Genomic DNA, 72,089 nt, shown 5'->3' with positions numbered 1-72,089 from the left:
CATAAAAAACTGCGGGTTGTGGTGGAAATCTTCAAAGTAGATAGTTCAGCCCACAGGCTGTCTAGACACTCTGCATAATGCCATAGGCACCAACACAGGGCTTTGAGCAGGACCAGGGGGGCTGTCAGAGGCAAATGCTGTGCACCTCCCCTGGAGGCCCCGCACACTGAGGCCCTCATTACAACCCTGGCGGTCAGTGATAAAGCGGCAGTAATACCGCCAACAGGCCGATGATAAAATAATTGAAATCATGACCACGGCGGGAACCTCCAACACAAACAGCCGATTTAACACACTGAACGCCACGCCGGTAGCAACAAACACCGCAGCGGTAACTGCCAACAGCCAGACGGAAGACAATGTACCGCCCACTGCATTACAACACGCCTATCCGCCAGCTTTTCCTGAGCGGTACCAACGCCATCAAAAGCACAGCAGAAACACTACTCTGAAAGGAAACGACTCACCTCTCGACACTCAAGGAAGAACCATGACATCATGGAGCCCGAACTGCAGGTGTTCCCATGCTGGTAGACCTTCTCATACACCAGGAACACCAACGCCGGCGAGGACAACCACGGTGAGTACTGCACCTAGCACACAAGGGAGGGGGGAGGAAAAAGAGAGTGACACACACATGCAACACCCCCGCCCCCAACCCCACCCCCAACACCATACAAACAAACACATGCAACAACATAACATATACACCCCGTAAACCTCAGGAATAGCGCAAGGACAAAAGGAATGGAGTAAAATGAGTCATATTAGTAATTTTGAGAAATACGCTCATAAAGCGATAAACAATATGTACAATATATACAATATATACAAAAGGATGGACAATGCCCACTCCAAAATGTCCGTGGCCCACTGGGACAAAACACATAGGCCAAGGCCACACTCCTGCCTCAATACGGAGATAACACGGAAGAGGCATCAGGTCGAAAGCACACAGGCACCTCAGGGGACGGGGGTGGGGGACACCTCAGCCGGAAGACGGTACTACACCACTGGCCTGGAGGGGCCCCCATGCCCACTGCTTGGTCCTGGGGAGTGCAAAGCCACAGTCACTAAAGTGGGTGGTTTGCCCACTGCTTGGTCCTGGGGAGTGCAAAGCCACAGTATCTCAAGTGGGTGGTTTGCCAAATGCTTGGTCCCAGGGAGTGCAAAGCCACAGTCTCTCAAGTGGGTGGTTTGCCCACTGCTTGGTCCTGGGGAGTGCCACTGCTTGGTCCTGGGGAGTGCAAAGCCACAGTCTCTCAAGTGGGTGGTTTTCCCACTGCTTGGTCCTGGGGAGTGGAAAGCCACAGTCTCTCAAGTGAGTGGTTTGCCCACTGCTTGGTCCTGGGAAGTGCAAGGCCACAGTCTCTCAAGTGGATGGCTTCATCAAGTGGTTCTGGAGGGGGACTTGTGCCCAGTGTGCTTCATCCTGGCAAGGAGGGGCTGACTGGATGGCTTCTTCCACTGGTTCTAGAGGGGGCCTTGTGCCCAGTGTGCTTCATCCTGGCAAGGAGGGGATGAGTGGATGGCTTCTTCAACTGATTATGGAGGGGGCCTTGTGCCCAGTGTGCTTCATCCTGGATGGGGCAAGGTCACAGTCTCTCACCTGGGTGTCACACCGACAGGGGTTGCAGGGGCCAGGACGCACTGCAGCCCATGTAGTCACCACTACACACTGCTCACCGGTGGTGACGGCTGCTCAGTGGATGCCATTTGCGCTGCAGGTGGTGATGCTGGCAGTGGTGGTGGTAGCCTCCAGGCCTTCACCTGCAGCCTCGGACGGCTGCCCACTGGGGCTGCTGCTGCTGCTGGCAGTGGTGTTGCTGGCGGCCGTGCAGGTGGCAGTGCAGGGCACCGTACAGGTGGCGGTGCTGGGCACAGTGCAGGAGGCAGTGCTGTCAGTGGTGGTGGTAGCCTCCAGGCCTTCACCTGCAGCCTCGGACAGCTGAAGTGCCATGGCTGGTGTTCTGTGCCCCTTCCTGCCCTTGGCAGATGGTGATGCCTTCTTGCTTTTACCAGCTGGTGTCTTTGTCTTGCCCTTGCTGGCTGGTTGTGCTTCCTTCCCCTTGCTGGCTGGTGTCCCCTTCTTGCCCTTGCTAGGTGGAGGCCCCTTCTTGGCCTTGGCAGGTATTGCTGGCACACTGGCTGAGTTGACGGGTGCCTCCTTGGTGCCTCTCACACCTCAGTAGCTGCAGAAACCACAGTGGCCGTGGACTGGGTGGCTGAGGTGCTGGGCTGGGAACTGGCCACCCTGGTCCGAGGTGAAGGATGGGGGGGAGGGGTAGGGAATAGGTCAATGTTGGCGAGGAAAAGCTTCTTAGGGACACTGGGGTGGGAAGAGGGTGAAGGTGTAGGAGTAGAGAAAGAGGGAGTGGTTGTAGGAGGTGTCAGTCTGCTGTGTTTGGGTGCAGTGGCATGGGATGGATGCTGTTGTGATGTGGATGGCTGTTGGGTGTGTGTGTGCTTGCGTTTGTGTACTTTGGGAGGAGGGGTCACAGACACAGTGGGAGAGAACACAGGGGAAGTGTGCATGGATGTGCGGGTGGTGGCTGCCAGTGAAGGGCGTGTAGTGATAGGCGTGCTGGTGATGGATGTAGTGGATGAGGATGTAGTGCATGCAGGTGTGAGTGGAGACGCTACCGGGAAGGAGGTGGATGACAAGGAGGAGGGGGATACAGTGGAGGCAGTGGATGTTGGTGTGTCTGCATGTGAATGGTGCTTGTGTGAGTGCCTGTGAGATGAAGTGTGGTGCTTGTGTTTGCCTAAGCCACTTCTGTATGTTGATTTGGGTGATTGCTGGTCTGAAGGTGTGCTTGGAATAGGGTGAGGTTGAGGTGTTTGGGACTGGGTAGAGGAAGTTGGAGGGGGGAGTCTGGAGACAGGGACAATGGCTGCCATCAGTGTGTTGGCCAGAGCTTGGATTGATCTCTGTTGGGCCGCCACGCCAGAGTGAATGCCCTCCAGGTATGCATTTGTTTGTTGCAAATGCCCTGCTACACCCTGGATGGCATTCAGTATGGTTGACTGCCCAACAGAGAGGGATCTCAGGAGGTCAATAGCCTCCTCCCTGAGGGCAGCAAGGCTGACTGGGGTAGGGCCTGTGATGCCTGGGGCAAAGGAGATGCCCACCCTCCTGGGTGAGCGGGCAAGGGAAACACGCTGAGGGGCTGCTGGGAGGGCGGTGCTGGTACAGGGGCTGGTGGCTGTACCTGTAGCTGGGGTGGGCTTAGAGGTGTCCGCCACCGCCAGGGAGCTTCCATCGGAGGAGGAGTCACTGTTGGTAGTGTCCCCTCCTGTCTCCGTTGTGGTGCTCCCCTCACCCTCCATACCACTGGTGCCCTCACAGTCAGTGGATTCGGCCTCCAGGCCCATGTGGGATGTAGCTCCCTCCGTCAACGGTGCCTCTGCTCCTCCACCAGATGATGCTAATGCACACAAAGACAGGGTGACAGGGGGGGAGAGATAGAGGATTCACTTGGTCAATGCCAGCAACACCACTACCGTTGGCGTACACAACACACAGGGAACAGCCCTATGCACTAGGCCATGCAATACCAGTTACACTGCTAGTCACCAGCCCGTGGGGTAAAATGCTTAACGCCATTAGCTGCACACCTGAAACCCACAAGACCCCTGCCCAGTAGTAGATGCCCCATAACACTATTGGGGTTGGAGTGCATCTGATCTTGGCCATCATTGAACATACCCTGCCATGTTCGCCCTGGCCTAGGGGTACCCACAGCCCACATCCCCCACCCAGGTAATACCTTAATGCGCGCAAAGTCATGATTCTGAATCTGTACTCACCCCCTGTGGCTGCTGTGATGCCTTCAAGCACCCATCCAACTCCAGATAGGCCACCGCCAGGATGCGGCACATCAGGGGGGTCAGGGTACGATGGGCGCCCCTTCCTCGTTGGGAGGCCAGCCTCAGCTGGGCCTCCGCCGTCTTCCTTGCCCAGCGGCGCAGGTCATCCCACCATTTGTAGCAGTGGGTGCTCCGCCTGTCAAAGACCCCCAGTGCCCGCACCTCCTTGCAATGGCACGCCAAATACCCTTTTTCTGATGGGCGCTGACCTGCAGAAACAATACACCCGAAAAGGTATTAGTCATACCGTCCAGACTGCTATACTCATGGCCCACCATAGCCCCCCATCCACTTACGCACATACATTGCCCAACATATATGCAGCACTCTGTCCAGAGCCCCTCAGACCCCCCCCTACACAGGGCTTACACACACAGCAATCCATACATTCATGGCCCACGCATCATGCTCACAGTGTACTCACCTGTTTGTCTGGAGGACCATAGAGTAAAGTGTACTGGGGTAGGACCCATTCCACTAGTCTCTCCAACTCCTCGGAAGTGAAGGCAGGGGCCCTTTCCTCTGACACTCGAGCCATTGTCGCTTCCAGACACAGGTCACAGCAGCACTTGCAGTGTAGGTCCTCTCCTGTAGAAGGCCAGGTAGCAAGTGGGTCCACAGATAGAAAATGGCAGTCACGTCCGTGGTGGTGCGTACCGTCACTGCCGGCGTACATCACCATTGGCTCCTGGAACCTATAGGGCCTAATGATAACCAAAGCGATGTTGCACGGCAGTCGTCAACCGCCGACCAAAACGGCGCTCAACGCCAGTGGAATTACCTCATTTCCACTTGTATCACCTCACAGGTCAGGCAGCCGCCAATTCAGTGGGGCACATGCCATGGCACCTAACTGCACCACAGCAGACATTGGCACATCAACTGACTTACGAGTTCACATACTGTTTTTGTAAAGAAAGAATTGAATATTTATTATCACATATGTGTGAATATGACCTTCTGCTCACTGTTTTTCACCCTAGAGTGCAACCGCTAAGGATCAATAGGAGATGGAGACATCCCCCGTGTATAGACCCCTGGTGGACCTGGCGACAATGGATGACAGGCACATTATCCTGACCTACAGACTTGATAGGGCCACAATCCAAGAACTGTGTGCCCAATTGGAGCCAGACCTGATTTCAGGTATCCGCCACCATACAGGTATCTCCCTTCTAGTGCAGGTCATGTCAGTGCTCAATTTCCTGGCAAGTGGTTCCTTCCAAGCGACAGTGGCCATGACATCAGGGATATGACAGCCTATGTTCTCAAACTTGCTGACCGGAGTGTTGTCCGCCCTGCTGAAACACATGCACAGCTACATCGTATTCCCCCAGGTGGAGGATTTGGCCACAGTCAAGACTGACTTCTATGCACTGGGACATATCCCCAACTTCATTGGTGCCATTGATGGTATACATATTGCGTTTGTCCCCCCCCCACCCGGAGAAATGAATAAGTGTTCAGAAATAGGAAAAGCTTTCACTCTCTAACTTTGCAGATGGTGTGTTTGGCAGACCAGTACATCTCCCGTGTGAATGCCAAGTATCCTGGCTCTGTGCATGATGCCTTTATCTTGAGGAATAGCAGCATCCCATATGTGATGTCTCAACTCCAGAGGCACCAGGTGTGGCTAATAGGTGAGCCAATGGTCCCCACCCAGTTGATGTAGGTATATGGGTGTGGGTTTGGCCCTAAGGGTGAGTGTGTGGCTAACAGGTATCCCTAGAATATTTTTAGGTGACTCTGGTTACCCCAACCTCTCATGGCTACTGACCTCAGTGAGGAATGCCAGGCCAAGGGCAGAGGAACGTTACAATGAGCCACATGGGTGAACAAGGAGGATCATTGAGAGAACCTTTGGCCTCCTGAAGGCCAGATTCCAGTGCCTCCATCTGGCAGGTGGATCCCTGTACTACTCACCCAAGAAGGTGTGCCAGATTATCGTTGCATGTTGCATGTTGCACAGCCTGGCCTTGAGACGTCAGGTGCCTTTTCTGCAGGAGGATGAGCCTGGGGATGGTCATGTGGCAGCGGTGGAGCCTGTGGACAGTGACGAAGAGGAGGCAGAGGAAGAAGATGTGGACAACAGAAGTACACTAATTCAACAGTACTTCCAGTGACACACAGGTAGGACACTGAAACTTCACCTTCCATTGCAGTTTTGTGTTTGACATTGAACATGGCAGCCTGATTTCCCTATTTCTATGGCCACGTACTGTACCCTTTGGCATCTCTATTTTCAGATCTATGTGCCCTACTCTGGCTCCTGGTGTGTTTACTGCTGCCCACTACAGGTCATACCTATGTAAATATTACAGTACATTTGAATTGCAATGTTTACAATTTGTGAAACTAATACATTTGTCAAAGAATTGACAGACTCCATATTTGATTTTGTTCCAAGGGTGTTTATTTCTGTGATAATAAGTGTAGGTGGTATTGCAATGGGCTGGGTTTCTGATGGAGGAAAGTCCAGGGTAGAGTCCAGTCTATTTGTATCACAGGTGCATTGTCCAAGGGGGCATAGAAAGGAGAGGAATGGCAGTTCAAGGTGGACAGGGTGACAGAGTGGGACAGAAGGGTGACAATCAGGAGAGTCTTATTTCCTGGTGGGGGTCTTGGCAATGTTCTCTGGCTTCTGCCTGGATCACAGGGACCGTTTGCGGGGTGGTTCTCCTTCTGCAGGGGGTGGGGTGCTGGTGGCCTGTTGGTCCTGTGGCAGGGCCTCCTGTCCACTAGCGCCGGCGGAGGTGGAGGGCTGTTATTCGATTTGCCTAGTGCCAGGGGCCCGTTGGTGTGCCACTTCCTCCCTCATGGTGTTGGCCATGTCTGAAAGCATCCCTGAAATGATGACCAGGGTGGTGTGGATGTCCCTCAGATCCTCCCTGATCCCCAGGTACTATCCCTCCTGCAGCCGCTGGGTCTCCTGCAACTTGGCCAGTATCTGGCCCATGGTCTCCTGGGAATGGTGGTATGCTCCCAGGAGTGGTGAGTGCCTCGTGGAGAGTCGGTTCCCTGGGCCTGTCCTCCCCTTGTCACGCAGCAGTCCTCCCAGCTTCCCTGTTGTCCTGTGCCTCTGTCCCTTGAACCGTGTGCCCACTTCCACTGACCCCAGGTCCCTGATCGTCCTGTATTTGTGGGGTTGCCTGGGGTCCCTGTAGTGGTGGGCACACTGCTGATTGATGTGTCTTGGGGACAGAGGGATGGTCCCGCTTGGTGGGTGCTATGGTGGTGTTTCCTGAGGGGGGAGGCTCTGTGATGGGTTGGGACTGTGCCTGAGTCACCGACCGTCCAGAGGTCCCTGATGGGCCTGGTTAGTCATCGTGATCCAGGCGTGCAGAGCTGCTGTCATCACTGTGGGCCTCTTCGGGGGGGGGCAGTGTTACTGTATCCGCGTGTGCCATCTTGTGCATGGATATGTTTCCCTCTATGGTTGTTATTAGCAAGGCTGCTTTGGCTTATGTGAGTTGTGCTTGGTTTGCCTAAGTGATTGTCACTCGTGTGCATGCTGTGGTGATGGGTGTCCATGCAGGTCTGTGATGGGGGTCCATGCATTGGTGTTGCATGCAGGGCTTGTTATTGGGATGGGTGGGGTGTGATGGTGGGGTATATGGCAGGTGGTGTGGTGATGGGGGTGAGGGTAGGGGCTGTTGTTTGTGATGGCATGCAGGTAGGGTGGGGGATAAAGTATTAATGATTTGAATTACCAGAGTCCAGTCCTCCTGCTACTCCTGCAAGGCCCTCAAGATGCATGATCGCCAAGACTTGCTCCATCCATGTTGTTAGTTGTGGTGGAGGAGGTGGCGGTCCACCGCCAGTGCTCTCTACAGCTATCTGGTGTCTTGCTACCACGGAACGTACCTTCCCCTGTAGGTCATTCCACCGCTTCCTGATGTGATCCCTTGTTCTGGGGTGCTGTCCCACGGCATTGACCCTTTCCAAGACTCTCCACCATAGCTCCATCTTCCTTGCAATAGATGTCTGCTGCACCTGTGATCCAAATAGCTGTGGCTCTACCCGGATGATTTACTCCACCATGACCCTTAGCTCCTCCTCTGAGAACCTGGGGTGTCTTTGTGGTGCCATGGGTGTAGTGTGAGTGGTATGTGTGAGGGTGTGTGGGGTGATTTGTTTGGGTGTGTGCTGTGAGGTGCGTGGATGGTGTATGGGTGATGGTGTTTTGTGGCTCAGATTCAGTGGGTGATCCAGGCTTGTCTCCCTCTCTCACTTGCCAAAATCTTTGGGTCGTAAAGGGTTGTTGGTATTATGGGTATGTGTTTTATAGTGTTGTGGGTGTGTGGGTGTGTTGTGTGTATGTGTGTCAGGTATGTGTATTTTGAATTGTCCAATATGGTGTGGTTTTTATGTGTGTGTGTATTTTGAGCGTGGCGTTGTGTACTGCCAATGGTTTACCACAACTGAATGTCCACCACGGTGATTTGTGGGTCATGATGCTGTGGGCGCATTACTCTTGGGGTAACGGTGTGGGTTTTGGTACTGCCATTTTATCACTGACCTTTGGGCTGGGGGACTTGTGTGGGTGTCTGTATAGTGTCGAATTTCTATGTGTGGGTCATAATACCCGTAGCGGTATATGTTGGCGGCACTTACCGCCAATGTTGTAATGAGGGCCTGTGTTTCTAGCCGCATCCTTGAGCTGCCAGAAAAACGCGCATATTGCATAAATTGGGAATAATTGGGACCCCTGTGGTGCCCTGGTGATGGGGAGGTACAGACCAGAGTCGTCTTCTGCTAATGCCTGTTACTATTACTTTCTCGCTGATTAGTGGGGGCAGTAGAATGCCCCCGCCAGCAATCTTTTTTCATGGTGGGAATAGTGGAGTCAATATGAGAGTGGAGCTGTGACTTGCTGACAGACTATAATAATTCAGGGGGACATAGGTGTAAAGTTGGTGTTTTGAGAAATGGAAAACACTCGTAAGAATACTTCAAATGGGTTTTAATCTGTAAACGCCTCATCCATACACAACGTCTCGAGGTTTCCAACTGCCACCCCGAGCCCTCTTACAATCCACGATCCCCGTGTTCCAGATTCTGATTCCATAGCAAATGACTACGTTCTTGGAATCATTTGCTGAGAACATCACACATCTCCCTTCTACATTCAAACAAATACAAAAATTAACATGTTGAGACATGAGAAACTAAATTACAATTAACAATAGAATAATACAACATTTCCCACTTTATGCCATCAAACAGTAAGACTCCATTTTATGCCTATCAATCCAAGACATAGGTGGTCATTATGAACACGGCGGTAAACACCGCCGACCGCCGTGGCGGAGGTGAACAGAAGGCCGCCGTTGGTGGTGAATGGAAACCCACCATATAATGACCGAAAATTCCGACCCCGCCAAAAATCACCAGACCACCAGTCCCCGCCATGACCTTGTCGGCTGGTATGCTGGACCTCCCCACCCTGCCACCACCGGGCACACCCACATCCCGCCCTCCAAATATTGATGCACAAATCACCTTGGCGGACAGTGAAGACCGGACGACCATTGGCAGTGCCAACCGCCACGTCCGGCAAGTGGATTTAACAGCAAGAAGTGCACACATTGGATAAGCGTGAAACCCACACACCTGACACACAGTCATAACTCCATAAAACACTCCTAGAAACACCTCACAATCCTTTGCAACAAAACCAGTCCAAAGAAGACAGAGAGTACCAGAAGCAGACATCGAACGCCACCATACACGAGACACACACCAACCTACAGAAGAGCACCCTCACCGCGTTTCCAGCCCCAACACCATTCACCACACTCTCATATCCCCCCCAAACATCCAGGCTTCACAGAAAGGGAGTTAAGACCATGGTGGATGAGATCCTGAAGGTGGAGCCACACATATTCGGAGCCGAGGTGCAGCACACACCCATCGCAAGGAAGATGGAGCTATGGCAAACCATTGTGAAAAGGGCCAATGCAGTGGGACACCATCCACGCACCAGGGACGACATCCGGAAGAGATGGAATGACCTGCGGGGTAAGGTCAGGAGATGGCATCAAGGCACCACATTGCAGTCCAGAAGACTGGGGGAGGACCGCCACCAACACCACCCGAATACACAGACTGGGAGGAAAACGTACTGGCCATCCTGCACCCTGAGGGACTCACTGGACTCACTGGAGGAATGAACTCTGGTAAGATGTCCACATTTACCCCATATACACCATACCTGTAATGCATGCACCACCCCACCCCACCCACACCCACCAGGACCAATACCCCACCCAGACAACAGCCACTGAGTCCAACCCCCCTGCATGACCACAAACCCACTAACAGGCCCACATCCCTCCCCCTGTGCACAGCCACCTACCCCTGCAAGGATCCACAATGGAACTACACCCCCCAATGCAACCCCACACCTGAAGCAAAATGCAGTGTAAACCTCACAAAGGCACCCTGGATGGCCACTGAAAATAACACCAGCACAAAATAGCCCAGTCCTCTGCTCCCCAAACATTAATGCATTTGTAATAGACATGTCTATGTCCCCCAACAGGCACCACGACCCATGCCACCCTCACAGACAGGACAAGGAGTGCCAGTGCCCCCCATGGAGACAGAGGCACCTCACAGCATACTGGTGAAGGATCCCTGGACAATGATGAGCAGGCAGGCCCCTCACACAGTCCTGTACTGTCACCATGCAGCAGCCCCACCCAGGATACCACAGACACCCCTACCACCCAGTCAAGTCCAGCAGCCCAGGTCAAGCATCCCCACACCAGTGTATCCAGGCCACAGACTGGTGGAACACAGGTACAGAGGCCACAGTCTCCCTCTCCCAACATGCAAGAAGGCGAGGGCCCCAGTACAAGTGGTACTGCCAGACCTGTGCAGGGAACACAGGCACAGGGGGCTAGGGCACGTGCTAGGGCCTCAGTGGGCCAGGGGGGAGGCCACAGGATGGATGCAGCAGCCCAGGACGTAATATCTGAGGTATTGGGGCACTACCAGCATACACATGACAGGTTGGTACAGATAGTATCCATCCTGGAGCACAGTCAGAGGATGCAGCAGGAACACCACCAACAGGCCATGGAGCAGTGGAAACAGCACAACGCCACAATGGCCAGCATAGCAGGAGCACTGCTGCAGCTGGTACATACCCAGTCTGAGACCCACAAAGGAGAGGAGGCTCCCACTACAGCACGGGACACCGACTTGGCAATTCCACCATCATCAGAAACATCCCAGGAACTACCATCACAGGAAACCCAAGGGTCAACCAGGTCATCCGCTCAAAATCAACAGCAGGCACCCAAACGGACCCTCAGGCCCAGATATGGCACTGGAACCCCAGCAAAGAACAAGGCCCCCTTCAAGAAGTAACTCAGCAACATCTGCACAGCAACCATCCGACTCAATCAACCACCACACATTGCTAAGTGGCAATATGAACTAATGTAAGAAATGATCGACCTATCAATACTACCAACAAGGCTGCCACCATGTTGGCATTGAGGACACCCACCCATGATGACTTCCCATCACTGTAAATAGCACTATTCACTCCCTGCCACCAATAAAACACATATCACACCTGTAACACTGCCCCCTGTGTTAAAATGTGAAGAAAGTGAAGTATGGATGCAACTGGCTGATGACCACTTTATTGTCAAATCATTGCATGAAAGGACTCCTGTGTGCCTAAATGTGGGCCCAAAGAAAATGCACTAAATTTAAATCTGTGCCATGCAGAACTGGACCCTGTTTCACATATCATAATCAAACCCCCCCTATATGACTAAGCACACTGACAGTATGGGTCACAAGCCCCAATGTGAGCCCTAAGTCCCACACAGTTACTGGAAGTAGAGTTGTATCAGTTGGGTCCTGGAATTGACATCTTCCCCTTCCTCATCATCACCATCACTCTCCTCCCCTCTCTGAGGTAGCTGGCCAGGACATACAGCACCCTCCACCTACAAGAGGGGGATAGAATGTCACTGCCACGTTGTGCAGCATGCAGCAGGCCACCACTATTCTACACACCTTTTCAGGCCAATAGGCCAGGGAACCCCCAGAGATATGTAGACAACACAATCTAGCCTTCAGGAGGCCTATTGTGGCTCTATCACCCTCCTAGTACGTCCATGGACCTCATTGTAATTCCTCTCTGCATCCGTCCAAGGATTCCTCACTGGTGTCAGGAGCCAACGCAAGTTTGGATAGCCAGAGTCACCTAGAAAAAGATGCAATACAGAGTAGTCATTGTTAAGCCCCTTAGTCAGATAGGCTGGCTGTCTGCTATGTGTCAGTTAGTGACAGAAACACTTACCTATGATCCACCCTCTGTCATCTTGGAGTTGTTCCATCTTCTGTGGCATACTACTGTTCCTCAGCACAAAGGAATCAGGGACTGAACCTGGGAACATGGCATTCACATGTGAGATATACTGGTCTGCTGTACATACCAATTGGATGTTCATGGAATGAAAGTTATTTCTATTTCTGTACACCTGGTTCACTGACTCTTGGGGGTATGATCGCTACGTGGGTGCCATTGATACCACCTATCACATGGGATATGTTGGCACAGGCATGGAAATCAAACTTGATGGCAGGGAGGTCAGTACTTTGGGGAAAATTCACATAGGACTGCAGGTGTAGTACAAATGCATTTAGAAATCTTGTCAGTACCGTGCTGAACATTGGCTGTGAAAATCCAGCACCCATGCCCACTGTCACTTGAGATGATCCCGTGGCCAGGAAATTGAGTGCAGAGAGCACCTGCACTTCAGGAGGGATGGCATGCTGATTACGATTTCCCGGAGTTAGTGCAAGTTCCAACAAAGCACAAAGGGCCAGATGTAGCAATATTTCGAATTGCGACCCGCAAATTGCGAATCAGAGCGACTCACAATTTGCGAGTCGCAATTCGGAATGTTGGATGGTGTCGCAATTTGCAACCCCCTTGCGAGTGGCGGCATTCACAGGGATGGTGGCCTGCTGCGGACAGCAGACCACCATGTCTGTGACTGCTTTTTAATAAAGCAGTTTTTTTTGTAATGCAGCCCGTTTTCCTTAAAGGAAAACGAGATGCATTACAAAAAAGAAAAATGAAACGTTTTTGTTTCATTTTTTCAGAGCAGGCAGTGATCCATAGGACCACTGCCTGCTCTGAAAAAATGTTTGCAGTGCCATTCAAAACAGGGAAGGGGTCCCATGGTGAGAACATCACAATAGGCAGTGGGAGAAGAGCAGGGTACTACTTTGCAGGGTAAAAAAAGCTTGAGGCACTCACAGAGTGCGTGCGTGAAGAGTTTGAGACACAAAACACAAGGAGTTGAGGCACACGGACAGCAAAGGGAGTTTGAGACACCCGGACATGAAGAGGAGCACGAGGTACACACAATAAACAATGTAACCCAAGTTACATACCCAAATAGCAATGGGTACATGCATGTGTGAATAGTCTGGGGCACGCACACACAGTGTGAGAGGCTGGAAGCAGAGAGACAAGCAATGGGAGTACCTCCAGGCACAGAGGCAACCTGCGTGAGGAATCCAAGGTGCACAGACTGCGAGGAGTTCGGGCACAGGAGCACTGTTAAGAGTTTGGAACACTGTGAGGAGTTTGGGGCGCATGAACACTGAGGAGTTTGGGGCGCACAGTGAGAAGAGCTTGGGAGACATGGACAGAATGTAATGGACATTGGTATGGCTCTCAAAAATGCAGCAGGTGCAGTGGTAACAGGGTCCTGGGGTATGAGGAGCCACTACGCCTAAATTTGTGGCTGTTTTTCCCTACCATTTTTTTGCATTTTTTTGACAGGTTTTTTTTTTTTATAATAGTGCGAACTCAACTCGAAGGTATTGAAGCCCTTTACATGAGTACCAGTTACATTACACAATAATTTATTTCATGCTTTAGGGCCAAGGCGACCTTGCCACGCCACTGATAAGAAGTTCGCACTGGCATCGAGGTCATTGCACCATAGTCCTTCGGCAACCCTCAAAGTCATCGCCTCTTGCAGACACTAATGCAAAAGCGCCTGGGGGCGGTTAAGCTCACGCCACGTGCTGCACAAAAAACACAATATGTTACAGAATATAAATGCACCTCTTTCTGCTGTTCCATATTTTGTTAAGCAACTGTTTAGGGCTTAAAAGGTCAACCCAAAAACTGAGTGGCACCACGCCACACAAGCAGATTGGAAAAGAGATCTTAAAGCATACAACTGGTGGGAAGTCGAAAAATGGCCTTTTAGGGGTTGGCGAAATAATGCTCATTATAGAGCGCCAAGAGAAAAGGTCCGCATATTGGTCACTGGTTGCTCAAAGTTAATTGGAAGGTCATAAATAATGATTCGAAAAACCTAACGCTAATAAAAGAATTAAAATTTTAAAAAAACTCGGCATTCAGGAGCTGACAGCCTAGCAGGCGGTGCATACAGCTAAGAGAAGAGATGCCAATGTCGGGAGCAGCTCGATGCTGTCATAGTGTGTGTGGTGTTGTCAGCACTAGAAGGGCTGCAACACTCGATTGTCATTCCGCCGCTTTAATTAAATAATGGCCGACACCTGGTGTTATTTTAGTGGCGGCGCGGCAGAGCGAGGCCTCACAGCTGGAGATCCCGGCAGCACGGGTCTCTCTCGGTGTGTGGCACCGTCTTCTCTGCCCGGCCACGCCCCGTTTATTATTATAGCTCCGGGCGTAAGCCCTGGAGCAAACCACGCGCACACAAAACGTAGGTGAAATCCCTCGGGAACATCCGGGGATTTCACCACAAGGCATTACATAATTAGAAACACCCCTCTCACCAAGGGGAGTGTTGGCAGGCCTGTTACCTCACAGGTCTGCGACACTACTGTGTGCTCGGACGAGGCTAGATGTGAAGGAGTAGTCGGGGTTCCGCCTGGCACTGCATCTGGGGCACTAGGGTGCCGGTCTCAGGCAGCCTGGTGCTGTGGCGCAGGCCTGGCCAGCAAAGAGCAGTCAGATGTATTTTTTAATCAGGCACAGACAGGAGCTGGAGGGGGAGGTGGGGGCCGGGTCGGCATAGGCTTCTTCCCTTTCTGCGTTATGGGTAGCGATGAGCACATCGCAGTGGTACCAGGCGCATCCCCGCTTTCTCTCCACCCATGCACCCATCTCCTTAGGATTGATCGACTTCGGTATTAATTAATGCACAGCTTGAGAGGAAGAACTCCAGCTGCAGAGCACAGAGTTACCAATCCAAGGGGGAAGTGAAAGGAGCTGGATAGTGGGCACGAGGCAGATAGTGGCAGTCTCCTGGAAGTCTAATTCCTTGTGTCAGACTTCACCAAGTCATTGACCGGCCCTCTTTTTTGAGTGGCAATTGAACAACTGCTCAGTTTTGTGACTTTGCTACAGCTAGTCCCCCAGCACCTAGATGCAACTTGGAAGTCTAAAACACTTTTTAAGAATGTTGTTATAAAAAAGAATTAACACAGGAAATGTAATGCTGTGTTCCACGCTGAGTATTCTTGCTGCAGCGAGGCAGGAAGAAGCATATTCTGCCTAGCTGAAAACCATAAACAGATTCCATGTCCTGCTGGAAGCAAGGAAGCATGACCTGCCCAACAGTCTGCAAACCTCTCATCCCTCACGCGTCTGCTGTCTGTGAGCAATCGTAAGAACCAAAAGACTGCCAGCCCACAAGTCCTGCCTGTTACAACATGATAGCTGGAGTCTTCGATTCCATACAGTCTGTGCGTGGTTTAGTGTAGTCAGAGGTGAAATGACCATGTCAGCCCTGCAGTTCCCCTCCTGTGCACCACAGCCAGACACCCAAAGCCCCACTCATAGTGTGTACACTGCAGACTGTGGTAGTCCGTAGCACCTGCCCCAGTGTGTTGAGCAGATGTTAGGCAACAATAAAAATGTCAAGATAACTCTGGTAATTAATTCTCCTGCTGGAGAAAGATCTGACTCATCACCAAGTAGTGCAGAGGGTTAATATGCCTGCTGTAAAGAGTGTGTACCATGTAAATCAATCCCAATGAGACAGTTATATACCCACTCAGAGACTCCTGCACCCACTCACAGAACCACTTAGACACTCACTCACAGAGCGACTCACACACCCACTCAGAGACTTATGCACTCACATACTCACTCAGAAATTCATACACTCGCTCACAGACCCACTTGAGACTCACGCCCACTCACAGACCCTCTCAGAGACTCATGCACCCACTCACAGACCCACTTAGAGACTCATGTACTCACTCACAGACCCACTCAGACACTCACATACCCACTCACAGACCCACTTAGACATGCATGCACCCACTCACAGACCCACTCAGAGACTCATGTACCCACTAACAGACCTACGGAGACACTCACACATCCACTGACAGACCCACTCACACACCTACTGAGAGACTCATGCACCCCCACACTCAGTTTAGTGGTTACAGTTAGGAAATACAATAAACAAAAACTTAGAAATTAACTTAAAAAATCAAAGGTTACAAGGAAATTATAGTTAGGAAACAACATTTAAAAATGGTTAGAAATTCACTGGAAAAAAACAAAGGTTACAGGGATATTATAGTTAGAAAATAGAATAAAAATATATAACTTCACTGAAAAAAGCCAAAGGTTACAGGGATGCTACAGTTGGCCTCACATTTCACTCGTGCAAAATGAGTCAAATTCAGCAGTTATAATTAGCTGAGCTAACTACAACTTACGCCTCCGCAATGCACTGCTTATGGACTCACATGTTGTATCACTCATGACATGGTTGTGGGAGGCTGGTTCTCTATATGGTGTACAAAAAAGACGTGCACTGTGCAGATAATCCAAGCAAACCCACCTTGGTATCTAGAGGTGAAAAGCAGACCACCTAATGCTCTTGTTTTGTGGTAGTGTGGCGAGAAGCTAGGCTTATCTTGGAGATGTGCTGAGCATTTGTTGTACTCACAGTATCAATAAATGAGGACACACACTCAGAAGAATAAATCAAGACCAATTTACAAAAATACTTCAGATTTTTATAAAATTTTAAGAACAAGATCATCAAAATCAGGTAAGTACTTTTTAAGTTATGATTTTTCAAAGTTTAGAAAATATAGGGCCTCATTACAAGTTTGGTGGTCCATCGAGCATCATGACGGCGGTAGCGGTCCAACTGCGGGTGGGATGGCAGTCGGACCGCCATATTATGAGTCATGTGAGCCTATGAAGCAAAGACCACTGCAGTCCTGCAGTCACCGCCAGGTAGCACACATCGCCGTGGTCACAAGGCAGCACAAACAGGCTGGCAGAGCCTGTGTTTCCGCCGGACACATTATGAGGTTGCACACCGCCAATGTGTCCTAACATCACGTCTCAGCAGGCGGAAATGGATGGTAAAAATTGAGACACTCACCTGTAGGCAGCTTTACACGTCTCATACTGCCATGGAACCCATCATGCACGTCCTCCTGCTGTTGTTGATCATCCATAAACCACAAAATCAACACCTCCAGGGGCGCAACTAACTGTAAGTACACACACCCACCTGTGTCTTCACGCTTCAGGCACCAAGTACACGTCTCATCGTGTACACAGTCCAAATCATACATAAAGATGGACACATTCACAGTCACAATATACCCCCTTTGGGCAGGTCACTCACACAGCAACACCACACATCTCAGGCACAGGGACAGTGAAGGCTACACAACATTCTCTCACACATCACCAACTACACACCAACATCTCACATACAAATACAACTCACACACTCACATTCCACACAGGCCCTGGACTGTTGTCACATACAACACACATATGTATCAATGTGGCATGGAACACAAACACCACTCCCAATAAACAGGCATGCACAATGGATAGAGACAAATAGACAAATAGTGCTATGCTGACAATACCTGCACAATATGGATTGGGGCATCAGGAGCACCTGGGGAAGGAGGCTGCACTGCGACTCATATCACTTTGCACATGCCCCTCAAACAACATGTGCACAGGAAATAGCCCTACATGTGTCATAGGAAACAACAGTTCCATACCCAAATGACATGCCCATCTGCACACTGTGGAACTGCAAGTCAACAAAGCACATGCAACTCCAACTGCATTGGACATACATCTACAGGAACTAGCTTCAAGGCACACACAGCTAAATAGACATATGGACAGTCAAATGCAAACCAAACTAGCACAATTGAACACACTCCATATCTGCACAAACAAAACTTGAGCTCCCACACATGAGAGAAATGTACAATCCATATCAGGTGGACAACTCTACCACCATACATGCTGACCTTGGACAACACAAGATGAAATACTTACCGTACCAAACAGTACACAATGCCATGACACCACCATTGCATTTACACCCACAAATCTGTACAGTCAACATATACCCTTGTCTTGGGGGACATCAGCACTGCCCACAAAGTCAGATACTGCAAACAACAGCAAATGGATCAGCAAGCAGGCTGAAACACACATAGCTCTAGTAAGACAATAAAAGTCCCTCAGGAACAACATTAAGATAGTAAGCAATTGTAGGACAAATGTATGGTTTATTAACTAGATAATTGGTAAAGCAGAAAGGCCATTGGCCAGTCCATATAAAGTCCAAATAAACCACAGTGTTGTGCCCAAACATGACTCCCAACTGTCATGGAACCTGCACAGGAAGGGGCATCAAGGGAGCAGGCAGGCACCTCAGGTATTATCCGGGTGTGGCAAGTGGAGTGGAGGTTAGGTTTGGGAGGGGTGATTGGGCTTGGGAGGGGTGGACTTCTGCTCGGGGGGGCGAGGTGTGGGTGCTTGCAGAGGGTGCAGGGGAGGCCTGGGAGGTGGAAGGGAGGAGTTTGGAGGTGGTCCGGGGCCTCTTGGGTTTGGGACCGAGTGAAGGGAACAGGGAAAAGGTCAAGGACAAACAAAAAACTTTCTTAGGGACATGGGGACGGTCATCCAAAGGAGGTTGGGATTCGGAGGTCGAGGGAGTGGTTGTCTGTGGGGAGGTGTGGATGTCGTGTGTGCATGCTTCTGGGAGATATGCTTGTGTGTTGTGTGTGTCCGTTGGGTGGGTGACTGAGTGCATTTCTGTGTCTTGGGGGACTGGAAGGTAAAGGTGCTGTGGGATGGAGTGGTGGATGTGTGTGTGCCTGTAGTTGTGGTGTCTGCATGTGTGGTGCTTGCGGTGGTTGTCCGGAGGTCTGCTGGGGTGGTGTCTGTGGGTATGATGGGTCAGGTGGGTGAGTCACTGACTGTTGGTGTGGTGCCTGTGGATATGCTGGAAGTGGTGTGTGTGATGCTGGGGATGGAGAGGGTGTCTAAGGAAGTTATAACTGTTGTTCTGTCTGTGGGTTGCTCTTTGCTTGTGTGCCTGTGTGTTTGGTGGTGCTTGTGTTTGTGTGTGCTCCTCTTGTGTGTTGATGTGGATGTTTGCGGATCTGTCTGTGTGCTTTGGCTGGGTAGGGAAATTGGGGAATTTGTATTGGGAAGGGAAGGTGGAGGGGGAACGGAAGGTGAGAGGTAACTGGCCGCCATCAGGGTGGAGGACAGAGCCAGAAAAAATCTCTGTAGGCCAGACATTGTGTGTGCATTTGTTTGCCACAGGGACCTGGCTTCGAAATGTATTCGCCAGTCCAGAACTCCCCTTTTATTACATGTAAGTCACCCCTAAGATAGGCCCTAGCTAGCCCCATGGACAGGGTGCTATGTATGTAGAAGGCAGGACATGCCTAGTAACGTGGCCTTTCCTGGTAGTGACAAACAGCCCATTTGGTTTCTCACTGCTGTGAGTGCTGCCTTCTCATAGGATTGCATTGGAAATGCCCTACCTTATGTGTAGGGGGTATTGTCTGATTTATGAGGGGTAGCGTAGGCATGTTTGGTATGGTTGTAATGGTAGTTAGAAATGCTGCTCACTGGGATGAGTAGATTTGTTATTACTATTACAGAAATGCCACTTCTAGAAAGTGAGCATTTCTCTGCAGCTTGACTCCAATCCTGTCTGGGCAGAGTGACAGTTGGGCTATGTGCATACTTTTCAGACAGCCTGTACACGGGGAGGATGGAGGTGTCACTGAGGTGCATCTGCATACTGAATAGTCTTCCTAGGCTGAGATAAGTGGGAGGCGAGGCACACCTGTGTCTGTGAAGGCTGTGCCCTGGCCTCAAACAAAAGGGTTGTTTACCCTCAACTGATGTTTTGAACCTGTGCTGGCTCCTCCAGGGACACTCCTAGAACCAGCTGTAAATGGTTGGACCCTCCTTTCCCCTTCTTTGTTAACACACTGTAAAACTGAGTATAAGTACAGGGGAATTTTCCCCACAATTTGGAGACACCTGAAAACTTACCTTGAACTGGACACAGAAGGCTGGAGGAACTCACCAGCAACCCCCATCGACTGCTGCTGCTGGGCTGGCCTGTGACCTGCAGGGTCACTAGAAGGCTCTGCTGCCCTGTGCTCCATTATCCTTTGTCCCCCAGGGGCAGGGTGGCATGGCCCCTGACCCCTGCAACTCCTTGAAATCAAGGAGTGCTTCAGTTCTTTGATCTATCGCCTGGAGGGCACTCTGCTCATTCTTACAGGGCCAGCGATTTGGAAAGCGCTGATTTGATTGCCCCCAGCGCTTGAGAGTGCTTTTTGCTGCCAAGAATCACCACTGTGACCCAGGCTTATCGAAGTGCCTTAGCGCTTGTGAGCGAGATGTTGCCAAGGGAATAACTGCCACAGCCCGGCACTGCTTTGCCAGCCTGCCGGAGTTGCGCTACCCCTGGGACCCCCGGGGCACTACTGGAATCCAAACCGGAGCAAACGTGCTCCTTTCGTGCCCCCGAGTGAAGCGCGCTCCGAAGAGCGCCCCCGGGGCACAAGCAGGCACCCGCTTCGGTGCCTACTCGTGTCTGGAGCATTTTGTGTGCCGAGGTAGACTGGCGGAGGGCAGGAAGCCTCATCAGAGGCTCCCCTTGCCCCACCGGAGCCTCCCTACCCGGTGCAGTCCTCCCGCTTTGTTGTGGGCGCCACGAGAGGCAGGGGACCCCACTGTGGCCCTTGTTGTTTGTTGGCTCTGGCCCCCCCAGAGGGCCATTTGAGGCCCAGTGGGCCCCCAGAGATCGCAGGCCCCAGGAGGGGCCCGTTATAAAAACCGGAGGAGGTGCTTGTTGCGCCCCTCCTCCCCCAATTATCGGAGTGGGCTCCAGAGAGAACGCATGGAGCGCCAGGGGCCCTCTTTTGTTCCTCTTGACACTGGGAGTGCCTTTCATCATAAAACCAGGTACTTTTAAAGGAGATACATATGTCATATGTTCCTTGTATGGACATTCGTGGTTTATATGTTAACCTGCCAATTTTTATGAGTGTTTCATATATGTTTGCTAATGTTCATTTTATGGGCATAACATGCTAATATGTTTTCCTGACTTGCCATATGTTTTATAATGTTCCTGAGATGGGCATTTATGATATTTCTATGACAAGTGCATTTGTGTTGTAATGTGAATCCTGACTACTGCTTATGCTGCAGAATAATAAGTAACCTGTGTGTTATATGTGACTACTGCTGGTTCTGCAGAGTAGCTAATGCAGAACCAGCAGGAAGACCCGGACCCCTTAGCTCTTGTCTTGGGGTCCCAGAAGGACCCCACCGGGGCAAAAAAAGCACTTTAAATAAAAAAATGTTGCGTGAAATCAGGATAAATTTGCAAATCCACAGCAATAATGAAAAAAAACAAGGGTGATCTCCCACTCTTGTCTATGGTAAAGCCCTGGTGTGGGCCGAGTCCTGGGTGCATCTACACATGTTTCGCCTTGGAGCGTTACTTCACTGTAACAGAAATATTATGTTTCCTGTACAAGCCCTGCCAAAGTATAAGAACGTGGCCCGGAAACATTCAGTTGTCCAATGCTAACAGCCAGACACATGAGCTCTCAGAGGAACACATAAAAAACTGCGGGTTGTGGTGGAAATCTTCAAAGCAGATAGTTCAGCCCACAGGCTGTATAGACACTCTGCGTAATGCAATAGGCACCAACACGGGGCTTTGAGCAGGACCAGGGGAACTGTCAGAGGCAAGAGCTGTGCACCTCCCCTGGAGGCCCCGCACAGTGAGGCCCTCATTACAACCCTGGCGGTCGGTGATGAAGCAGCGGTAATACCGCCAACAGGCCGATGATAAAAAAATTGAAATCATGACCACGGCGGAAACCGCCAACACAAACAGCCACTTTAACACACACGCCGGTAGCAACAAACACCGCAGCGGTAACCGCCAACAGCCATGCGGAAAACAATGTACCGCCCACTGCATTACAACACGCCTATCCGCCAGCTTTTCCAGAGCGGTACCAACGCCATCAAAAGCACAGCAGAAACACTAATCTGAAAGGAAACGACTCACCTCTTGACACTCAAGGAAGAACCATGACATCATGGAGCCCGAACAGCAGGTGTTCCCATGCTGGTAGACCTTCTCATACACCAGGAACACCAACGCCGGTGAGGACAACCACGGTGAGTACTACACCTAGCACACAAGGGAGGGGGGAGGAAAAAGAGAGTGACACACACATGCAACACCCCCGCCCCCAACCCCACCCCCAACACCATACACACAAACACATGCAAGAACATAACATATACACCCTGTAAACCTCAGGAATAGCACAAGGACAAAAGGAATGGAGTAAAATGAGCGTAATATTAGTAATTTTGAGAAATACGTTCATAAAGCAATAAACAGTATGTACAATATATACAATATATACAAAAGGATTGACAATGCCCACTCAAAAATGTCCGTGGCCCACTGGGCCAAAACACATAGGCCAAGGCCACACTTGACTCCTGCCTCAATATGGAGAGAACACAGCAGGGGCATCAGGTCGAAATCACACAGGCAACTCAGGGGGACGGGGTGGGGGGCACCTCAGCCGGAAGATGGTACTACACCACTGGCCTGGAGGGGCCTCCATGCCCACTGCTTGGTCCTGGGGAGTGCAAAGCCACAGTCTCTAAAGTGAGTGGTTTGCCCACTGCTTGGTCCTGGGGAGTGCAAAGCCACAGTATCTCAAGTGGGTGGTTTGCCAAATGCTTGGTCCCGGGGAGTGCAAAGCCACAGTCTCTCAAGTGGGTGGTTTGCCCACTGCTTGGTCCTAGGGAGTGCCACTGCTTGGTCCTGGGGAGTGCAAAGCCACAGTCTCTCAAGTGGGTGGTTTTCCCACTGCTTGGTCCTGGGGAGTGGAAAGCCACAGTCTCTCAAGTGAGTGGTTTGCCCACTGCTTGGTCCTGAGGAGTACAAAGCCACAGTATCTAGAGTGGGTGGTTTGCCAAATGCTTGGTCCCGGGGAGTGCAAAGCCACAGTCTCTCAAGTGGGTGGTTTGCCCACTGCTTGGTCCTAGGGAGTGCCACTGCTTGGTCCTGGGGAGTGCAAAGCCACAGTCTCTCAAGTGGGTGGTTTTCCCACTGCTTGGTCCTGGGGAGTGCAAGGCCACATTCTCTCAAGTGGATGGCTTCTTCCACTGGTTCTGGAGGGGGACTTGTGCCCAGTGTGCTTCATCCTGGCAAGGAGGGGCTGAGTGGATGGCTTCTTCCACTGGTTCTAGAGGGGGCCTTGTGTCCAGTGTGCTTCATCCTGGCAAGGAGGGGATGAGTGGATGGCTTCTTTCACTGATTCTGGAGGGGGCCTTGTGCCCAGTGTGCTTCATCCTGGATGGGGCAAGGTCATAGTCTCCCACCTGGGTGTCATACCGACAGGTGTTGCAGGGGCCAGGACGCACTGCAGCCCATCTAGTCACCACTACACACTGCCCACCGGTGGTGACGGCTGCTCCATGGATGCCATTTGCACTGCAGGTGGTGATGCTGGCAGTGGTGGTGGTAGCCTCCAGGCCTTCACCTGCAGCCTCGGACGGCTGCCCACTGGGGCTGCTGCTGCTGCCAGTGATGCTGCTGGCGGCCGTGCAGGTGGCGGTGCTGGGCACGGTACAGGTGGCGGTGCTGGGCACAGTGCAGGAGGCAGTGCTGTCAGTGGTGGTGGTAGCCTCCAGGCCTTCACCTGCAGCCTCGGACGGCTGAAGTGCCATGGCTGGTGTTCTGTGCCCCTTCCTGCCCTTGGCAGATGGTAATGCCTTCTTGATTCTGCCAGCTGGTGTCTTTGTCTTGCCCTTGCTGGCTGGTTGTGCCTTCTTCCCCTTGCTGGCTGGTGTCCCCTTCTTGCCCTTGCTAGTTGGCGGCCCCTTCTTGGCCTTGGCAGGTATTGCTGGCACACTGGCTGGGTTGACGGGTGCCTCCTTGGAGCCTCTCACACCTCAGTAGCTGCAGAAACCACAGTGGCCATGGACTGGGGGGCTGAGGTGCTGGGCTGGGAACTGGCCACCCTGGCCCGAGGTGAAGGATGGGGGGAGGGGTAGGGAATAGGTCAATGTTGGCGAGGAAAAGCTTCTTAGGGACACTGGGGTGGGAAGAGGGTGAAGGTGTAGGAGTAGAGAAAGAGGGAGTGGTTGTAGGAGGTGTCAGTCTGCTGTGTTTGGGTGCAGGTGCATGGGATGGATGCTGTTGTGATGTGGATGGCTGTTGGGTGTGTGTGTGCTTGCGTTTGTGTACTTTGGGAGGAGGGGTCACAGACACAGTGGGAGAGAACACAGGGGAAGTGTGCATGGATGTGAGTGTGGTGGCTGCCAGTGAGGGGCGTGTAGTGATAGGCGTGCTGGTGATGGATGTAGTGGATGAGGATGTAGTGCATGCAGGTGTAAGTGGAGATGCTACTGGGAGGGAGGTGGATGACAAGGAGGAGGGGGATACAGTGGAGGCAGTGGATGTTGGTGTGTCTGCATGTGGATGGTGCTTAGGTGAGTGCCTGTGAGATGAAGTGTGGTGATTGTGTTTGCCTAAGCCACTTCTTCTGTGTTGATTTGGGTGATTGCTGGTCTGAAGGTGTGCTTGGGATAGGGTGGGTTTGAGGGGATTGGGACTGGGTAGAGGAAGTTGGAGGGGGGAGTCTGGAGACAGGGACAATGGCTGCCATCAGTGTGTTGGCCAGAGCTTGGATTGATCTCTGTTGGGCCGCCACGCCAGAGTGAATGCCCTTTAGGTATGCATTTGTTTGTTGCAAATGCCCTGCTACACCCTGGATGGCATTCAGTATGGTTGACTGCCCAACAGAGAGTGATCTCAGGAGGTCAATAGCCTCCTCCCTGAGGGCAGCAAGGCTGACTGGGGAAGGACCTGAGATGCCTGGGGCAAAGGAGATACCCACCCTCCTGGGTGAGCGGGCACCGGAAACACACTGAGGGGCTGCTGGGAGGGCGGTGCTGGTACAGGGGGTGGTGGCTGTACCTGTAGTTGGGGTGGGCGCAGAGGTGTCCGCCACCGCCAGGGAGCTTACATCGGAGGAGGAGTCACTGTTGGTAGTGTCCCCTCCTGTCTCCGTTGTGGTGCTCCCCTCGCCCTCCATCCCACTGGTGCCCTCACAGTCAGTGGATTCGGCCTCCAGGCCCATGTGGGATGTAGCTCCCTCCGTCACCGGTGCCTCTGCTCCTCCACCAGATGATGCTAATGCACACAAAGACAGGGTGACAGGGGGGGAGAGATAGAGGATTCACTTGGTCAATGCCAGCAACACCACTACCGTTGGCGTACACAACACACAGGGAACAGCCCTATGCACTAGGCCATGCAATACCAGTTACACTGCTAGTCACCAGCCCGTGGGGTAAAATGCTTAACACCATTAGCTGCACACCTGAAACTCACAAGACCCCTGCCCAGTAGTAGATGCCCACTAACACGATTGGGGTTGGAGTGCATCTGATCTTGGCCATCATTGAACATACCCTGCCATGTTCGCCCTGGCCTAGGGGCACCCACAGCCCACATCCCCCACCCAGGTAATACCTTAATGCGCGCAAAGTCATAATTCTGAATCTGTACTCACCCCCTGTGGCTGCTGTGATGCCTTCAAGCACCCATCCAACTCCGGATAGGCCACCGCCAGGATGCGGCACATCAGGGGGGTCTGGGTACGATGGGCGCCCCTTCCTTATTGGGAGGCCAGCCTCAGCTGGGCCTCCGCCGTCTTCCTTGCCCAGCGTCGCAGGTCATCCCACCATTTGTAGCAGTGGGTGCTCAGCCTGTCAAAGACCCCCAGTGCCTGCACCTCCTTGCGATGGCATGCCAAATACCCTTTTTCTGATGGGCGCTGACCTGCAGAAACAATACACCCGAAAAGGTATTAGTCATACCGTTCAGACTGCTATACTCATGGCCCACCATAGCCCCCCATCCACTTACGCACATACATTGCCCAACATATATGCAGCACTCTGCCCAGAGCCCCTCAGACCCCTCCTACACAGGGCTTACACACACAGCAATCCATACATTCATGGCCCACGCACCATGCTCACAGTGTACTCACCTGTTTGTCTGGAGGACCATAGAGTAAAGTGTACTGGGGTAGGACCCATTCCACTAGTCTCTCCAACTCCTCGGAAGTGAAGGCAGGGGCCCTTTCCTCTGACACTCGAGCCATTGTCACTTCCAGACACAGGTCACAGCAGCACTTGCAGTGTAGGTCCTCTCCTGTAGAAGGCCAGGTAGCAAGTGAGTGCACAGATAGAAAATGGCGGTCACGTCCGTGGTGGTGCGTACCGTCACTGCCGGCGTACATCACCATTGGCTCCTGGAACCCATAGGGCCTAATGATAACCAATGCGATGTTGCACGGCAGTCGTCAACCGCCGACCAAAACGGCGCTCAACCCTAGTGGAATTACCTCATTTCCACTTGTCTTTCCTCACAGGTCAGGCAGCCGCCAATTCAGTGGGGCACATGCCATGGCACCTAACTGCACCACAGCAGACATTGGCACATCAACTGACTTACGAGTTCACATACTGTTTTTGTAAAGAAAGAATTAAATATTTATTATGACAAATGTGTGAATATGACCTTCTGCTCACCGTTTTTCACCCTAGAGTGCAACCGTTAAGGATCAATAGGAGATGGAGACATCCCCCGTGTATAGACCCCTGGTGAACCTGGCGACAATGGATGACAGGCACATTATCCTGACCTACAGACTTGATAGTGCCACAATCCAAGAACTGTGTGCCCAATTGGAGCCAGACCTGTTTTCAGGTATCCGCCACCCTACAGGTATCTCCCCTCTAGTGCAGGTCATGTCAGTGCTCAATTTCCTGGCAAGTGGTTCCTTCCAAGCGACAGTGGCCATGACGTCAGGGATATCACAGCCTATGTTCTCAAACGTGATGACCGGAGTGCTGTCCGCCCTGCTGAAACACATGCACAGCTACATCGAATTCCCCCAGGTGGAGGATTTGGCCACAGTCAAGGGTAACTTTTATGCACTGGGACATATCCCCAACTTCATTGGTGCCATTGATGGTATACATATTGCGTTTGTCCCCCCCCCCCACCAAGAGAAATGAATAAGTGTTCAGAAATAGGAAAAGCTTTCATTCTCTAAATGTGCAGATGGTGTGTTTGGCAGACCAGTACATCTCCTGTGTGAATGCCAAGTATCCTGGCTCTGTGCATGATGCCTTTATATTGAGGAATAGCAGCATCCCATATGTGATGTCTCAACTCCAGAGGGACCAGGTTTGCCTAATAGGTGAGCCAATGGTACCCACCCAGTTGATGTAGGTATATGGGTGTGGGTTTGGCCCTAAGGGTGAGTGTGTGGCTAACAGGTATCCCTAGAATATTTTCAGGTGGCTCTGGTTACCCCAACCTCTCATGGCTATTGACCTCAGTGAGGAATGCCAGGCCAAGTGCAGAGGAACGTTACAATGAGCCACATGGGTGAACAAGGAGAATCATTGAGAGAACCTTTGGCCTCCTGAAGGCCAGATTCCAGTGCCTCCATCTGGCAGGTGGATCCCTGTACTACTCACCCAAGAAGGTGTGCCAGATTATCGTTGCATGTTGCATGTTGCACAGCCTGGCCTTGAGGCGCCAGGTGCCTTTTCTGCAGGAGGATGAGCCTGGGGATGGTCGTGTGGCAGCGGTGGAGCCTGTGGACAGTGACGAAGAGGAGGCAGAGGAAGAAGATGTGGACAACAGAAGTACACTAATTCAACAGTGCTTCCAGTGACACACAGGTAGGACACTGAAACTTCACCTTCCATTGCAGTTTTGTGTTTGACATTGAACATGGCAGCCTGATTTCCCTATTTCTATGGCCACGTACTGTACCATTTGGCATCTCTATTTTCAGATCTCTGTGCCCTACTCTGGCTCCTGGTTTGTTTACTGCTGCCCACTACAGGTCATACCTATGTAAATATTACAGTACATTTGAATTGCAATGTTTACAATTTGTGAAACTAATACATTTGTCAAAGAATTGACAGACTCCATATTTGATTTTGTTCCAAGGGTGTTTATTTCTGTGATAATAAGTGTAGGGGGTATTGCAATGGGCTGGGTTTCTGATGGAGGAATGTCCAGGGTAGAGTCCAGTCTATTTGTATCACAGGTGCATTGTCCAAGGGGGCATAGAAAGGAGAGGAATGGCAGTTCAAAGTGGACAGGGTGACAGAGTGGGACAGAAGGGTGACAATCAGGAGAGTCTTATTTCCTGGTGGGGGTCTTGGCAATGTTCTCTGGCTTCTGCCTGGATCACAGGGACCGTTTGCGGGGTGGTTCTCCTTCTGCAGGGGGTGGGGTGCTGGTGGCCTGTTGGTCCTGTGGCAGGGCCTCCTGTCCACTAGCGCCGGCAGAGGTTGAGGGCTGTTATTCGGTTTTCCTAGTGCCAGGGGCCCGTTGGTGTGCCACTGCCTCCCTCATGGTGTTGGCCATGTCTGAAAGCACCCCTGAAATGGTGACCAGGGTGGTGTGGATGTCCCTCAGATCCTCCCGGATCCCCAGGTACTATGCCTCCTGCAGCCGCTGGGTCTCCTGCAACTTGGCCAGTATCTGGCCCATGGTCTCCTGGGAATGGTGGTATGCTCCCAGGAGTGGTGAGTGCCTCGTGGAGAGTCGGTTCCCTTGGCCTGTCCTCCCCTTGTCACGCAGCAGTCCTCCCAGCTTCCCTGTTGTCCTGTGCCTCTTTCCCTTGAACTGTGTGCCCACTGCCACTGACCCCAGGTCCCTGATCGTCCTGTATTTGTGGGATTGCCTGGGGTCCCTGTAGTGGTGGGCACACTGCTGATTGATGTGTCCTGGGGACAGAGGGATGGTCCTGCTGGGTGGGTGCTTTGGTGGTGCTTCCTGAGGGGGGAGGCTCTGTGGTGGGTTGGTACTGTGCCTGAGTCACCGACCGTCCAGAGGTCCCTGATGGGCCTGGTTAGTCATCGTGATCCAGGCGTGCAGAGCTGCTGTCATCACTGTGGGCCTCTTCGGGGGGGGGTCAGTGTTACTGTATCCGCGTGTGCCATCTTGTGCATGGATATGTTTCCCTCTATGGTTGTTACTAGCAAGGCTGCTTTGGCTTATGTGAGTTGTGCTTGGTTTGCCTAAGTGATTGTCACTCGTGTGCATTCTGTGGTGATGGGTGTCCATGCAGGTCTGTGATGGGGGTCCATGCATTGGTGTTGCATGCAGGGCTTGGTATTGGGATGGGTGGGTTGTAATGGTGGGGTATATGTCAGGTGGTGCGGTGATGGGGGTGAGGGTAGGGGCTGTTGTTTGTGATGGCATGCAGGTAGGGTGGGGGATAAAGTATTAATGATAGCTGTGGCTCTACCCGGATGATTTACTCCACCATGACCCTTAGCCCCTCCTCTGAGAACCTGAGGGGGGGCTTTGTGGTGCCATGGGTGTAGTGAGAGTGGTATGTGTGAGGGTGTGTGGGGTGATGTGTTGGGGTGTGTGCTGTGAGGTGCGTGGATGGTGTATGGGTGATGGTGTTTTGTGGCTCAGATTCAGTGGGTGCTCCAGGCTTGTCTCTCTCTCACTTGCCAAAATCTTTGGGTCGTAAAGGGTTGTGGGTATTATGGGTGTGTGTTTTATAGTGTTGTGGGTGTGTTGTGTGTATGTGTGTCAGGTGTGTGTATTTTGAATTGTCCAATATGGTGTGGTTTGCATGTGTGTGTGTATTTTGAGCGTGGCGGTGTGTACCGCCAATGGTTTACCACGACTGAATGTCCGCCATGGTGATTCGTGGGTCATGATGCTGTGGGCGCATTACTCTTGGGGTAACGTTGTGGGTTTTGGTACTGCCATTTTATCACTGACCTTTGGGCTGGGGGACTTGTGTGGGTGTCTGTATAGTGTTATATTTCTATGTGTGGGTCATAATACCCGTAGCGGTATATGTTGGCGGCACTTACCGCCAATGTTGTAATGAGGGCCTGTGTTTCTAGCCGCATCCTTGAGCTGCCAGAAAAACGAGCCCATTGCATAAATTGGGAATAATTGGGACCCCTGTGGTGCCCTGGTGATGGGGAGGGACAGACCAGAGTCGCCTTCTGCTAATGCCTGTTACTATTACTGTCTCGCTGATTAGTGGGGGCAGTAGACTGCCCCCGCCAGCAATCTTTTTTCGTGGTGGGAATAGTGGAGTCAATATGAGAGTGGAGCTGTGACTTGCTGACAGACTACAATAATTCAAGGGGACCTAGGTGTAAAGTTGGTGTTTTGAGAAATGGAAAACACTCGTAGGAATACTTCAAATGGGTTTTAATCTGTAAAAGCCTCATCCATACGCAACGTCTTGAGGTTTCCAAATGCCACACCGAGCCCTCTTACAATCCACGATCCCTGTGTTCCAGATTCTGATTCCATAGCAAATGACTACGTTCTTGGAATCATTTGCTGAGAACATCACACATCTCCCTTCTACATTCAAACAAATACAAAAATTAACATGTTGAGACATGAGAAACTAAATTACAATTAACAGTAGAATAATACAACATTTCCCACTTTATGCCATCAAACAGCAAGACTCCATTTTATGCCTATCAATCCAAGACATAGGTGGTCATTATGAACACGGCGGTAAACACCGCCGACCGTCGTGGCGGAGGTGAACAGAAGGCCGCCGTTGGCGGTGAATGGAAACCCACCATATAATGAACGAAAATTCCGACCCTGCCAAAAATCACCAGACCACCAGTCCCCGCCATGACCTTGTCGGCGGGTATGCTGGACCTCCCCACCCCGCCACCGCCGAGCACACCCACATCCCGCACTCCAAATAATGATGCACAAATCACCTTGGCGGACAGTGAAGACCGGACGACCATTGGTAGTGCCAACCGCCACGTGCGGCAAATGGACTTAACAGCAAGAAGTGCACACATTGGATAAGCGTGAAACCCACACACCTGACACACAGTCATAACTCCATAAAACACTCCTAGACACACCTCACAATCCTTTGCAACAAAACCAGTCCAAAGAAGACAGAGAGCACCAGAAGCAAACATCGAACGCCACCATACACGAGACACACACCAACCCACAGAAGAGCACCCTCACCGCGTTTCCAGCCCCAACACCATTCACCACACTCCCCATATCCCCCCCAAACATCCAGGCTTCACAGAAAGGGAGTTAAGGACCATGGTGTATGAGATCCTGAAGGTGGAGCCACAAATATTCGGAGCCGAGGTGTAGCACACACCCATCGCAAGGAAGATGGAGCTATGGCAAACCATTGTGAATGGGGCCAATGCAGTGGGACACGATCCACGCACCAGGGATGACATCCGGAAGAGATGGAACGACCTGCGGGGGAAGGTCAGCGGATGGCATCAAGGCACCACATTGCAGTCCAGAAGACTGGGGGAGGACCGCCACCAACACCACCCGGATACACAGACTGGGAGGAAAACGTACTGGCCATCCTGCACCCTGAGGGACTCACTGGACTCACTGGAGGAATGGACTCTGCTAAGATGTCCACATTTACCCCATATACACCATACCTGTAATGCATGCACCACCCCACCCCACCCACACCCACCAGGACCAATACCCCACCCAGACAACAGCCACTGAGTCCACCCCCCTGCATGACCACAAACCCACTAACAGGCCCACATCCCTCCCTCTGTGCACAGCCACCTACCCCTGCAAGGATCCACAATGGAACTACACTCCCCCCAATGCAACCCCACACCCGAAGCAAAATGCAGTGTAAACCTCACAAAGGCACCCTGGATGGCCACTGAAAATAACACCAGCACAAAATAGCCCAGTCCTGTGCACCCCAAACATTAATGCATTTGTAATAGACATGTCTATGTCCCCCAACAGGCACCACCACCAGTGCCACCCTCACAGACAGGCCAAGGAGTGCCAGTGCCCCCCATGGAGACAGAGGCACCTCACAGCACACTAGTGAAGGATCCCAGGACAATAATGAGCAGGCAGGCCCCTCACACAGTCCTGTACTGTCACCATGCAGCAGCCCCACCCAGGATACCACAGACACCCCTACCACCCAGTCAAGACCAGCAGCCCAGGGCAAGCACCCCCACACCAGTGTATCCAGGCCACAGACTGGTGGAACACAGGTACAGAGGCCACAGTCTCCCACTCCCAACATGCAAGAAGGCGAGGGCCCAGTACAAGTGGTACTGCCAGACCTGTGCAGGGGACACAGGCACAGGCGGCTAGAGCAAGTGCTTGGGCCTCAGTGGGCCAGGGGGGAGGCCACAGGATGGATGCAGCAGCCCAGGACGTAATATCTGAGGTATTGGGGCCCTAACAGCCTACCCATGACAGGTTGGTACAGATAGTATCCATCCTGGAGCACAGTCAGAGGATGCAGCAGGAACACCACCAACAGGCCATGGAGCAGTGGAAACAGCACAACGCCACAATGGCCAGCATAGCAGGAGCACTGCTGCAGCTGGTACAAACCCAGTCTGAGACCCACAAAGGAGAGAAGGCTCCCACTACAGCACCGGACAACGACCTGGCAACTACCCCATCATCAGAAACATCCCAGGAACTACCCTCACAGGAAACCCAAGGGTCAACCAGGTCATCCGCTCAAAATCAACAGCAGGCACCCAAACGGACCCTCAGGCCAAGATATGGCACTGGAACCCCAGCAAAGAACAAGGCCCCCTTCAAGAAGTAACTCAGCAACATCTGCACAGCAACCATCCGACACAATCAACCACCACACATTGCTAAGAGGCAATATGAACTAATGTAAGAAATGATCGACCTATCAATACTAGCAAAAAGGCTGCCACCATGTTGGCATTGAGGACACCCACCCATGACGACTTCCCATCACTGTAAATAGCACTATTCACTCCCTGCCACCAATAAAACACATATCACACCTGTAACACTGCCCCATGTGTTAAAATGTGAACAAAGTGAAGTATGGATGCAACTGGCTGATAACCACTTTATTGTCAAATCATTGCATGAAAGGACTCCTGTGTGCCTAAATGTGGGCCCAAAGAAAATGTACTAAATTTAAATCTGTACCATGCAGAACTGGACCCTGTTTCACATATCATAATCAAACCCACCCTATATGACTACGCACACTGACAGTATGGGTCACAAACCCCAATGTCAGCCCTAAGTCCCACACAGTTACTGGAAGTAGAGTTGTATCAGTTGGGTCCTGGAATTGACATCTTCCCCTTCCTCATCATCACCATCACTCTCCTCCCCTCTCTGAGGTAGCTGGGCAGGACATACAGCACCATCCACCTACAAGAGGGGGATATAATGTCACTGCCACGTTGTGCAGCATGCAGCAGGCCACCACTATTCTACACACCTTTTCAGGCCCATAGGCCAGGGAACCCCCAGAGATATGTAGACAACACAATCTAGCCTTCAGGAGACCTATTGTGGCTCTATCACCCTCCTAGTACGTCCATGGACGTCTTTGTAATTCCTCTCTGCATCCGTCCAAGGATTCCTCACTGGTGTCAGGAGCCAACGCAAGTTTGGATAGCCAGAGTCACCTAGAAAAAGATGCAATACAGAGTAGTCATTGTTAAGCCCGTTAGTCAGACAGTGGCTGTCTGCTATGTGTCAGTTAGTGACAGAAACATTTACCTATGATCCGCCCTGTGTCCTCTCTTGGAGTTGTTCCATCTTCTGTGGCATACTACTGTTCCTCAGCACAAAGGAATCATGGACTGAACCTGGGAACATGGCATTCACATGTGAGATATACTGGTCTGCAGTACATACCAATTGGATGTTCATGGAATAAAAGTTATTTCTGTTTCTGTACACCTGGTTCACTGACTCTTGGGGGTATGATCGCTATGTGGGTGCCATCGATGGCACCTATCACATGGGGTATGTTGGCACAGGCATAGAAATCAGACTTGATGGCAGGGAGGTCAGTACTTTGGGGAAAATTCACATAGGACTGCAGGTGTAGTACAAATGCATTTAGAAATCTTGTCAGTACCGTGCTGAACATTGGCTGTGAAAATCCAGCACCCATGCCCACTGTCACTTCAGATGATCCCGTGGCTAGGAAATGGAGTGCAGAGAGCACCTGAACTTCAGGAGGGATGGCATGCTGATTACGATTTCCCGGAGTTAGTGCAGGATCCAGCAAAGCACAAAGGGCCAGATGTAGCAATATTCCGAATTGCGACCTGCAAATTGCGAGTCAGAGCGAATCACAATTTGCGAGTCGCAATTCGGAATGTTGGATGGTGTCCCTGACACCATCTGCGACTCGCAAGGGGGTCGCAAAGGCCCACCTCATGAATATTCATGAGATGGGTCGCAATTTGCAACCCCCTCGCGAGTGGTGGCATTCACAGGGATGGTGGCCTGCTGCGGACAGCAGACCACCATGTCTGTGACTGCTTTTTAATAAAGCATTTTTTTTTGTAATGCAGCCCGTTTTCCTTAAAGGTAAACGAGATGCATTACAAAAACGAAAAATGAAACGTTTTTGTTTCATTTTTTCAGAGCAGGCAGTGATGCATAGGACCACTGCCTGCTCTGAAAAAATGTTTGCAGTGCCATTCAAAACGGGGAAGGGGTCCCATGGTGAGAACATCACAATAGGCAGTGGGAGAAGCGTGGGGTACTACTTTGCAGGGTAAAAAAATCTTGAGGCACTCACAGAGTGCGTGCGTGAAGAGTTTGAGACACAAAACACAAGGAGTTGAGGCACACGGACAGCAAAGGGAGTTTGAGACACCCGGACATGAAGAGGAGCTCAAGGTACACACAATAAACAATGTAACCCAAGTTACATACCCAAATGGCAATGGGTACATGCATGTGTGAATAGTCTGGGGCACGCACACACAGTGTGAGAGGCTGGAAGCAGAGAGACAAGCAATGGGAGTACCTCCAGGCACAGAGGCAACCTGCGTGAGGAATCCAAGGTGCACAGACTGCGAGGAGTTCGGGCACAGGAGCACTGTTAAGAGTTTGGAACACTGTGAGGAGTTTGGGGCGCATGAACACTGAGGAGTTTGGGGCGCACAGTGAGAAGAGCTTGGGAGACATGGACAGAATGTAATGGACATTGGTATGGCTATCAAAAGTGCAGCAGGTGCAGTGGTACCAGGGTCCTGGGGTGTGAGGAGCCACTACACCTACATTTGTGGCTGTTTTTCCCTACCATTTTTTTGTATTTTTTTGACAGGTTTTTTTTATTTTTATAATAGTGCGAACTCAACTCGAAGGTATTGAAGCCCTTTACATGAGTACCAGTTACATTACACAATAATTTATTTCATGCTTTAGGGCCAAGGCGACCTTGCCACGCCACTGATAAGAAGTTCGCACTGGCATCGAGGTCATTGCACCATAGTCCTTCGGCAACCCTCAAAGTCATCGCCTCTTGCAGACACTAATGCGAAAGCGCCTGGGGGCGGTTAAGCTCACGCCACGTGCTGCACAAAAAACACAATATGTTACAGAATATAAATGCACATCTTTCTGCTGTTCCATATTTTGTTAAGCAACTGTTTAGGGCTTAAAAGGTCAACCCAAAAACTGAGTGGCACCACGCCACACAAGCAGATTGGAAAGGAGATCTTAAAGCATACAACTGGTGGGAAGTCGAAAAATGGCCTTTTAGGGGTTGGCGAAATAATGCTCATTATAGAGCGCCAAGAGAAAAGGTCCGCATATTGGTCACTGGTTGCTCAAAGTTAATTGGAAGGTCATAAATAATGATTCGAAAAACCTAACGCTAATAAAAGAATAATTTTTTTTTTTAAACTCGGCATTCAGGAGCTGGCAGCCTAGCAGGCGGTGCATACAGCTAAGAGAAGAGATGCCAATGTCGGGGGCAGCTCGATGCTGTCATAGTGTGTGTGGTGTTGTCAGCACTGAGAAGGGCTGCAACACTCGATTGTCATTCCGCCGCTTTAATTAAATAATGGGCGACACCTGGTGTTATTTTAGTGGCGGCGCAGCAGAGCGAGGCCTCACAGCTGGAGATCCCGGCAGCATTGGTCTCTCTCTGTGTGCGGCACCGTCTTCTCTGCCCGGCCACGCCCCCGTTTATCATTATAGCTTCGGGCGTAAGCCCTGGAGCAAACCACGCGCACACAAAACGTAGGTGAAATCCCTCTGGAACATCCGGGGATTTCACCACAAGGCATTACATAATTAGAAACACCCCTCTCAACGAGGGGAGTGTCGGCAGGCCTGTTACTTCACAGGTCTGCGACACTACATTCCTCCAAAAAATGCAAAAACTGAAACATGATATAATACTGGATTACAACTGAAACATCAGTCACACATGTGATCACGCAGACGCGTTGAGGGACGTGGATTACTCCGCAGCTCATATCTCGCAGACCCAGACCGTTGAGACACTAACTCTGGGACCAGCCCATCATTCACGCGCTCCATCGGGGAAGACCCTGCAACCACACTTCCATTCTCGGTACCAGGCGTACCAGGCGTTGAAATGTCTCCGGCTGACCCCAAAGGACAAGGACCAGCACCACTATGGCCATAACACTCCTCTTCCTCAGTATCTCCAGAGGGGTGGAATGTCTTAAACAACTACACGTTACGAGTCACTGTTTCACTCCAACGCTGAGCAACGATGGCAGACCCATTCCGTTGAACGACCTTCCACGGTTCAGAGCTGAAAGGCATACGAAACTTGCTACCTGGAAGTGTTTGCTTTAGCAGCACCTGATCACCCACTTTTAGATCAGACACAGTTGCTCGTCTAGCACGGCTGACCCTTCAATTAGATAACAGCCTTTTCTCTTGAACCACCTCTCTAGCCAATGGGGGAGGCATCCAGGACGAATGATGAGGAATGGCATCGACAGACGCCCTCCCGAATGCAACATGGCTGTGTGCCTGATTCGTAGTGGAATGGGGTGTTTGTCGATAGTTCCTCAGGAAAGAGAATACGGCATAGTCAACGGCCTGTCCACCTGCTAGCGCAATTCTAATCACCTTATTTAGAGTTCTCATAAATCTCTCAACCTCGCCATTCGCTTGAGGCCAACGCGGGGTAATTCGACGATGATGGGTTCCTGTAAGCTTTAGATATTCCGCCAACTCTTTGCTTTGAAAAGGGGGTCCATTGTCGGTCTTTATTTCAGCTATGAGACCATGAGTGGCCATCACTTTCTCAAGACCAGAAATCACAACATCGGCCGTGAGGGCAGGTATAAGTTCTACTTCAGGATAATTCGAGAAATCATCAACGATGACCATGGTGTGCCGGCCATCGGGCAAACTGCCAAAATCCAAACTAGCTGAAACCCAGGGACCTACCGGAAAAGGTTCCGTTTCAATGGGAACAGGTCTATTTGAGTCACCAGTAGCCTGACACCAACGGCAAGACCTTACCAAGCTCTCCACCTTTTCGTCCATCAGTGGAAACCATACTTTGGAGCGGAGACGGCTCTTGGTTTTGACCATTCCTTGGTGGCCATTGTGAGCCAGGTCAATAGCTTTGTTAGCGAGGGAGGACGGAATAACTAATCGACTACCCCTCGACAGGCATCCTTCAGCATCAGTGGTGAGTTAACTTTTGACATTACACAGACTCCCTAGGATGCGCTGAGACTCAGCGTCCAACAAAGGCAATTGTCCTTTTATCCGGTGCCACTGGTTATTCTGCATTGCCACCAGGACCTTCTGCAAACACTCATCCTTCTTAGTGGCTTGCACAATTTCGTTCACCGTTATGGGCATGGGCCGGGACCGATCAGTGACATACCGGACATACTCTTCTGTCTCTTGCGCTTCTTCAACTTCCACATCTGAGGCCTCTCTGGGATGTCTCGACAGATAGTCAGCAGTGTTTTCCGAACCCTGGCGATACTCTAATTGACACCGGTAGTCCTGCAACTGTAGCATCCACTTCTCAATTCTCGGCGGTGGCTTGGAAGCGGTGCCATTAAACAGAGGCAGCAACGGCTTATGGTCGGTGGTTACCACAAACGGACGGCCGTACACATAAATATGGAAGTGCTTGCACCCCCAGTGTACCGCAATGGCTTCTTTTTCTATCTGCGAATAACTCTGCTCCGTCTCAGTAAGGGACCAGCTGGCATAAGCAACGGGAGACCACATCCCTTCTCCCTGTTCTTGCAGCAATACCGCGCCTAAGCCTTTTGGACCAGCGTCAACAGCAATCTTCGTATTTTGCTTTGGATCGAAATACTTCAACACGGTTTCACTGGACAATGCCTCTTTAATGGCATCAAACGCAGTCTGTTCAGTGGATTCCCACCTCCATGGCTCCGAGGCCTTTGTGAGACTCCTCAGAGGCAGTGTCAGGTTAGATAAATCCTTAATAAACCGGCCACAGTAGTTTATCATTCCTAGAAAACTTCGGACCTCGGTGATGTTGGTGGGAGGGGGCGCTTTTTTAATGTCATCTACCTTTGCAGGATCAGGGGCTACTCCACTCGCTGAAAAAACATAACCAAAGAACTGGATCCGATCTCGTAAAAATTCACACTTTTGGCGATGCAGTGTGAGTCCAGAATCCTGAATACGTTGCAGAACTCTCTGTAACCTGGAGTGATGCTCGGCAATGGTAGGCGCATGAACGAGAATGTCATCACTGACATTGAGGGTTCCAGGTAACCCTACCAACAGCTCCTGGATGACATTCTGAAAGACTTCCGCAGCACTCGACACCCCGAAACTCAAACGTTTATATCTCCTCAACCCCACATGTGTGGAGAAAGTCGTGATATACCGTTATTCCTTGGCCAGCACCAGCTGGTGGTAGCCAGACGGGAGATCCAGTTTCGAGAAACATTTAGAGTTACTGAGTTCTCCCAGTATGTCATCAATCGTTGGGATCAGGTGCCTCTCTCTCTTGATGGCAGCATTCGGGAGACGCATGTCCACACATATTCGCACCTCTCCAGGTTGTTTGGGTTTCCTCGCTATCACAATGGGAGACACCCACGGTGTGGGTCCAGAGACCTTTTCAATTATTCCCGCTCTCTCCAGATTGTCCAACTCTTTTTCCACCTGTGGTCGAAGGTGGAACGCCACCCTCCTATTGCGAATGGCTACCGGTTGCACGGTGCGATCAATGTGGAGCTTGATTTCTCGGCCTCGAAGACGCCCAGTGCCTTTGAAAATCCCTTCATACTGGGCTACCAGTTCAGTTACAGATTCTTGGTGAATGCTGAGCGCGAATGCCACAATGGCTAACTCCTCAGCGGCCTTGCAGCCTAACAGCATACCAGTTCCTCCCTCCGTCACATAGACTCTCACAGGTATGGATTGCGATCCATGGGTAATAACCGTCTGGAACATACCTCTCAACGCTAACGGGGTACTTTGTCCATAGGCATACACCTTGACATTTGCCTTGGTCAGTGCTGGGGTCGGCGACATCCGGCAGTGTTCTTCGGCTGCCAATAGGTTTATTGACGCTCCTGTATCCACTACTGCGACAATCTTATGATGGCCCATGAGGATCTGGCACTTTGGAAGTTGTTCTTGCCGATGGCTGGTGGGTTTGACAGCGAATAATGAGTGAACGACATGAATGACCGCTTCATCATCATCCATGTCACTCCCACGCTCCGATTTCTCTGTAGGAGCCTCCTCACTTGCAATGTTAACAGATGCACTTCTCGTGTTCTTGGATCGGCAAACCTTTGCGAAGTGATTCATCTTTCCGCAGCCAGAGCATACCTTCCCTCTGGCCGGGCACTCTGATGCTCGGTGTGGTACTCCACCACAATATCCACACTGCCTGGTGGGGGCCTTGTTCACCTTTTGTCGGGGTCTACTAGTGGGGGCCATGACTACATTGGTTACCTCTTCCATTATGGGACGCTGTAGGGCTGCCTCCATGTGTGACGCCCTCGCTCTCGACAGCTCCTTTGTGCGACCCAATTGTAGAATGTCTGGTAATGATTTTCCAGACTCCTCTAGAATGCGCTCCCTGAGCTTGAGGGACGCACACCCTTGTATTAATTGTCCTCTGACTTCTTCAGTCTCATCATTAAATCTGCACGTACTCGCTAGCTCTCTTAGCCTTAAATGGAAAGCATCTAGCGACTCCTCCGAATGTTGTCTTGCTTGTCTAAATATGAACCTCTCGTAATCTGTATTGACCATGGGTTCAAAATGACGGTTGAGGGCCGCTATGAGTGTCGCATGTGTCTTAGGAGCATCTTCCACTAAGTTCTTGGATATTTTATATATGTCCTTCCCTGCTATGTGGATGAGCATGGCACGCTTTTGGTCATTTGCTACCTTCGTGGCTTCAAAAAATAGCAACGCTCTTTCCACCCACTCCTTCCACTTTGGCGCTTGTGTAGAGGGAGCACCTTCTACAACAAACGGTTCTACGGGAGGTATTGCAGACATTGTGGTTAGGGCAGAGTTCGACAGTCCTGGTGAAGTACTATATTAACAGATGATTACTATTGCCTTTGTTAAGGAGTTAACTTTATTTACGTAGTCCAACTGTGTTATGGGGTGGGACACTCTGGTACTCACAGTGTTCTTACGTGTCCCTGTTGTTTTCCCAGCTCTGTACTTGCTGGCAGTTTCTCCTTTCCTTGCCACAGCAGTTTTGCAATAGTTTTTTTTTCTTTTTTTTTTTTTTACAGCTGGTACTCCCTCAGCTGCTCGTTGTTGTCCTTTTCACTTCAAACTCCCGCTGCACGAGCACCGCGTTTAACACGTGGCCGCAGCGGGAGCCCAGGGGCGTGGACTCGCTCACCCCTCGTCGCCAATTTGTGGTGTTGCATCACTCGATTGTCATTCCGCCTCTTTAATTAAATAATTGCCGACACCTGGTGTTATTTTAGTGGCGGCGCGGCAGAGCGAGGCCTCACAGCTGGAGATTCCGGCAGCACGGGCCTCTCTCTGTGTGCGGCGCCATCTTCTCTGCCCGGCCACACCCCCGTTTATTATTATAGCTCCGGGCGTAAGCCGTGGAGCAAACCACCCGCACACAAAACGTAGGTGAAATCCCTCGGGAACATCCGGGGATTTCACCATGAGGCATTACATAATTAGAAACACCCCTCTCAACGAGGGGAGTGTCAGCAGGCCTGTTACCTCACAGGTCTGCGACACTTCAGTGTGCTCGGACCAGGCTAGATGTGAAGGAGTAGTCGGGGTTCCGCCTGGCACTGCATCTGGGGCACTAGGGTGCCGGTCTCAGGCAGCCTGGTGCTGTGGCGCAGGCCTGGCCAGCAAAGAGCAGTCAGATGTATTTTTTAATCAGGCACAGACAGGAGCTGGAGGAGGAGGTGGGGGCCGGGTCGGCATAGGCTTCTTCCCTTTCTGCGTTATGGGTAGCGATGAGCACATCGCAGTGGTACCAGGCGCATCCCCGCTTTCTCTCCACCCATGCACCCATCTCCTTAGGATTGATCGACTTCGGTATTAATTAATGCATAGCTTGAGAGGAAGAACTCCAGCTGCAGAGCACAGAGTTACCAATCCAAGGGGGAAGTGAAAGGAGCTGGATAGTGGGCACGAGGCAGATAGTGGCAGTCTCCTGGAAGTCTAATTCCTTGTGTCAGACTTCACCAAGTCATTGACCGGCCCTCTTTTTTGAGTGGCAATTGAACAACTGCTCAGTTTTGTGACTTTGCTACAGCTAGTCCCCCAGCACCTAGATGCAACTTGGAAGTCTAAAACACTTTTTAAAAATGTTGTTATAAAAAAGAATTAACACAGGAAATATAATGCTGTGTTCCATGCTTAGTATTCTTGCTGCAGCTAGGCAGGAAGAAGCATATTCTGCCTAGCTGAAAACCATAAACAGATTCCATGTCCTGCTGGAAGCAAGGAAGCATGACCTGCCCAACAGTCTGCAAACCTCTCATCCCTCACGTGTCTGCTGTCTGTGAGCTATCGTAAGAACCAAAAGACTGCCAGCCCACAAGTCCTGCCTTTGGCAACATGATAGCTGGAGTCTTCGATTCCAGACAGTCTGTGCGTGGTTTAGTGTAGTCAGAGGTGAAATGACCATGTCAGCCCTGCAGTTCCCCTCCTGTGCACCACAGCCAGACAACCAAAGCCCCACTCATAGTGTGTACACTGCAGACTGTGGTAGTCCGTAGCACCTGCCCCAGTGTGTTGAGCAGATGTTAGGCAACAATAAAAATGTCAAGATAACTCTGGTAATTAATTCTCCTGCTGGAGAAAGATCTGACTCATCACCAAGTAGTGCAGAGGGTTAATATGCCTGCTGTAAAGAGCGTGTACCATGTAAATCAATCCCAATGAGACAGTTATATACCCACTCAGAGACTCCTGCACCCACTCACAGAACCACTTAGACACTCACTCACAGACTGACTCAGCGACTCACACACCCACTCAGAGACTTATGCACTCACATACCCACTCAGAAATTCATACACTCGCTCAAAGACCCACTTGAGACTCACGCCCACTCACAGACCCTCTCAGCGACTCATGCACCCACTCACAGACCCACTTAGAGACTCATGTACTCACTCACAGACCCACTCAGACACTCACATACCCACTCACAGACCCACTTAGACATGCATGCACCCACTCACAGACCCACTCAGAGACTCATGTACCCACTAACAGACCTACTGAGACACTCACACACCCACTGACAGACCCACTCACACACCTACTGAGAGACTCATGCACCCCCACACTCAGTTTAGTGGTTACAGTTAGGAAATACAATAAACAAAAACTTAGAAATTAACTTAAAAAATCAAAGGTTACAAGGAAATTATAGTTAGGAAACAACATTTAAAAATTGTTAGAAATTCACTGAAAAAAAACAAAGGTTACAGGGATATTATAGTTAGAAAATAGAATAAAAACATATAAATTCACTGAAAAAAGCCAAAGGTTACAGGGATGCTACAGTTGGCCTCACATTTCACTCGTACAAAATGAGTCAAATTCAGCAGTTATAGTTAGCTGAGCTAACTACAACTTACGCCTCCGCAATGCACTGCTTATGGACTCACATGTTGTATCACTCATGACATGGTTGTGGGAGGCTGGCTCTCTATATGGTGTACAAAAAAGACGTCCACTGTGCAGATAATCCAAGCAAACCCACCTTGGTATCTAGAGGTGAAAAGCAGACCACCTAATGCTCTTGTTTTGTGGTAGTGTGGCGAGAAGCTAGGCTTATCTTGGAGATGTTCTAAGCATTTGTTGTACTCACAGTATCAATAAATGTGGACACACACTCAGAAAAATAAATCAAGACCAATTTACAAAAATACTTCAGATTTTTATAAAATTTTAAGACCAAGATCATCAAAATCAGGTAAGTACTTTTTAAGTTATGATTTTTCAAAGTTTAGAAAATATAGGGCCTCATTACGAGTTTGGTGGTCCATCGAGCATCATGACGGCGGTAGCAGTCCAACTGTGGGTGGGATGGCAGTCGGACCGCCATATTATGAGTCATGTGAGCCTATGAAGCAAAGACCACTGCAGTCCTGCAGTCACCGCCAGGTAGCACACATCGCCGTGGTCACAAGGCAGCACAAACAGGCTGGCAGAGCCTGTGTTTCTGCCGGACACATTATGAGGTTGCACACCGCCAATGTGACTGTGGAGGTCCAAACATCACGTCTCAGCAGGCGGAAATGGACGGTAAAAATGGAGACACTCACCTGTAGGCAGCTTTACACATTTAATACTGCCATGGAACCCATCATGCACGTCCTCCTGCTGTTGTTGATCATCGATAAACCACAAAATCAACACCTCCAGGGGCGCAACCAACTGTAAGTACACACACCCACCTGTGTCATTACGCTCAACAACAGGTGGTTGCACCGTTGCCCACATCATATGGGGTTCACCCTTTAGGCACCAAGTACACGTCTCATCGTGTACACAGTCCAAATCATACATAAAGATGGACACATTCACAGTCACAATATACCCCCTTTGGGCAGGTCACTCACACAGCAACACCACACATCTCAGGCACAGGGACAGTGAAGGCTACACAACATTCTCTCACACATCACCAACTACACATCAACATCTCACATACAAATACAACTCACACGCTCACATTCCACACAGGCCCTGGACTGTTGTCACATACAACCACACATCTCAGGCACAGGGACAGTGAAGGCTACACAACATTCTCTCACACATCACCAACTACACACCAACATCTCACATACAAATACAACTCACACGCTCACATTCCACACAGGCCCTGGACTGTTGTCACATACAACACACATATGTATCAATTTGGCATGGAACACAAACACCACTCCCAGTAAACAGGCATGCACAATGGATAGAGACACATAGACAAATAGCGCGATGCTGACAATACCTGCACAATGGATTGGGGCATCAGGAGCACCTCGGGAAGGAGGCTGCACTGCGACTCATATTACTTTGCACATGCCCCTCAAACAACATGTGCATAGGAAATAGCCCTACATGTTTCATAGGAAACAACAGTTCCATACCCAAATGACATGCCCATCTGCACACTGTGGAACTGCAAGTCAACAAAGCACATGCAACTCCAACTGCATGGGTCATACATCTACAGGAACTAGCTTCAAGGCACACACAGCTAAATAGACATATGGACAGTCAAATGCAAACCAAACTAGCACAATTGAACACACTCCATATCTGCACAAACAAATCTTAAGCTCCCACAAATGAGAGAAATGTACAATCCATATCAGGTGGACATGTCTACCACCATACATGCTGACCTTGGACAACACAAGATGAAATACTTACCGTACCAAACAGTACACAATGCCATGACACCACCATTGCATTTACACCCACAAATCTGTACAGTCAACATATACCCTTGTCTTGGGGGACACCAGCACTGCCCACAAAGTCAGATACTGCAAACAACAGCAAATGGATCAGCAAGCAGGCTGGAACACACACAGCTCTAGTAAGACAATAAAAGTCCCTCAGGAACAACATTAAGATAGTAAGCAATTGCAGGACAAATGTATGGTTTATTAACTAGATAATTGGTAAAGTACAAAGGCCATTGGCCAGTCCATATAAAGTCCAAATAAAGCACAGTGTTGTGCTCAAACATGCCTCCCAACTGTCATGGAACCTGCACAGGAAGGGGCATCAAGGGGGCAGGCAGGCACCTCAGGTATTATCCGGGTGTGGCAGGTGGAGTGGAGGTTAGATTTGGGAGGGGTGATTGGGCTTGGGAGGGGTGGACTTCTGCTTGGGGGGGGCGAGGTGTGGGTGCTTGCAGAGGGTGCAGGGGAGGCCTGGGAGGTGGAAGGGAGGAGTTTGGAGGTGGTCCGGGGCCTCTTGGGTTTGGGACGGAGTGAAGGGAACAGGGAAAAGGTCAAGGACAAACAAAAATCTTTCTTAGGGACATAGGGACGGTCATCCGAAGGAGGTTGGGATTCAGAGGTCGAGGGAGTGGTTGTCTGTGAGGAGGTGTGGATGTTGTGTGTGCATGCTTCTGGGAGATATGCTTGTGTGTGTCCATTGGGTGGGTGAGTGAGTGCATTTCTGTGTCTTGGGGGACTGGAAGGTAAAGGTGCTGTGGGATGGAGTGGTGGATGTGTGTGTGCCTGTAGTTGTGGTGTCTGCCGGTGTGGTGCTTGCCGTGGTTGTCCAGAGGTCTGCTGGGGTGGTGTCTGTGGGTATGATGGGTCAGGTGGGTGAGTCACTGACTATTGGTGTGGTGCCTGTGGATATGCTGGAAGTGGTGTGTGTGATGCTGGGGATGGAGGGGGTGTCTAAGGAAGTTATAACTTTTGTTCTGTCTGTGGGTTGCTCTTTGCTTGTGTGCCTGTGTGTTTGGTGGTGCTTGTGTTTGTGTGTGCTCCTCTTGTGTTTTGATGTGGATGTTTGTGGATCTGTCTGTGTGCTTTGGCTGGGTAGGGAAATTGGGGAATTTGTATTGGGAAGGGAAGGTGGAGGGGGAACGGAAGGTGAGAGGTAACTGGAAGCCATCAGTGTGGAGGACAGAGCCTGAAAAAATCTCTGTAGGCCAGACATTGTGTGTGCATTTGTTTGCCACAGGGATCTGGCTTCGAAATGTATTTGCCAGTCCAGAACTCCCCTTTTATTACATGTAAGTCACCCCTAAGATAGGCCCTAGCTAGCCCCATGGACAGGGTGCTATGTATGTAGAAGGCAGGACGTGCCTAGTAACGTGGCCTTTCCTGGTAGTGACAAACAGCCCATTTGGTTTCTCACTGCTGTGAGTGCTGCCTTCTCATAGGATTGCATTGGAAATGCCCTACCTTATGTGTAGGGGGTATTGTCTGATTTATGAGGGGTAGCGTAGGCATGTTTGGTATGGTTGTAATGATAGTGAGAAATGCTGCTCACTGGGATGAGTAGATTTATTATTACTATTACAGAAATGCCACTTCTAGAAAGTGATCATTTCTCTGGTGTTTTGCAGCTTGACTCCAATCCATGTCTGGGCAGAGTGACAGTTGGGCTATGTGCATACTTTTCAGACAGCCTGTACACAGGGAGGATGGAGGTGTCACTGAGGTGCATCTGCATACTGAATAGTCTTCCTAGGCTGAGATAAGTGGGAGGCGAGGCACACCTGTGTCTGTGAAGGCTGTGCCCTGGCCTCAAACAAAAGGGTTGTTTACCCTCAACTGATGTTTTGAAACTGTGCTGGCTCCTCCAGGGCACACCCCTAGAACCAGCTGTAAATGGTTGGACCCTCCTTTCCCCTTCTTTGTTAACACACTGTAAAACTAAGTATAAGTACAGGGTAATTTTCCCCACAATTTGGAGACACCTGAAAACTTACCTTGAACTGGACACAGAAGGCTGGAGGAACTCACCAGCAACCCCCATCGACTGCTGCTGCTGGGCTGGCCTGTGACCTGCAGGGTCACTAGAAGGCTCTGCTGCCCTGTGCTCCATTATCCTTTGTCCCCCAGAGGCAGGGTGGCGTGGCCCCTGACCCCTGCAACTCCTTGAAATCAAGGAGTGCTTCAGTTCTTTGATCTATCGCCTGGAATGCACTCTGCTCATTCTTAAAGGGCCAGCGCTTAGGAAAGCGCTGATTTGATTGCCCCCAGCGCTTGGGAGTGCTTTTTGCTGCCAAGAATCACCACTGTGACCCAGGCTTATCGAAGTGCCTTAGCGCTTGTGAGCGAGTTGTTGCCAAGGGAATACCTGCCACAGCCCGGCACTGCTTTGCGAGCCTGCCGGAGTTGCGCTGCCCCTGGGACCACCAGGGCACTACTGGAATCCAAACCGTAGCAAACGTGCTCCTTTCGTGCCCCGAGCAAAGCGCGCTCTGAAGAGCGCCCCCGGGGCACAAGTAGGGACCCGCTTCGGTGCCTACTCGTGTCTGGAGCATTTTGTGTGCTGAGGTAGACTGGCGAAGGGCAGGAAGCCTCATCGGAGGCTCCCCTTGCCCCACCGGAGCCTCCCTACCCGGTGCAGTCCTCCCGCTTTGTTGTGGGCGCCACGAGAGGCAGGGGACCCCACTGTGGCCCTTGTTGTTTGCTGGCTCTGGCCCCCCCAGAGGGCCAGTTGAGGCCCAGGGGGGCCCCCAGAGATCGCAGGCCCCAGGAGGGGCCCATTCTAAAAACCAGAGGAGGTGCTTGTTGCCCCCCTCCTCCCCCAATTATCAAAGTGGGCCCCAGAGAGAACGCACGGAGCACCAGGGGCCCTCTTTTGTTCCTCTTGACACTGGGAGTGCCTTTCATCATAAAACCAGCTACTTTTAAAGGAGATACATATGTCATATGTTCCTTGTATGAACATTCGTGGTTTATATGTTAACCTGCCAATTTTTATGAGTGTTTCATATATGTTTGCTAATGTTCATTTTATGGGCATAACATGCTAATATGTTTTCCTGACTTGCCATATGTTTTATAATGTTCCTGAGATGGGCATTTATGATATTTCTATGACAAGTGCATTTGTGTTGTAATGTGATTCCTGACTACTGCTTATGTTGCAGAATAATAAGTAACCTGTGTGTTATATGTGACTACTGCTGGTTCTGCAGAGTAGCTAATGTGTAACGTTCTGACAACTGCATGGGTAGCAGGATATTACTGACACATTGTGTTTGGTCCAATAATTGCATTGTGCATTGTGTACAATACCGTCTATTTTTTATATAACTTGGTGTTGTGTTTCCTATGTGATGGGTTAGTGCGTCACATGTGTTGTGTAAACACTTTATGGGGTGAGCAAGGGTTATCTTGGACGTGTAACTTCCTTACCCTGACTAGAGTGGGTGGGTTCTGCCTGGCTTAGGTGCATACCTTAGCCAACCAGAGACCCCATTTCTAACAGTCCGCCACCACTAGGAAGTGTCCACTCGAGAAAGAATCCAATGATAATGATGATGATGATGATGTTGATGTCTCCACCATGGCCTTCCCCTTGCCCTCTGGGCCACTGGGTCCTTCTGTGTTAGTGGTGTCTTGACCCGAGGTCCCATGGTCAAATGCTTCCCCACTCAGCTGTGCTCCATCTACTTCGCTTGCTGGTGCTGCAAATATAAAGAGAAATAGGGTCATCACATGTCCATGATCACACTTGAACAACAGCTCTGATTAGTGTATATTACCATGATGTCAAGTAGGTCCCAGCAACATACTCCACCTAAGTGGCCCATATATGTGCCATACCATGTGGATGCATGCCATATGAACTATCAATAGTTTCCCACTGGTAAATCAGGATCTCACACAGCTACAATTGCATGGTTTTAGTTGTGCAATCACAATAACCATTCAACCATTAGGAGACACCATCACTCTCAAAGCTTTGGCCCATGGAGCAGACCACAGTCACCTGTTGGCATACAATAGTAGGCCAATTCAAAATGCATTTCAACAGATCCCACACAAGGTCATGCACACATTTCTGTGTCACATATACGATGACCCAACGAAGTGAACTGATGATACAAAGTCATGCCATGTTTATGAAAAAAGTACAATATCCTAGATAAGGTGACATGAAAATACCCATTTCATACTGGAAACATATCAACAATGTACACTTGCACCAAGTGAAATTTGTCCCAATAGATTCATGGACATAGTATTAATGTTGCTCAGATAGGCCACACACTTGGCATGGAAATGGACACTGTAGAGATCATGTGCAATATGTCAGCGAGAGATGTCCCCAAAATATACAACACAATGAGCCAGCAAGCCCCAAGGCAATTACCACTTATGTCTAGCACCCCTTACCATGACATACTCTAAGTGCATCAACAGAAGCCATTGGTCCTTTTAATGTTGGAGAGGACCTGAGATTTGCAAGTACCTATTGAAGGCCCTCAACATGTTGCCCAATTGGAAGCTACATCACTGTCCACATTTTGGTCATTCAAACCCAGAAGTCTGTCTTTGGATGAATGCTTGTACCCAAACAGATGTGATTTCTGTCTAACTGCAAGTTATTCCATGATGCATGCCAACAGTCAGGGCACACACTTACACATGTACGTGGCACTTTTCCACATGATGCCACATTGAGGGCAGTGATATTCACATTGTGGCTCTAAACTCTATGCCTCTCTGTCAAATCCCTCATTGCTAATGCAGTTGTACATGACACATGATATGCTATGATGGGTGAGGGTATGTTGCAGCCAATACACAATGGTGACACACTCCTGTATGTGGCACAACATGAAATGTACCCCCATTGTAAATGTCCTATTCCACACAGAGGTTGGCATGTGCATATATGTGAGGGAATACAGACATCATCTCATCAAAATAGGCAGACCATGAAAGAAAAGCACAAGGGCTGACATGTAGGCATTAGGAATGTTGGCAACAGTGATGGAACATAAATCATGTCAATGGACATTCCCTACTTACCAAGGAAAATTAGCGATCCATAGCTGCATCCAAACACAAATGTAATCCCTGTCACATGTATGTTGGACAACTTCACATTACAGTCTGCAATCAGCCACCAGCACCCATCATATGCTCAAGACAAATAGTTCCTGGGTGGTAGATGCCTTTCTACACATTTGCCCAGACACATGGCAGAGAACAGTGACCCATCACCTACTTACCATTTGGCCTAAGACATTTAGGAGTAATGGTCTGTTGCACAGAAATGACACCCACTACAACAACAAACAGTACTTGTTTGGTCAATGTACACAGCCATATCTAGTCCCTGCAGAGAAAATGGGTTGTGAATTCCACCCAGTTGTGTCCTAGGTCCCTGAGATAATATCCAAGGCACATCTGTATACAACACGACATGTCAACATAAACAATCACTCATCAACTGTGTGACACATGGTTCATTCCTAATTGTCAGGGGGAGCTGTCAGAACCTGACTCAATCACTTGGCAATGGGACAGGCAGGAATATGCCATGTATTCACCCCCTTTTGGCTGCTGTGCTGCCCTAGAATACCAATCAAGCTCCGCATAAGGTACTGCCAGGATGCGGGCCATTATGGGGATCATGATCCGACGGGCACCCCACCCATGTTGAGAGGACAGCATGAGCTGGGCTTCTGCGATCTTCCGGGCCCAGTGTCTAAGGTCCTTTTTTCCTTTTTCTGTAATGTGCGCTCCGCCGACTGTGGACCCCCAGGGTCCACAACATCTTGGTGATGGCTCTCCATATTTCCTTCTTTTGATGGGCATTGACCTGCATAGATACAAGACACATCAAGAGATCATGTTCACAAGTCTTATCACAAATGGTTTAGTCACATACATGTCAGCAACATTAAGCTAGAACTTTCCTATGTGTCAATACTCCCCAGTGTGGCACACGCAAGGCAATAAGTACAGGGATATTACTACAGACATAAATGTCCCAATCTACTGACCAACCCACCACCCTTGTCAGGCCCTACAATGACTAAGCAAGCTTATTGACATCATGTGGGACATGCTCTAGCAACCTGGCTGAGATGTGAGCCACTAGGAGACACATCACCCCTGTGGCTTCTGATGGGTAAACTCCTTAGGCATGAATGGGCCAACACATTAACACTCTGTGAGAATGACTCTCTGCATACAGTTCCAATAGCCTACTACCAGAGTACAAACTCAAACATCACACATGGTTAACAATGAAGTGACTGGCATGGTGGGTTCAGAAAGTGTCTACTCTGTCCATGCATGGACATGTGCAATAACAAATGCAGACTCAGACCACTTTAGTGGGTGGGGTTTAGTGTTATGTACCTGTGCCACAGAACATGCTTTTGGACATATGTGTCCATCCTACAGGGATAGCATCAAACATACATAGGTATGCACTATTTACTTTCTGCTATGTGACCGAGCTACTGAGTCACATATCATGGCCTCCCAGGAATTAACACAGTCTGCACTGTGGGAATGTCAGTTATGCAATAAGCCTGCACAGGAGACATATGACCTGTGTGAAGGGGACAACAGGGCTGTGGAAGTAAGGAACCTGTCATGAGTCAGAGGCACACATTGACCATGATGCTAAGTGCACATGTGTGATATATCAGTAATTCACCTCTGTACACATTCCTAACCTGATCAAAGGAATTAAGCATTCTGGGCAGGATATTACACCAGAACCTCATATTGCCCACATGACAGGATCTGCTTGGGCACAGGGAGTGGGCATAGTGCCACGGTTCCATAGTCACAGTGACTCCACCCCAGCCTACACTAGGACCTATACTAGGAGATACGTGTGACAGGCCTTGGTCTCTGCAGGCTGAGCAGACATAACCTATATTATACTACATTCCCACCACTTCAATGCATGACATTGCATCTTGTGGCCAACAGCTAATTAGCATGTGGTGTGTGTGTGGCAACCTGAAGGGCAGAGACAGTGATGATATGCCTTTCAAACAGGAGACTAGCAAAGGCAGATGTTTTTTGAAATCTCTGTAGCACTATACACATTGCTTACACTACTCTCAACTGACTCATATAACACGCATGTTCAGTGTACATTGTCATGCACATACATGTTGTCAGACATATACAACAATCATGAGGAAAGAGAGATCTGTGGATGGCAGTAATGCCTCCTCATCTAGTTATGTGAATCCAACACAAGGGGGATATAGGAACCCCAAAATCGCACACAACACAATGTGTATGAACTCAACATATGGTACTGGCCACCAATACCTGCACTTTGTCCCTCCCATTGATGCCACACAGACTGAACCTACAGGTACACGTGTAGCCAACCTTGCACATGTGACCACATTGTAGCCTGTGAGGAAGTAAAGGATGCTGAAGTATAGAGAAAACTGTGAGCGTGAGGTACTTACCTGCTCCTCTGGTGCACCATAGAGCTGTACATACAGGGGTAGGACCTCATCAATTATCCTCTATCACCCTATCACCTGCTAGATGTGGCATGATTGGTCCCAGAGGCGGTACATACCAGCTCAGTAGTGGAGATCTTGCTGGAGTCAAGCAAGTGATTCTGCAGAACATGGAGGTCATGTCCACCACGTATGTAGTCATCACTGCCGGCGAACACAGCCATTGGCCCACGACCGCCAATGGCAACAACGTTAGTCTATGGCTGTGCCCGCCAAAGTTGCAACCGCCTACTGCCATGACGACTTCCACCGGCAGTCACGGGCGGCTCCTACTGTCCAGTAGAATAAGTCAGGCAGCCCCCATTTTAAAGGCCTGAAATGCGGTATTGGACTTCAAAAACTTTGTCACACCTGTTAAAATGTTGTTTTGAGCACACAAACATGCTTATCCTGTCTTGTCATTTAGGTCCTACTACTCAGACACCATTGTAGTGTGTTGCAGGGCACAGATGGCATTTTACAGTGGGGAACGTTCTACCCCAGTCGAAGGTCATTTCTGCGGTTAGGATATCCAGTCACATTTCGAAGGGAATTTGTGATGCACTTATTTGGGTTTGGTCCAGATACATGTTGTGGACACGTGTGGCAAACCATAGGAGTCACATGTGACCCTTGGGTTATTAGCAGGTGTGATGTGTACTGGTTGCCATGTCTATACCTTCTAAAATGACTTGTCACATGTTATCATTGACATGTATCATGTATGTAGCTGGGGACACAATGACTAATGTTAGGACTCATTTCTTGTCATATATAGGTACCCAGGGAGAGGGAAGATGCATCAACCACCTGTCTACAATCCACTGCCAGACCGTCAGACCATGAAGAAACGCCATTTTATTATGTACTACCCCCTGAATAGGCAAACAATAGTGGACTTATGTTGTCATTTGGAGTCAGATCTGATGCCAGTTGTAAGTTATCCAACCAGCATACCACCCATAGTGCAAGTCATGTCAGTATTGCACCTCCTAGTCACAGGGTCATTCTAAGCTACAGTGGTCCTGTCAGCTGGCATATCCCAGCCTATGTTCAAAAAGTGTGTCAGATCACTGAGGCATGATGCATGCTCCACAACATTTCCCTGTGGAGGGATATCCTGTACATCCCAGAGGAGGGGGAGCCTGCAGTGCCACCGGGTGAGCCTCCCGAAATTCCAAGTGAGGATGACAGTGGTAAAGAGGGAGGAGCTGACTTGCAGGAAGATCTCCTCAATACCTACTTTTCGCGAGTGCAAGTATGTCAAGTGATATAATGACTGTGACTGTATAATGAACTGTAGTTGTGAGAATGTGCAGAGTTTATTGTTTTAGAAACAGCTACGGAGCAATTACTTTGGAATATTCAGCCAAAGGCTACCTAATGAGATAGCTTTTGACAAATCCCTATCTTGATGATGTTGCTTTGTTTGTTTCAGTTTTATTGCAATGCAATTGTTTTTCCATATGCTTGCTATGTAATTTGTGTCATAGGTATGCTTTCAAGTCTATACCCCTTGTTTTGTCTTTGTACAGGTACCTTCACCATGACATCATCATGTAGGTATTTCAGAGTTGCGACATTGTCAGGTATGTGATGCTATTCTGACATACAAAGTGGACATGGATTGTTCCAGTTAATGTAGGTCACAGTTTGGTTGTAGGAGACCTGTGCCAAGACAGCTTGCACAGTGTTTTGGTGGAAGGTCAGAAGTGCCCATTGGACCTGTTTTGTGTGCTGTGGTGGGCCTATTGCATCATGTGTGTCATCATGTGGACATGAAATAGGTTGTCATAGATTACGACTAAGTCATTTTACCTTCACATGACTGTACGAAGAACTGTAGTTGTTAGAATGTGTGTAGTAGAGTGTTTGAGTACACTGTTCCAGAAGGACACATAGGGAACTCAGAGGTTTAGGAGCAAGAGCCCTCACACACCCATTAGAATGTCATGCTTCATCATCGGGAGATGCTCCTCGTCAGACCGGCGCTGCAATGTCTGACGGGCTCCCCAAAAGGGGGCTCTTTGCCGGAGATCTTTTGTGCAGGCTGCCAAGGTGGAAAATGTAGGTAAATGCCTGAAGGCAGACTCGCTTCAAGCAGGAGAGGAAAAATTAAAAATTGGTTCTAAACCTCAACACCCAAGTCATTTACTAGCGAAAACCGAGGATTTAGACCAAGATTAAAAACAACGTGAAAGAGAAAATGTGAGGAATGATGCTCAACCACTTTCTATAAATAAGTCAGGGCAAGGTGACTATCACTAAGCCTCTAGACATGGGTCGACATGTTTTGCGTCCGGTGGTCCGAAAGGATCCAATGACACTTCATCAGGACCAGCGAAAGCCGAAAAAACTTCTCCGGAAGTACTTAAAGTATAGACCCAGTAAAGTCTGTAAAAGGACAAAAAAGAGGGGGGGTTACCACTCCAATCACTTACATTAAAGTCTATTGTCTGTCCGGTCAACTAAACGTAAGGTCACCCATCCCAGATTTTAGGATTAGGCTCCCTGAGAAGATAAAAGCCTGACTGTCAATACAGGAAGATAGGCCGGGGTAGGTGCGATAAGGACTGACCGCTGGACAATTACAACAGTCCTAGGCTTTTATCTTCTCAGGGAGCCTAATCCTAAAATCTGGAATGGTGGTTGTAATCCTTAGCAGTAAAACATTCCTCCTTGCAGTAATATCTTGTGTCTTAATCATTTGCTTTACATGGTTCTTACATCTCAAATAGCAACATTTAAAACAGAAGCAAGCAGACACAAACTTTGTGATAGGTGGTATTTATTGTAAATGTATGCACAGAATGAAAATAAGGGGCATGGCGAAACAGAATAGTGAAGGGTCCAGTCATGGTATATGAAATCATTGTAGTAGATGCCATAGCATTGGAAGTCCCAAGTTCAGTGTACTCATCCTATTGGAAATGGAAAGCGTTGAGGAACAGTCAACAGAGAGAACATGTGGTAGACAAAGGAGGTCATTGAGGAAGAGAACGCTTGCTGGCAGTGGTAGGTGTCCTACCATCTGCACCTCCCAGACACTTCACTGGACATCCCCCCTTGTGTGTGGCAGGTTCTTCCGCTGTCAGGGCTTCCCTTCCAGTGGCCGACCCTGATGTTGAGGTGTCAGGTGTAGACATGCCAAAGGAAGGTATGCAGTTTTGCTGTTGATGCCTGCTCAGGGTGGTATAGGTGTCCCTCAGCACCCCTGTTCGGGAGACCATGTTGGTTTTGTGGGCCTCCCACTGTGCACGCACTTCCTGTATGAATTCCCTCTGCAGCTGCTTCATTTCACAGAGTTAAGTTAGTACCTAGCCCATCACGCCTTGGGGCTCCTGATAGACCCCCAAGACTTGGCCAATGGTGTCCTGGCCCAGAGCGTCTGCAGTGGCCTCACCCCCATGGCCCACAGCATCCCTCCCACGGTCCCTGCACCCACGGCCTGTGCCCTTGCCACAGTGTGCCCTTTCCCACTGTTTCCTGGACCTTCATTTGTCCTGGACTGGGGGGCACGAGATGGTTGTCAGTGTTCTAGGGTCACAGGTTGGGGGGGCATTGTTGCCCACAATGTTGAAGCAACCGGGCTGGGAGGTGTTGATGTGGGCACAGTGAGACTCACAGGTGGTGTCTGACCAGTTTGCCCACATAGGGTAGAACCGTCCTCTAGGTCCAAATGTCCAGGAGTGTTGTCATCACTGAGGGCTTCATCCTGGGGGCAGTGGCAGTCTCTTCAGTGACCTCGGAGTGACAAGTGGAAGCATGACCTGTTGATGTGAAAGATACAATGTTACTGATTGTATTGTGACATCTACCTCCAAACGTTTACAATGACATTTGACAGAGACATTGTACATAGTTGTTTAGCAGGTAAACCCACTGTGACAGGTACACATGGTAATGGTTGTTTTGACATGACATTTGTGGATCATACCAGTTCTCCTTGCCTGTCACAACTGCTGAGATGTCCAAAACATTGTCTCTCGGTGGGATGGCCTGAGAGTGTCATCTTGCTAACAGTGCAGGCCAAACAGTGGCAAGCCAAGTTAGGTTTTTGGCCATTTTAAGGCCTAGTTGAATGTGATATGGGCCTGACCGAGGAGTTTGTAGTATATGTGGGAGAAGACATCATGTGGGTGATGCACTGTTTATGCATGTGCTGCCAGTACCCATCTGGTTATGCCTCTTATGGTCTTAGGGCTCATTGTTTAGCACACTGGGTAAGCTCTCCTGTCTGCCCTCAATAGTTTAATCTTGGGTTAGTAGGTAAAGATCGAGCTAGGTAGCCAGAATTGGGAATGATGTGTATGCTGCTTACTCCCAGAGAAATGTGACTTATAAGGCAAGGGTATTTGATCAAGTGGCCACGGGTGTGGTTTTTTGATATTTGGAGAAACAGTGCCTCCTGGAAGTCAGAGTCATGTCACTCACCACTGCAAACACTTGACAATTTACATTGTCCAAGGTGCGTAGAGTTCATTTGGGACTTCTCTACTAAATGGGTTTGTGAACAGTGATTTAGGGTTTGGAGTATGTGGGAAAGGGCCTATTGGGCTTAGCTTTCTGTTCACTCCCTCTACTTCCCAGAATTTCACAAATGGTATCCTCCCAGGTGAGTACACATCAATTGGCATTTCACAGACATGGCTATTTATGCATATGGACCCTGAGCCTGTGCCTGGACTGTGAGCTACATAGGCTCCTGGCCTTAGTATTTGTGTCACTCCCTCTACTGTACACACCATACAAAAGGTATCCACACATCTGAGTAAATTGACATTGAGATTTGGGAAACTGTGCTTTTTGATCGAATGTACACTATTCTGGTGTTTGTAGTCAGAGTAACAGTGCCTCCTGTGAGATGCAGTCAGGGAAAACTAGGTACTTGGCACATCTGACCAATGTCATTCCCCAAGGTGAGTACACTTCATTTATGAGTTGACAGACAGGGGTATTTGGACAAGAGTACACTGCTGGTGCTTTGGGTCGTAGAAACAGTGCCTTCTGGGTTTTGCAGTCCTGTTGTTCTCTGTACTGCACACAGCATATGAATGTTGTTTCTCCCTGGTGAGTACACTTCAATTTGGAGTTAATCAACAAGGGTATTTGGGCAGGTGCACACTTTGGCTGGTGGTAGGAATTACAAACACAATGCCTGCTGAGAGTTGCAATGAGGTCACTCACTCTACTTCACACACTATACAAATAGTATCTTCCCAGGTGAGTAACGTTTCTTTGATAGTTACCAAACAAGGGCATTTAGAAAAGTACACATTGGGCTGGTGGTTGGACTCACAGATACAAGGCATGCTGAGAGTTGCAGTCCCGTCATTCCCTGTAGTACAAATATACAAATGTGAACTCCCCACCAGGTAAGTATACTTCATTTGAGAGATTACCAAAAGAGTCTTTGGACAAGAGAACACTGTGGTGGTGGTTGGACTTACAAACACAAGGCCTACTGAGAGTTGCAGTCCTGTCAGTCCCTGGAGTACACACACTATACCCGTGAGCCCCCTTCCCCCAGGGTGAGTACACTTCATTTGTGGCTTGCCAAACAAGGGTATTTACAGCAATGAACACTGGCCTGGTGGTTGGATTCAGTGACGTAGGTTCTTTCTGGCCTTTGCAGTCCTGTCAGTCTTTGTAGTACATGTACTATACATATGTGAACCCCTCAGGTGAGTACGCTTCATTTGAGAGATTACCAAAAGAGTCTTTGGACAAGAGATCACTGTGGTGGTGGTTGGACTTACAAACACAAGGCCTGCTGAGAGTTGCAGTTCTGTCAGTCCCTGAAGTACACATACTATACACATGTGAACCCCGATAGGTGAGTACACTTCATTTGTGGCTTGCTAAACAAGGGTATTTGCCTCTATGAACACTGGCCTGGTGGATGGATTCACTGACACAAGTTCTTTCTGGCCTTTGCAGTCCTGTCAGTCTCTGTAGTACATGTACTATATATATGTGAACCTCCCAGGTGAGTTTGCTTCATTTGAGAGCTTACCAAAAGGGTCCTTGGACAATAGAACACTGTGGTGGTGGTTGGAGTTATAGAAACAGTGACTGCTGGGAGTTGCAGTCCAGGCAGTCCCTCTACTATGCACTCTATACACAAAAATAAATCACAGTTGGGTAAACTTGAATTGGGAGTTCACATACAGGAGTCTTTGGAGGGAAGAACACTGGGCTGGTGAGTGGAGTCACAGTGAAGGTGGTGGCAAAAGTTGAGCAGTGAGCATGCATGACTTGGCATTTTTGTGACTGTTCTAGCATTGTGACTTAGTAGACTCCACTCCACAGGTATTCCTGTCAAACCCTCAGGATCCAGGATTGCTAAGACCTCCTCCTCCCAGAGAAATAGATGTAATGGGACACTGGGAGAGCCACCACCAGTCTTATTGGCCTGCAGCTGATGCCGGGAGACCAAGGAACAGACCTTGCCCATAAAGTTGTTCAACCTCTTCCTGATGTCCTCCTTTGTGCGCAAGGTGAGGGCCACAGCATTGACTCTGTCAACCATCCTGCCCCACATTTCCATTTTCCTACTGGGAGGAGTGTGCTGGACTTGGGCTCCAAACAATTGTGGCTCTACTCTAATGATGTCATCCACCATGACTTTCAACACATCCTTAGTAAAATGTTGGTTTTTGGAGCATGACATAGTGGTGTACAGGAAAATAAATTCAGAAAAACGGTTGTCAGTGGGTAACTAAACTGGGGTAGTGCAAAAGGGTGTGAATGGAGTGAAGTGTGTGCAGGGTGTGGTATGGGATGTTGAAAACAAATTGAAGGGATGCCTAGTCGATAGAGTTAAATTTTCTACACACTCTCACTTCTGTGTTCAACAGTGAAGATGCAGAGGATTGTGGTGTGTGAAGAGATGTGTTTTATTGTGTCCTTTGCAGGTGTGTCCAGTGTGGCAATGTGTGCCAGATGTGTTGTTTTCAAATATGTCCAGTGTGCTGTTGTGCATTACTTTGGTGACTGAAAACCGCTGTGGTTCGGACCACCATTGGCCTACTGCCATGGGTGCCCACCACTGTGACTTTGTGCTTCTAATATAGTCAGTGGTTGATTGCAATGCTGTTGATGCTGGAGGTCAGACCGTCTATTTCCAGGCTTCTGTGCCGCTGCCGATCTGCCATTTTTGGTTGGTGATCAGCAGTCCTACCTGTGTAACTCGTAATAGGACCGTCTGAAAGACTGCCAATATGGTGGTCTTTTTGGGACTGCCAATATGCTGTCGAACCACCAAACTCATAATGAGGTCCATAGTCTTTTTGTGCATAATAGGAATGAATTGGAAAAAACTTTAAATATGCATATAAAATCAGGCAATGCTTTCACAAATGTCACCTTCTACTTTTAGGTCGAGGTTGTAAAGATGTCCTGTATGCCAGCGGGAGAAGTTTAGTTGGTTCCCGGTTCAAGTCAGAGCAGTGGCTGAAAGCCTTGGAGATGGTGCAGAACGGAGAAGGGGACCACTTGGAAACACACTGCACAGATGGACTTAAAGGTAAGTTCAGTGGGTCCCTTGGAGTGTGGAGGTTGTATGGGGTTAGGGACCACTAGAGTTCAATTGGTGTTCTGATATAGGGGCCAAGGAGGATGGGTGCAGTGCAGATAAGTCGGCCAAGGGTCGTGCTTTAGGGAATCCTTGGAGCCAGGTGAAGGTCACTTTGAGGGTATATTGCAGGTCAGCAGGGCCCCTCTGGGGGATGGTTCTTGGGTGTCCTGAAGTCCCTCAACTGGTGCTGGTTTCTGTTGCTTGGAGCGGACTTTCCTTCTGGGTGTCTGATGTTGGGAGTCCAGTACACCAGGTATTGGGACTTCTTGGATCCTGAAAGTCACAGTGCCACCAAACTTGGCACACTGGTAGGCTTTGTCCCTTGGGTCCGTTGAGTGGATTTTGGTCAGACTGCTATATCTGGTTCATTGGGCAGGAGCCGGTCAGTGAACTGGACTTCGCTGGTTTCTTGCCTGCAGGGTGCAGGGATGATGCCTTCACTTAGAGGGAGGTTTGTGGTGATTTGCAGAAGGCTGGAGATCCTCTGGGGTTTCTTGGAGTCCATCTGTTGTCCACTCGACACCTCAGCAGTGATTGTTGTGAGTCCTGGATGCAGCAGACAGGGTTTGGCTCCTTTTTCTTCTTGCAGGACTTCTGTTCCTGTCCCTCGGGCCTTCTCTGATGCTGGTCTACTTGTGTCCATCAAATCTGATCTGTAGATCTAGGGATGTCCACTAAATACTGCATTTGTTGGGCTTTAGGGGTAGTACCTGGTAGTGACCAATAGGCCACCTACCTTAGGGTGGCTACACCCACTATGTGACCTCTTCCTGTGGGAAGGGGTCACATCCCTAACCCTGATTGGCTATTTTCCTTCCATCCAAGATGGAGGAACCTAAGGGTTGTGCAGGCTGGAGTGGCCACTCCTTCTAATATGGCTAAGTGTTCTTCCTGGTTTTCCCACTCAAAGTGGGGGGAAAACATAGGGTGGCCATTTGCTGCTAGGAACAGCGTCAGAGGCCAGATTTCAAAGGTGGTAAACCCTTTGAAGCTGGTCGCTGGTGCAGGATGCTTGCCTGGGGAGAGGTGTAATACCTCCTCCCAGGCAAGGCTTTGTGTTCTGGCTTCTGAGTGTAGAGGCTCTCACCCCAGTAGTCCAAACTTCTGTCTGGTGATGGCAGGCTGGTGAAAACCAGTCAGCAACCATGCCAGGGCTGTTAGGTTTTGCAGTGGGAACCTCTAAGTTGCCCCCAGGGTACATTTTATATTAAATCCAACACTGGCATCAGTGTGGGTTTATTATTCTAAGTTGTTTGCTACCAAATAACCCAGTATCCACAGAGGCCATCATGTAGCTGCAGAACTCGTAATGACCAGTGTCACGCACATGTATTTGCGATTGCTCCACTGTACACTTACTATGCAGGTTTTGTAAAGACACTGTAGGGGCATATTTGCTCATGCACACATATGCCCTCATATGCATTATAGTGCACCCTGCCTTGGGGTTGTAATGCCTGCCAGGGGGTTGACTTACCTTTAGTGCATGCAGTGTTAGTGGACATGGCACTCTTGGTAAGTGCCATGTCGAGTTTGCAACTTTTAAATGCAACTTGCCATGCACTTGCAATAGCAGTCTGCATGAGGCTGGTATGGCGCCTCACAGCGGCACATTTGGTGCTACAGCTCTTGGGGGGGGGCTTTTCAGTACCCATGCCCTAGGTGCCTGGGGGACCATTTACTAGGCACTTACAAGGGTACTGAAGTGCCAAAACAAGGCTCTTTCTCACAATGGCAAAACATCACTGGTGATACCATCCACGTAAGCTTTCACACACCCACTCATACCCTTATACAACATCTCATCCAGCCACTCACAGAGCCTCACACACACCCATACAGCTACTTACTGTGAGAAAGGGCCTCTTTTGACATGGTAGCTTCCCACGTTTCACCTGGAAAATCATATTGTTTCAAACTGTAAATGCCATGGGCCCCTGCTAAACAGCTTACCAGGGCCAGATCTCTTTCCCCAAAATAGTACTCTGTTTTCACTTGAGCCACCCTCGTAAGTCCCTAGTAAATGGTACCCCTGGTACCTAGGGCATGGGTACTGAAGCGGGCCTCCCAGAGCTGCAGCACCAATTGTGCCACTCTGAGACGCCTCACACAAGCCTCATGTACACTGCCATTGCAAGTGCATGACAAGGTGTATTTCAAAGTTGCAAACTTGACATGGCACTCACCAAGAGTCCACTAACACTGCATGCAATATAGGTAAGTCACCCCTCTGGCAGGCCTTCCAGCCCTAAGGCAGGGAGCACTATAATGCATGTGAGGGAATATGTGTGCATGAGCAAATATGCCCCTACTGTGTCTTTGCAAAACCTTAAGACATAGTAAGTGTATATGGAAGCCATAGCAAATACATGTGCTGGACACTAGTCATTATGAGGTCCCCAGGTACATGATGGTGTCTCTGAATACTGGGTAGTTTGGTACCAAACAACTCAGAGAAATAAACCCACACTGATGCCAGTGTTGGATTTAATATAACATGTACCCAGAGGACACCTTAGAGGTGCCCCCTGCAACACTTAACAGCCCTGGCATGGTTGCTGCCTGGTCTTAGCCAGTCGGCCACACCAGACAAAATTCTAGACTCCTGGGGTGAGAACCTCTGCTCTCAGGTGCCAGAACACAAAGCCTTTCCTGGGTAGAGGTGTTACACCTCCTCCCCCTGGCAGGAACCCTGTACCAGCAGTCAGCTTCAAAGGCTTTATTACCTTTGACATCTGACCCCTGCCCCTACTGCTAGCAGCAGATGGCCACCCAATGGTTTATCCCCCACTTTGAGTGGGGAAACTAGCCAGAGTAGGAGGAGTGGCCCCCCCTCAACTTCCACCACCCCTTAGGTGTGACTGGTGAGGTGACCACTCCGTTTCATTTTCCTCCATCTTGGATGGTAATAAAATAGCCACAGGAAGTGGTCACTTAGTAGGTGTAGCCACCCTAAGGTAGGTGGCCCATTGGCCACAACCAAGTACTCCCCTTAGCGCCCACTAAATGCAGTATTTAGTGTGCATCCCTAGACCTACAGATCAGATTCAATGGACTCAAGAAGACCAGGAACAAAGAAGACCGGAGGCACAGGAACAGAAGTCCTGCTGTGCAGAGAATAAGGTGCCAAATCCTGCCTGCTACCTACTCCTAGGGCTCAAATATCACCGCTGAGGTGTCACCTTGAAGCCTGGAGGACTCTACATAACCCCAGAGCACCTCCCGCCTCACCAAATCACCAATAACCTCCCTCAGAGTGAAGGAATCACTCTCCTGCAACCTGCAAGCAAGGAATCAGTGAAGTCCAGTTCACTGATCATCTGCTGACCAACAAACCGGACTCAGCAGCCTGACCAAAATCCACTCAATAGAACCGAATGGCAACACCTACTAGTGCGCCAAGTTTGGTGGTACTGCAACTTTCAGGGTCTGAGACGGAATATTGTCTGGGGTACTGGACCCCTAATTCGAACACCCAGGAGCAAAGTCCAGTCTGGACTTTCCAAAGCCCAGAAACAAGCACTAGTCGAGGGACTTCTGGACACCAAAAACCAACCCCCCCAGAGTGGCCCTGCTGACCTGCAATCCACTCTCCAATTGACCTTCTCCTGGCTCCAAGGACTCCCTGACACATGACTCCTGGATGATCTAGCTGCACTGCACCCAGCCTCCCTGGCCCCTGCATTGTCAAACTAGCTGTGCTCTGGGGGTCCCTAACCCCTTGTGACCTCGAACCTCAAAGGGGACCCGGCAGACTTACATTTAAGTCCACCTGTGCAGTGTGTTACCAAGTGGTCACCTTCTCCATTTTGCACCAGCTCCAAGACTTTCCGCTGCTACTTGTGCCTTAACCAGGATCGGCCCAAACTTTTCCAGATGGTCCACAGGACATCTTGACGACCTCGACCTACAATAGAAGATGACACTTGTGAGAGCATTGCTTGATTTTTGATGCATTTTTTAAGATTTTCCCATTCATTTCTATGGTGTGTAATTACGCACAAAAAGTATACATTTTCTAAAATTACTTAGAGTAAGAATTACGTACCGTATATTGATCATCTAGATCTTAAAATTTTTATAAAAATCAGAAATATTTTTGTAAATTGGTCTTGAGTTATTTTTCTGAGTGTGTGTCCACATTTATTGATACTGTAAGTGCAAGAAATGCTTAGCACATCTCCAAGATAAGCCTAACTGCTTGCCCACACTACCACAAAAACAGAGCATTAGGTGGCCTCCTGTTTACCTCTGGATACAAAAGTGGGGTTGCTTGGACTCTCTGCACAGTGCATGTCATTTTCATACACTATATGGACAGCCAGCCTCCTACACTCACACACCCACTTATTCACCTACACAGCCAGTCACACACCCACTCGCTCACCCATACAGCCTCTCAACACAGCCACTCACTCACCCATAGAAGCACTCACATATTTACTCACACACCCACACAACCACTTACATTCTCAGTCATACATCCATACAAGTACTCACCAATCCACTCACTTACCCCTATATTCATTCACACAGACATTTACTCTACAATACAGCCACTCACACACCAACACACTTAACCATAAACCCATTCAAACAGCCACTCGCTCACCGATACAGCCACGTACACAGCCAGTCACTCACTCATATAGCCATTCAATAACCCACTCACTCACCCATACAGCCATCGGCACACCTACTCACTCATCAATACAGTCACTCACACAGTCACTCACACACCTACACAGCTACTCACACACCTACTTATACAACCATACAGCCACTCACACAGCCACTCACTCACCCCCACAAATACTCACACACCTACTTAGACACCGCTACAGCCATTCACACACCCACTCCACACCCATAAAGGCACTTAGACACAAACTCACACACAGATACACACAGTCAGACAACTACGCGCATAATATATATTAGAATTAGTATAACTTATTAGTAGTACAGAGAGTGCACTATTTTAACTTTTGTAGTACCTTGGTATGTATGCATAACACTCAAACTTTTAGAAAACACTTTGATGTGACCAGTGATATTATTAGAGATATCATCACTGACCATGTCATGAGTGATTTAATATGTGAGGTCACAAGCAGTGCATTGTGAGGGCATAAGTTAAAGTTAGCTCACTTAACATCACTGGTTTTGTATAGGTAAAATGTGAGCCTAACTATAACGTCCCTGTAACTATATAAATATATATATATATATATATATATATATATATATATATATATATATATATATATATATATATATATACACACATATATACACAGGGTTACATATACAGTATATGTGTGTGTGTGTGTAACCCTCACAGCATTGGTGCATTCCCGGGCAAGGCACCTGGTGGTCCAAATCCAAACACAACTCTCCTCCAAGGTATGTGGGGAAGCGCACACTCTGATGTAAATAAAAAGGTCTCATTTCAAAAGTTGCTCATAAATCAGTTTAATCTGGTGCCACATCACAAACAAAATAAAACCCTAAGCGTTTCAGCGACTAAACTGCCTTGGTCACAGGTGAGTGAGCTCTGTTACAAGCACCATTTTTAAAAGCCAATACATCACAATATGTAAACATAAAAGAGTGGCAAGGACATATTGTTAAATGTAATCGGCCATATTCGAATAGTTTTCATCCCAGTGTGATTACATAATTTTGATCAAACTCATACACATATGAAAATCAAACCAACAAAATTCATGAACAATATCATTAATGTGGTCTGGCCAGCGAGTTCACAAGTCTGTATGCAAAGGTTTGTGAGTTATAGTAAGTTTTGGACAGGATGCAAACTATAAGTTTAAGTTATATCTCTAACCGTTAAATTTCTAATGTTTGTGTAGTTTACAGTGTTTTTGTATAGAAAAAATAAATCCTTTAACTTCTAAAACCAGCATCCAAAAATAACACAAAAAATACACACCAAAAAGTCAATTTTATAATTCTAAAACATACATCCGTCAAACTTGGAAAATCTGTCAGCTTAATTAGAACCCATGATAATATATCCACCTTACTGTTAGGACAATTGCCATATCAAAAAGACAGGTAAATACTAAAAAAAAAAACATAATCAACCCGCTCCATGTTCTAAGCCTTACTTTTGGCTTTTAATAAAATGGAGCATAAACATCCTCTTTCTTTAAATGTGTTTATTGTTTGTACACTCAGTATCATAACCCTCCTTTAAGCTACAATTTATCTTAACTCTAAGAAGTTCCTCAAATGGAAAATTTCTTACTTGATGTCTAGGGTGGCATGACTAATCATAAAGTATGCTGTTAAAAGCTATTCGTTTCCGTTGTATTCTACTTTGTAGAAGAACATATTCAACATGCAGTTAAATATCCGAAAACACAATAATAGAGGTAGTGTAGTCTAATGTTAGCTTGATTCTGAACTCATTCCCAATGAGTAACTTGTGGGATTCCATGAATGTATTCACCAAACCACTCCAAATTAAGAGAATGCCATTAATATATCTCCTCTACATGATTATCTTCTCATTAGTACAAAACAAATCATCATTTCAAGCATATGTTTTTTTCAGAAAAAAAAACATAAAAAAGCTTTGTATACAATGGTACATACAGTCTTGAAAAAAAACATTGTTCTTCAACACAGAGTCCATCAGATCTAACAACATCTGTGTATTTTTTAAATTGCTCACTGATCTCATATATCAAAAAAAATCTTAATTCCTTGTTCATGATCGACAGTTGTATATAAACTCTGTGCATTTATAGTGGCCAATAAGTAATTAGAATCCCATGCAATTTCATAAGCTTTGTTTAACAGTTGTTTTGTATCCTTAATGAATCAAGGTAAAAATTAAACAAATTATGATAAAAGAATATCAATATATTCAATAACTTTTTCCATGCACGACCCAGTACCGGAAACCCTGGGTCTGTATGGAGGAAAATTACCAGGCTTACATATTTTGGGTAGAAACAAAATTATAGGAATTTTCAACGTCTTCACATATAAGTGCTTATATTCATCCTCCTCTAACAAGTCCAAACCATAATATTTTTTGAGTTCATCCAAAAGTGTCTTAACACATTCAAAATGTTCTTTTCTATTTACTGGTTCATAACGAGTGACAATACTCAATTGTCTTAATGCTTCCTGTTCATAATCAGCAAAGTTCTCAAGAACTAGAATCCCACTGCTATCAGCTTTTTTAATGATGATATTTGTACCAGCCTTCAAATAAGGAAGAGCTTTCAATTCAGATTTATTCAATATTTTTTTTATGTTGTTTTGACCATTTGTTGTTTCCAGTGTCGTGTTTTATAGCTACATAAAACATATCAATAATATTATCAAATTTGAGAGTAGGAGTAAAAGTCAATTTTGTCTTCAACTGAGGTTTCAAAGGAACTGCATTCTGTACCTCCAAATCAACAATATGTTCCTCCATTTCTCTCATTTACCATACTGCTAGATTTCTAACCAGTTGTATATCAAATAGCTTTTGAATGCTAACATCCAAAATAGAAGATTTTCTACCCACCATCTGAGGCTTAGGATCATACTCAGAAAAAAATCTCTTGTGCTTAAATTTACAAACAAATCACAGTGCATCTACCTTAATATTAAACTCATTTAAATGCTGCCTAGGACTGAAAGAAAGCCTCTTTTCCAAATGTCATCATTCATGAGAACTCTAGATAATTAATTGATTACTATTTTCTTCTCTGAACTTTGTTGACTAACCTGGTCTGTGCTCATGCTTTTATTTCTTCTTCCCTTATGTTGCTCTCATTTGTGTTGATTACTTCAACCACTTCTCTTTTTCTTTTCCCTGATTCCTTTCCTGCATTTATTTCCTTACTACCTCTAAATCCATCAGTCTCATTTGCTTCTGCTCATAAAGATGACCAGGTCTACTATTAAAATCCAATCAATGACCACTCATATTTGTTTTGAATCCTCTCACCTCTGAATCACTAACTGAATTAATTCTCGCTGCAGGTTTAGGTTTTAATCCCATTGTACAAGCATGATAATACACACATCACATGCTAGTCTGTAATCACCTACATCCCTTTGGAATTTGTTAATTTTTCTATTTTTCATTTCATCCTATTTTGACAATACGTCCTCCAGATGATTTTTTTCCATTTCCTTCAACTAAATTTAAATTGGAGATCTGTTGCCTGACCTTACCTAGTTCTATTTGTAATTCTTTTATTTTATCTTCCTCTACATCGATCAGCAGTTTTGTCAAACTTCTATAAGATTCTCTTAAACTTTTCTCCCATTTCTCAGCATGAGCCTCCTCTACTTTCAGAAAAATATTAATCTGTCATCAATTAGTAATTCTATCTACATCTAAATATTTACAAAAGGTAATGACATGCCACCATTTTGCAAATTATTTTTCAATTAAACTTTCCAATTTCAAAAAACGTTTTCTCAACCCTTGAGTTTATTTGTACCCTCTTCGCCTATTCCTAATTGCCTAGATCCACTACTGAAAACGTTCCTAGCGAGTGCTTCTCACTTCCTAATGCATTTCAACATACTGAATGTGCAAATGTGCATTCAAACAATCCAGGTAAGAATGAGTAACGAACAGAACTACAGAAACACTTCACCAGACCCTGTCAAATAACTGCAATAAATATATGCAGACAAATAAGGGATAATCTGTCCAACGCGACGGTGCACCCCAAGTGATAGTGTGGAATCTATTTTATTTCAGGTTCCATTTTGTGACACTAGATAGGGGAACGCCAGCAGAAGGTGCACAGGCCTGCTGACGACAAAGTGAATTTGGACTGTCTGTACTTTGGCTGTAACCACAGGCTTAGGGAAATGGTCAAGTCACAAGTGTGCATGACAAGCTGTTGCTCTGCTTCTCTTTCTGATGGTTAGAAATGGGCTCTTTGGTTGGCAGGAGGTTACACCCTGTCCAAGCAAGGACCCGCTCTCTAGTCAGGGTAAAGGATAATCACCCTCAGCTAACCCCGCTGCCCCCCTTGATAGCTTGGCACAAGCAGGCAGGCTTAACTTCAAAAGCGCGGTGTAAAGTATTTGTACCAACACACACAGTAACTCAATGAAAACACTACAAAATGACACAACAGAGGTTTAGAAGAATAGATGATGTTTATCTAAACAAAACAAGACTAAAACAACAAAAATCCAACATGCACAAGTCAAGTTAAGAATTTAAAAAAGAATAAGAGTCTTACTCCTTAGGAAACAGTGAGCATGCTGTTATTGCACAAAAGTACCTGGGTAACGGCAAAATAAAGCTGCACGGGTGAGTATATGTCGAAAAAGGCCAGTGGTGCATCAATTTCTCACTCGCAAGTGAGACTGTGCGTAGTTCCTCCTCAGGTGGGGGCGGCGTGCATCATTTCTTCTCTCCTGCAATGCATCGATCCAGACAGGCACCTCGGGTCCAGGCAGGCTTTGCATTGATTTTCCACACCCAGCGATGTTGCGTTGAAATCTGGTGGCACTGTGTCAAGAAACTGTGCTGCGTGGGGGCTTGCAATGTTAACAGCAGCCGCTGCGAGTGTTGCACATAATTTCTCCAGCACCATTTTGTCAATCTCCCAGCCGTGATGCAGGTGGAGCGTCGATTTTAGCAGCAAGGCGGGTGGTACATCTAAACTTTCCCTGCACGACGTTCTTTGCGTGGATTTCTGTCCTTTTCCACCAGCTTCACCTTTCAAGGGCCCAGAGGCAGGTTAGGGCACCACTTGGCAGGCAGGACTCTCGGCAAAAAGCCCAGGTGCTGGCGGAGCAAAGTCTTTGATGTCCTTGAGACTTGAACAACAGGAGGCAAGCTCAGTTCAAGCCCTTGCAGATTCTTCACCAGTGGGAAGTCACACAAAAGTCGATTTTTGTCCTCTCTCAGGTAGAAGCAGCTACTGCAGGCCAACCCAGCAAAGCACAGTCACAGGCAAAGGGCCAGGACTCCTCCGCCAGCTTCTCTAGCCCTTCTCCTTGTCAGAGGCTCCTCTTGGTTAGAGAAGTAATCTGATTTTCAGGGGTTTTGGGTGTTCTTCTTACAACCCTTTCTGCCTTTGAAGTAGGCCTACTTCAAAGAGACATCTCTGTTGTTTTCAAGAGCCTGCCTTGCCCGGGCCAGGCCCCAGACACATACCAGGGGGTTGGAGACTGCATTGTGTGAGGGCAGGCACAGCCCTTTGAGGTGTAAGTGACCACTCCTCCCCTCCCTGCCCCTCCCCTCAGCCCAGATGGCCCATCATCATATGCAGGCTACACCCCAGCTTCCTTTGTGTCACTGTCTAGAGGAGAGGTGCAAACAGCCCAACTGTCAAACTGACCTAGACAGGGAATCCGCAAACAAGCAGAGTCACAGAACGGTTTAAGCAAGAAAATGCCTACTTTCTAAAGGTGGCATTTTCAAACACACAGTCTAAAAAACAACTTCATTAAAAGGTGTATTTTTAAATTGTGAGTTCAGAGACCCCAAAATCCATGTGTCTATCTGCTCCCAAAGGGAATTTGCGCTTTAATAATACTTAAAGGCAGCCCCCATGTTAACCTATGAGAGAGACAGGCCTTGCAACAGTGAAAACCAAATTAGGCAGTATTTCACTGTCAGGACATGTAAAATCCATAAGCACATGCCCCACCTTTAACATACACTGCACCCTGCCCATGGGGCTACCTTTGGCCTACATTAGGGGTGCCTTCCATGTCTAAGAAGTGGGTACACTTGCCAAGTCGAATTGGCAATTTAAAACTGCACTCACAGACACTGCAGTGGCAGGTCTGAGTCATGTTTGCAGGGCTACTAACGTGGGTGGCACAACCAGTGCTGCATGCCCACTAGTAGCATTTGATTTACAGGCCCTGGGTACGTCTAGTGCACCTTACTAGGGACTTACTAGTAAATCATATAGGCCAATCATGGATAATCCAATGCATACATATAATTTATACAGGGAGCACTTACATTTTAGCACTGGTCAGCAGTGGTAAAGTGACCAGAGCAAACAAAACAGCAAAAACAGAGTCCAGCACACAGAAACAACCTGGGAAGTACATGCAAAAAGTTAGGGGAGACCATGCCAATGATGCCAAGTCTAGCACAGATTTTGTAAAGTAATGCCCATGTATAGCTAAGGACCTTATTCTGATTAAAATGTGGATAAAAGAATGAAACAGCCCCTGTTTCCTTGAGCAACTGGCTCCGTTGTCTGTGTATCATTTGAGCAACATATGCAATATCTATTGCAATCTATAAAAAGGCATGTTCGTTTTTATATTTTGAGCAGGAGCATGTGGAACCTGGCTTCTCAGCAGCTGTTCAATTAGATATGTTGGAAATCTCACCGCCTGGTGCATTTTATTAACTACAGACTTCCACATACTTGGTGGAGAATGCTGTGGACCTGAATCATAAGTATACATTTAGATAAGGATCCTTTATTTTAGCTCCTGTTTTGCTTTTGTGTAAATATTGTAGTCGTTAATTTATTTAAATGTTAATCTGATAGCTCAAAGCCTCTCTTACTGTTTTAAATGCTCCTGCAATAAGATGCTGGTGTATATATGTGAAGTGGCAGCATAGTCATTGTCTATATGCTTCTATTTTTAGGTTGTCCATAGGCTGACACCACATGGGGGACTGCAGGCCTGTCTCATTAACGAGGGCACCATGTTGAACATATATGTTTATGTGGTGACAAGAGGGGGTATAGAGTTTAGCACGTAGAAGGGCGTCCAGTTGTAAATATGTTATGTGGTCACATGAGGGGATGCAAAACAGTAACATGCTGTGTTGGAAAAGAATGCTTTTATGATTATGATGGCGAAACGTTTTATGCGAGTAGCGCAGGGCAGAAAGTGTTCCATTGAAACAGCGCAGGGCAAGAGGCTACATGGTATCCAGGTGTAGAAAAATGAGTTTTTTAGCAGTGTTCAA

This window comes from Pleurodeles waltl, chromosome 6 (assembly GCF_031143425.1).
Source record: "Pleurodeles waltl isolate 20211129_DDA chromosome 6, aPleWal1.hap1.20221129, whole genome shotgun sequence".
NCBI classification, from domain to species: Eukaryota; Metazoa; Chordata; class Amphibia; order Caudata; family Salamandridae; genus Pleurodeles; species Pleurodeles waltl.
Note: the sequence above shows the minus strand (reverse complement) of the source record.